General features: G+C 36.8%; 1 protein-coding gene and 1 long non-coding RNA gene across 2 annotated transcripts; one reads left to right on the forward strand and one right to left on the reverse strand.

Moving 5' to 3' along the window:
* Positions 1–5,178: 5,178 nt before the first annotated feature.
* On the reverse strand, positions 5,179–9,366 carry LOC144256271 (uncharacterized). Its single transcript, XR_013344049.1, has 3 exons — positions 9,279–9,366; positions 6,160–6,291; positions 5,179–5,319 (listed from the first exon to the last, which is right to left on the reverse strand). It is a non-coding gene; the product is annotated as an uncharacterized LOC144256271 (long non-coding RNA).
* Positions 9,367–9,476: 110 nt separating this feature from the next.
* LOC144255927 (E3 ubiquitin-protein ligase TTC3-like) lies at positions 9,477–33,931 on the forward strand. The gene is made up of 11 exons (XM_077801070.1): positions 9,477–9,636; positions 12,002–12,094; positions 20,399–20,553; positions 21,001–21,043; positions 21,360–21,510; positions 22,187–22,271; positions 23,823–23,876; positions 24,823–24,943; positions 27,207–27,292; positions 30,447–30,509; positions 33,396–33,931. The coding sequence occupies exons 2-6, from the start codon at positions 12,022–12,024 to the stop codon at positions 22,239–22,241; spliced, it is 477 nt and encodes a 158-aa protein (XP_077657196.1). The 5' UTR covers positions 9,477–9,636; positions 12,002–12,021; the 3' UTR covers positions 22,242–22,271; positions 23,823–23,876; positions 24,823–24,943; positions 27,207–27,292; positions 30,447–30,509; positions 33,396–33,931.
* The last annotated feature ends 38,158 nt before the right edge of the window (positions 33,932–72,089 follow it).

A 72,089-nucleotide genomic window follows, 5' to 3' on the forward strand; every position in this document is an offset into this window, starting at 1 on the left:
CCCAGCTGCAGTTGGCCAGCTGAAGTCCAGCTGCTGCAGGATCAGAAAATTCATTGCACTGCTCAGAGCCAGATAAGGGATGCTGCTAACTTCTCTGTTATTTCTCCACTTAAGAATCATTTTAAATGCATGTTATCTGGTCAAAAGTTCTAGTGATTGATTAGAGGAAAGGAGGGTAGGACAGAGGGAGGTGAAGGACTTGAAGTCATGACACCAAGGAGGAGGCTGTCTCGGGCTCTCAGGTTTGGCAAAGGGATAAGAGTGCTATCAAAATTCATTTCAAGTTTCATTGAGTTAAAAAAAAATACACCCTATGGAGCTTTTAAGAAAAAGGTACTAGAAAATCAAGTACCAGCAAAAGGGTTATCACACTCCACAGCAAGCAAGAGCTGAAATGATGAACTGACCCAGGGAGAATGTGAAAGTGGAACTGCAAGGCCAAGACTGACCAGGCACTCAAGGGAAAAGGCTGGTCTGGCTCTTCTGATTTTCTCAAGAACTGAGAGTTAATACAAAAATCATAGAAATACCCTTGTGGTCACACACCTTTCGGTATTGCAATCTCTGGTCCTACAGGCACTAGAGGCCCACCATCCAGGTGTGGTGTGTTAGCATTCAGTGACGCTCTCCCCCCTTCACATCCCCATCCCACTGGCGTGAGTTGAGGAAGATCCAAGTTTTAAGAGAGATCCCAAGTGGTCTGGTTATCTGTTGCTGGGTAACAAACCAGCCTAAAATTTAGTAGCTTAAAATGAATCATTTATATTGCTCATGAGTCTCAACTGGGACAGGATCAGGCAGGGACAGCTCAACCCTGCTCCACATGGCATCAGATAGGGTGGCTCAACTGGGTAAAAATGATCACCTCCAGGATGGCTCCTGCAGAGCTGGCCAGTCGGGGCCTCCTGTCAGGTGAAGCTCAGCCAGTGCTGTCCTCTGAGGGCCTTGGTTCTTCTGGATATGGGTCTAGCCACAGGGCAGCTTGAGCTTCCTCATGGCGTGGGAGCTGGGTTCCATGACAGACTATTCTAAGAATTTAGGGAGAAGCTGAAGATTCTTAATGATCTAGCCTGGAAAGTCCCAGAATATCACTTCTGCCATATCTCATGGGACAAAGGAAACAAGTCAGTCCAGATTCGGGGAAGGGGGATACGGAAGGAAAGGATTGGCAGCCATCTTCCATCTACTACACCAAGTTTCTGCCAGCTCTCAGTATTTGCCTCTGTGCGAGAATGGCATGTCCCTAAACGACATGCTCCCTCAGCCTGGATCCCTGCACGAGAAAGACGCATAGCAGAGCCCACAGCAAAGTCACCTCTGGAAACACCCAGCAGTGAACCTGCCGAGCCTGGGTGTAACATGACTGAGAAACGAGGGCTTATGTCAGGAGAGACTGGGATCCTAAGGCTATGGGTTATTGCAGCAAAGCTGACCAATACAATGTGCAAAATGTGTTCCCTACAACAACCACTCTAGCAGTCCTTCCTGCTACACTTCCAGTCTCGACAAACGACCCACCATCCACCCACAAGCCATCATGTCCTCAACAGCTGGTGCATCTCTCTCCATCTCACCAGTCCCTCTTCCAGGCCATTATGTTTCCCATGGGGACAACTGTTGTAGGTTTGCTCCATTCTCTAACCTGCCTGAATTGTGATCCTTCTAAAATACAAATATGATCATTATGCTTTTTAAAAAATGGTTTTAGCCTACTGAACCTAGGATAGGACCCAAATTCCTAATTAATACATATATGACCTTTTTGATATGTGAATTATGTGTATTCACCCTATCATTTAAGAACATTCAATTCTGCCCCAGAACAAGTAAAGCAAATAGCATGAATGAAACTTATAGCATCCATTAGGACATTGTCAGAAACTTGCATGACCTGCTAAAGACACACAAAATCAGTGGAATGTATGTGTGTTGGACATAGATAAAAAGAACAGGACAAAAGGGAGTATTACTTGTCGGCATGGAAGGACCAGGTGTAATTCTGAAATATTAGGAAGACACAAATTGTACCACTTCCAAATTGGCCTTCACGTCATTCTTACGTGGGCCAACCATCTCAGCCCATGCACATTCTGCCTAAAAACACAGAAAGGGGGCTGAGGTTGTAGCTCAGTGGTAGAACACTTGCCTTGCCTCACATGTGCAAGGCCTAGTTTCAATCCTCAGCATCACATAAAAATAAATAAATAAAATAAAGGTATTGTGTCCATCTACAACTAAAAATATATATTTAAAAAAAAACATAAAAAACACAGCTTCTCAGCAGATCACTGGTAAGCCACAGCTACTACAGGCACACATGCCCAAGTCTCTACAGATGTCACCTACAGACACTGTCAATCTGCTGAGCCCCTTCTTTAACATAACCTCTGGTCCTGGTGACAACACAGTTGGCAAGAAATGGTGAGGCAGCAGGCTTTGAGTATGTGTTCCTTCCACCCCAGAGGCATCCAATGCAAAGTGTTAACTGACCCAAGATCTCTCCTCTGTTTCTTTTTTTAAATTTTTTTAGTTGTAAATGAACACAATACCTTTATTTTATGTATATATTTATGTGGTGCTGAGTATGGAACCCAGTGCCTCACACATGCTAGGCAAGAACTCTACCACTGAGCCACAGCCCTAGCCCTCTCTGTTTCTTGCTGCATGTTTTGAATTTTCTTAGTAAGCTATGGTTGGAGCATCTGAACTTAGTCTGCAGCCTCTCTTATTGGGTGGTGGCAGGGATAGGCTACCTGGCCCTGTCCTTGGAAGCTATCAGTGCATCAAGGTACTTTCCCACATAACACTCCAGCCCTACCTTTTGCCCCTGGCCTCCCCTTGGGCCACTCCCAATCTCAGATCAACAGATTCCAACCAGTACTGAGCCCTGGGCCCAGGTGCTGCTCCATCTAGAAAGCCCTTCCCTTCTTCACCTACAACCTGACTTCCCCCTGAAACTCAGCTATCATTTCCCCCTGGGAAGTCCTTCCTGACCTCCCCTCATCAAAATAGCCTCCAGCCACTCCCTGTGTCTGCCTTCCACAGCTCCAAACACCTGTCCCTTTGCTTGGCTCTCTGCCCTCCCACACCAGGAGCTCCTTAAGGACAGGGATGTCATCTCTGAATGCATCTATGTCATTTCTATATGACATAGACCTCCAGCCCAGGCACACCATCTGATATATAGGAGGTATTCAATAAATCTTGAACTAATGGATGAGGCCTTGGCTGGACACATGACCCAAGGGAATATGTTGAAACAAAAGTTGTGTGTAAGTGGGCTGGGGTCATGGCTCAGTGGTAGAGTGTTCGCCTAGCATTCATTAGGCACTGGGTTCAATACTCAGCACCACATAAAAATTAAATGAAGATATTGTGTCTACCTAAAATTTAAAAAAATATATTAATAATAAAAAGGTTTGTATAAGTACTCTGTGTCATCAATTCTTACAAAAGGGGACTGCTAACATAATTGAGAATGGAGCTGAATCTGCCATCACCTTTGGTATTTATTACTGCACCTGGCAAAATAACTAGATTTGTTAATGAACAAATAAGTGAAAATATGAATACGTGAATGCTACATTTTTAAAGCTGAATTCTTTTGCTGGAGGTCTATAGAAGGACTGCAAATCAAAACCATTTGAGATATGCAGAATTTAAAAAGATATCATCATAAATGTGAGAGAAGTAAGATCCCATCAGATTCAAAAGCTTTTCTTAGTTATATTTCTTAAGTATATTCTTCCTATTTTCTATTTAATATCTTAGGACCCTGTGAAAGTCAAATGAGTTCAGAATTTTGTGAAATATACATGCATAGGTTCATAAGAGCCCCCCAAAAGGCAAAATCCCATTGAGCAATCAACCTGAATAGGAGCTGCAGGCTTGATGAGAAGACAGTGAGCTACGAGATCAACCTTTCTTCAAGGTATTAAGCCCAGCTTATAAAAGGAAGCTCCACACCACAGCCAGGGTTGTCAAAAGAAAGGCTGTAGGTATCTCTAGCACCTTCGTGCAAGACCCACCAAACTCTCCAGCCATAAGTAAAACAAGTGAACTGAAAAGCGGCAGTCTGCCTCAGTGCACAGACGTCTTTCACCCCAGAAAGTTAAGAGTCAGGTAACCAACTCATAAAGTAGGTGAAGGGAGATGATAACTGGGCAGAGATGCTAACTACATCCCAATACCTAGTCTTCCCTTCTCCCTGCCTGGTGGTAACAGACCTGTGCGTATCCCTGAGGGAATGCATTTGCTATCCTCCCCTGCAGCTAAGTGCCCAAGGGCACCCTATGACTAAGTTCTAGGCAATCTGGTGGGAACAGAAGTGGCATGATAAATTTCTGGATAACAATTTCAAAGAGGAAGTTGGTTGTCTTCCACTTTCTCTCTTCCCCTATTCTGCAGGCTACCTCGTGGATGAAGATGACACTGGTGGAGTAGCAGGAGAGGTCAGGAGCTGTCTATCAATCACCAGGACAGCAGAGCAACAAGGCAAAGGAAACCCAGCCCTTGGATCAACATTCAGAGCAGAACCACTCCAAGAGAGAAATTAACTTCTAGTTTGCTTGAGCCACTGTAGTTTTGGATTTCTTTGTTATAGCACCTTAGCCTGAACCCCACATAATATGGTAACTTTGTTTCTTAAGATATTGCATGTCACTTTACCCCATAAGTAATTAAAAATTAAAAAATTAAAATATAGCAGTTAGGGGCTGGGGGGCGTAGCTCAATGGTATAGCATGTGCTCAGCATGCTCAAGGCCCTAGGTTCAATCCCCAGCACCAAAATAAAAAACAAAACAAAACAAAAAAATAACAGTAGTTATATATATTTTTGTGTTAAGAAGAATCTGTCCATATTTGATATTATATGTAATTATAATATTTTGGAAATCCTAGCTTTGGTTTTAAATTAAAATCTAGTAAGATTGATAAGTAATATTAAAATATATTATTTTTCTAATATATTAAAATATATTAGAAAAACTTAACATATTTATACACTTAATAACACATAAGAAGTGTTCAGGAAGGTAGTGTTTACTCATCCAGTAAACTTACATATCTAAAAAGAAGCTGAGGGAAGGGAAGGTGAAGCCAGGGGAGGGAGCAGGTAGGTGGACTCCATGCAGGACCCACACAGGTACATATTCCAGCTTCTATATTAAGGGATGGGTTCAAGGGAATTTATATTACTTCAAATTCATGAGCGGATGAGGACCAAGCATAAACCAAGTAGGAGGTCACATTCTTCACAGGATTATAATCAAGCAAATTCTCTGCAGTAGAGTTTAAAAATACTTCAAAACACTTGAGTCTGTAAAGAGAATAAATATTATTCAAAAATCCCTTTAAAAGTGATGACAAGGGCTGGGGCTGTAGCTCAGTGGTAGAGCACCTGCCTTGCATGTGGGCGAAGGCAGAAAGACAAGAGCGACTCATCAGAGACACAGGGGAAGCAGACCAGCACCCAGAGCTTCCACAAGAGGGTCCCAGCTGGAAGTGTGTCTGGGACGGTGACTCTGGCCATTGAGAGGAAACCCAAGGAGAGGAAGACATCTTTACAGCGTAAAGAGAAGACACTGAAGATGACAGTGAACTCAGGAGCAGCTGCAATGAAGGTGCAAAGCCGTGACCTCTGGGGAGTGACATCAGTGGAACTTGGAACTCAGTGAAAGTTAGGTGCAGGTAAGAGGAAGAGTACATTCGGGTGTTAATTGGGCACATTTTTTTTTTTTTAAACAGAACATAAACAAGTTTGTACATGTGACTGAGTTTGACATATTTTCAGAATCCTCAGGGTGGGATGTCTACAGATGTAAACCAGCCATTCAGGCTGTCTGCAGGAGTGAGAAGATGTAGGGAGAAACCAACTAGCCAGGAAGAGAGCACGGAGCAATGCTGTCCCAAACGAACAGAATGTAAGCCACAAAAAATGTCATACACATGGTTTGAAATTTTCTAATTTAAAATAAGAATAAAGAGGTGAAAGAAATTACACCAATACATTTGATACAATCCAAAATATCCAAAAAGATAGCAAGACACCTACAAAAGCTAGGGAAGATCACTCATTAAAAAAAAAACAAACTTGGTTAGGATTAAGAGACATATAGAACTAAATGACACACAAGAAAAAAAAAAACATAGTACTCACTGTTTCAGAAGATGGTCTCTGTAAACTGTCAGCTTGTACCCAAATGCTCTCTGTCACAAATGCTATGTGTTCTGCTTCAAGTATAAAGGGAGAGACAAGAAACAGGGCCCATTTGTTCAAGTAATCAATGGACTGCACAGAGGAAGAGAAACATAGAGGATTCAGTGTCACTTCAAACCACAACTGCCACTTATCTCAGCATGCCTGACATACCTGCCCCTCAGCAATTCCAGGTAAGATCTACCTAAGGTTATCTGATGCTCTTCTGCAGACATTAACCCTGTGCTTCTTGTTTAACTGTGACTGTTCAAACAGCCCCAAAGCCCTTTGAGACTCTTGACAGCTTTAAAGTCTCTGGATATTTGTTTTCACACAATTAATTCTGACCACCATTGCTTACAGATTAGCACATAGTTTTCCAAATCACATTTGAGGCACATTTAAGAATGAGGAGGTCTGGAAGAGCCTGCCTGGCTACTGCAGTCTTAAGACCTGGTCCTTCATTCCCTCGGGCACCAGGCCTGGCAACACAAGGCAGCTGTCCTTTGTGCTTGCATTACTCATACTGAAGTAAACTGTTCTTTCCCCTGAGACCTGGGAAGTGCATAATCTTTCTGAAACTCACAAAACAGTCAAACCCAGGGCTGAGGGTATAGCTCAGTGGTACAGTACTTGCCTAACAGGCATGAGGCCCTGAGTTTGAAGCCCAGTATTGCAAAAAAAATAAAATAAAACAAATACAGAGATAAGATATTTCTGGGAAAGAAACTTACCATATGCAAAAAAGCCATCAAACATGTTTCAGAGAAAATGTAAATTCAAGAGTGATTTTAATTTAGCTTTTTTTTTTTTAATATCTTTTTAGTTGTAGATGGACACGATCCTTAGTTATTTATTTTTATGTGATGCTAAGGTCCAAACCCAGTGCCTCACGCTTGTAAGGCAAGTGCTCTACCACTGAGCTACATTCTCTGCCCTAATTTAGCTTTTTTAAAAGGAGATCATAGTCAAGATTGGTCAGCAGATCAGATATGGTCCCACTGGGCCCTCCTTATCAGTGGTTCTACATCCTGGACTCAAACAAAAAAAAAAAAAAAAAAAGAAAAAGAAAAATAATTAAATCTGTACTAAACAAGAACAGACTTTTTTTGGTCATTATTAGCTAAACAATGCAGTTTAGGTAATAACAATAATATAGTAACAACCACTTACACTATATTAGGTATTATATATATTGATCTGGGGGCTGAGGATGTACTCAGGGGTAGAGTACTTGCCTAGCATGCATAAGGTCCTGGGTTCAATCCCCAATACCACCAAAAATAAATAAATCAATTAAAAGATTTGAATATAAGGAAGATTTTTTGCATAGTAGGCAAATACCACATCCCTTTATATAAGGGATTTGAGCATCTCTGGATTTTGGTGCCTTGTTTTTGGTGGGCTAATGCCTTTTTAAATTAATTTGCTGTTCTTTAGGAAGCATTTTTTAAAAAAAACTGTTTAAAAAGGGTTTTTTAGCCTACCAAAAACAAGAAACATATTGGGGTGGGGATGAAAATCCAAGGCTTCTGGGGGAAGCCTTATCACCACCACCACCACCAGCCACAAAAAGGCTCCAAACCCCAACAGAGGAGCCATATCTCAGCAAAACTAACAGTGTAAAACGGATGCACAGCATGTTACAGAATCCCTGAAAGCATCAAATCGCCCAGGGCTCAAGGGGTAGGCAAGAGCAGAAAAAATTAGTTGATTTAGTTAACAGAGGCCCAATAACATCATGAAAATGTTCTGAAGTAAAACTGCCTAAAAAATTAAAACATTTACGTCTCAAATTTCGTGTATGTTAAAAATTTTACTCTAAACTCTAAAGAATATATTTTAAATAAATCAAGTCTAGAAGCTCCTGCAATAGTAAAATCCACTCTGTAATTATTCTTCATTTTATTTTTCTCAACCAGGTTTCCTAAGGTGGCCACTGGATGCAATGAACTTCCCCCCTTGGGTCCAGGTGGTACTTGGGTGGTACTCGTTGTGTACATTCCTAGGAAGAACTGAGAGAACCCGTTCAGTGTGTATACTATATTTTTTAACTTAGGGTGTCCTTTATTTGCTACCGGTACAATTTCATTCCACACCTAAGCACAGGCACAACAGAATGTTCAACACTGAGACAAGATTTTGATTCTCTCATGGGTGTTGTGATTTTACCTACGTTTAAATAATTTTTTTAAATCTCATTTTAATGCTGAAAGTGAGCCAACTTTCCAGACGAAGAGGAAAAAGCAAAAACTAAAAGCAAAACTCTTCTCAGCGTTAGTGAAAGCGGTATTGCGATGCCCATGGCAATTTGCTTAGTAGTGCACTGTGAAGTCCACTTCCCAAAACAGCTGCCTGGAAAGAACCACCGTTCCTTGTCACAGCAAGGGCACATTTTTTACAGCAATTACACGGTAGGCCCACGCCACTGTAGGTGACTGGGCCAGCTGGACAGTGGCCACCATCCCAAGTACCAGGCCAGGAAACAAAGACCGAGCGTCGGCCGAAGCGCTGAAGATGCAGAGCGGGCTGCCGAGAAGATGCACAGTGCATGGGACATGCCCAGGCCCTGGCAGGGACAGCCTCCTGCCGCGCTCAGGTCCCCCAGAGGCCGCCCACCACGCGCGGCGCTGCGGGGAGGCCGGGGTTCCCAGGCCCGCGTGCCCCGCCCGCCAGGCTCAGCGGGGGCTCGCGCGAAGCCGAAGGCGCTTGCGGCCCCGCCCCGCGCCCCCTGCCCGCCCACTGACTCTCGCCGATGCAGAAGACGCGGCCGCCACGGCTCAGGCACACGCGCGAGCCGCCGGGCCGCGCCGCTGCGCCGCAGAAGGTGAAGGAGCAGCGTGAGGCGTGCAGCTGCCGCACCGTGGTGCGCAGGAGCGCGACAGGCCGGCGCGCCCACAGGTACAGGTGATGAGCATGGCAGGCGCCCGCGGCCCCGGAGGCTTGCCCGCCGCGCTCCGCCCCATAGGCCGGCCGGAAGAGGCGCGCTGCAAACAGGCTGCGCGGGCGGGGGAGCGCGGGCACCGGGAAGGAACACCTCGCGGGGCGAGCGAGGCCCTGGAGGCCTCTGGGACTGGTACCTGAGTGCAGTGATGCAGGGAGAAGCCCCCACGTGGGAGCTGTGCAGGAGCTCTCGAGCGTGGGGGCCACCCTGCTGGCAGCCGCAGAAGGGTGGGCGGTGCAGCGAGACTGCGCACGTGCGCTGCCAGCCCACGTGACGGGCCTACAGCCTGCGCCGCCTGCTACTGCCCGCCATCCGGCTGACGTGGAGGGCCAGAGGCGGCGGCGGCCTGCGTCCGAGGCTCGCGGGCTGCGGGCTGCAGGCCCGCGTGAGTGCACAGCCAGCGCGCGGCAGGGCTCCCGGATGTGTCACCTTGTCCCGTCACAGTCGAGATGTCCCGGGAGCTGGGCCCTCCACACCCCCTCCGTGGGTGTGTGGTGAGTGTGTGCGCGTCGCCCCGCATCCCTTGCAGAGGTGCCTGCTGTGTGTGCGTGGGCCGGTGCCCGGCCCTGGGGGGTGTGGCCGCTTCTGTCTGTCCCGGTGGGTGTGTCCCCTTTGTCCGCCCCCTTCGCGAGCTTGGGCCTAGGGTGCTTGTGCGACGTGGGGGCGGCCACTGTGTGCGCAGCCCCGCGCCCCGGTCTCGGTTCGTGCGTGGGTGACACCTGCTAGGCGCTCGTGCACGCGCCCGTGGGGCTCCTCCTGGTCCCCTTTATGTAGGTGGCCAGTTTTCTCGGAGGCGGCGTGGGCGCTCACGGCCTGGCCCCCCTTTTGTCACTGTTCCCTCTGGGACGTGCGTGGCCGCTCCTGCTGCAGTCGCGACCCTCACCTGGCGCATCCCCCCGCGAAAGTGTGCGTCTTCGCGTGGGTGCGGCATAGGGCCTGTCGCGTGCATGATCTCGTGTGCGGGGATGCGTTTGCGAGTGTTCGTGAGTGCGCGCGCCCTTGCATGTCTGCGTTCTCCGCGTTCTAGACACCTGTGTGCGGAGAAGGGCTGCCAGTCCAGAGCCGGCCCGTGCGCAGGGGATTAACCAGGGAGGGGGACGCCACCCCAGCGCTCCCGCTCTGCGGTTCCTTCGCTGAGCCTCTTCCTTCCCCAGAACGCCAACACGAAGGGGGAGGGCATCCAAGGGTCTGGCGGCCACCTGCTCTGCAGTGTCGGGACGTCATTTTGGCCAGTGGAGCCATACTGTTCTGGGGACAGAATAGGGAGACCTATTAGGGGGAAAAATTGATCAGAGACATGGGTGAATGGGATGGTACCAGTGAGTTGTTCCTTTTCTAGAGGCGCCCTAGATTCTGAACGCCCTTAAGATGCCAGCTCCTTCCAAAATATGTGCCCCTGCCAGCCGGCAAATGCATAGTAGCTATCCCTGGACGTTCTCGATGATACTTACTGGTTTACAGTGTTTTATGACGTTCACATAAATGTCTTTCTGTTCTGCCCAACGGTGAGGGAAACGAGGTAGAAATCTTAATTCCTCCCCTTGGGAGGAGTAAAATCACAGTTTGCTTATGATTACAGTCCTAGTTAGGACACCTTTTGTTGAAAGAAATTTGTATTTTATCATCAGGATAGTGGAATTTATTATAAGGATATACGGGAAGGGAAAAGAAACTTCAAACCCATTAGGGACCCACCTACTACTACTATTATTCGTTCCTGCTTTGCACTCAAGGGCTGCGTTTGGTGTGTCTCTGTTCTGTGGCAATTTCCTATTCTTGACTACTTTTCCATTCTTTTAATTTGTGGAGCATTTTGAATATAAATGGAGATCTAATGGATGATTTAGATTTTACAGATGTAATTATTTTGCCAGATTTACTTCAAATCTTTTTTGTAAAAAAATAAAATTAAAAGATTGTGGAGGTACTTTCAGTTCCTCCCCCTCCTTACCTAGAGATAGCCACTGTGTTTAGGTTTGTGTAAATCATTTCTTTGCATATTTTATACTTTGCTCACGGTGAATCTACAAACATACATTGTGTTGTTGGATTTTAAACTAATGATATTAAACTACGTGTGTTTTTTTGCAACTTGCTTCTTTCACCCAGTATCACATTTAGAGATTTCTGTATGAATAAATTGAATGATCAGTTATGAATAATCTTTGGTGAATTCATTTTAATTCCTGGTATAGAATTACATTGTATGAATATACCATAATTTATACATTCCCCTATTGATGGACTATGAAGTTGTTTCCAGTTTTTGACTCTTTAAAAACAGTCCTGCAATAAATATCTTTGTACCTGTGTGCTGTGCACACATTTGGAAGTTTCTCTAGGAAGTATGTCTGTGTAGTAGATTTGCTGGGTAGAAGTATGTGCATCTTCAATTTAAACAGATATTACAGAAGCTCTCAAAGCGGTTTTACCAATTTTCACTGTTGGTATTGAGTGAAAACACCCATTTCCTCATATCCTTGCTAACACTATGTCATTATACTACATTTTTTTGTCTTCTCTTTACTGACCAGCTTCTAATGACTAGCTTGCTGTTGCATTTGCTTGCAGTCATCTAGGCTTTTGCCTTAGCCCTGTGTCAACATATGAGTTCCTGTCTCAAGCTAATTAGCTCAATCTTTAATGCATTTGATCCTCAAAATTAATTTCAATGAACATTTATTATGTACCTAATATTGAGATGGTTGATGTAGAGATAGGATTTCCATGATATGTATCTCTCAAGTGGCAGGTGAGGGGAATTAATTAAAGCATTTTTATAAGATGAATGTTTTAAAAATCTTTTCTCTTTATTTTAATGTAATATTTGATATATTGAAAATGTGTAACATATGCAAGCTGTGAAGCAAAACAATAAAATGAACACCTGTGAATCGACCAGAGTTAATCCAAGAATCAAAATAACCAACATTGAATTTGTTCACCCAAAAGGTGATTATCTTGAATTGTGTGTTATTCTTTGCATTTAAAAAATAATTTTTATCAGATTTGTAAATATCCCTCAACAATGTATTGTATGTTTTCTGTGTTTGGAGAAAAAGAAAGAAAGGAATTACTGGGTACTGTAGTCTTTGGGAACATGTTTATTTCATCCAGTGTTACATTTCTAAGGGTCACTGATATTGAGAATGGATGTAAGTCTTTAATTTTTACTGCTGTGTAATATTCCACAGGTGAATATAACACAGCTTATGCATTCTCCTATTGGCGGGCGTTCTGGTTGTCGAGGTTTTGTTACTTTGAAGAGTCTTGTATATACAGAGTTGAAAGAATTTCTTTTAATTTTCATCCTGGGGTATATGATTTTCCAAGTAGTATATGGGAACAGGAGATGTTAATGAATTTCTAGATCATTAAATTCTGTATGTGATCTTTCTTGAAACTGTATGCCTGAGACCAATAATAGAGTCCTGCTGGTTCAACTTTCACACCTTCCCTTTCATCACAGTAGTGTTTTACATAAAACAAACCACATACCTACAAAGAAGAACTAGGGAATAGCCCCAAGTAGGAAAACTCTGGAAACCAAAGAGGTAATTTAAAATACAGTGTATAGCATTGGGGAAAGCCATCTTTAATTCAGGCAACACCTCTCCAGTATTTCAAGAGATGCATGTCCAATAAAATTTCACTTTTCTATTTAATTATCAGTATATGTAGCTATTTTGATTAACTGTATTGTTATTAATAATTATGCATTTAAAAGAAACATTCATTTTAGTTTTAAATGCTACTATAATACTCTATAAATTCATCATTTGCAATTATTTAAGCTTGATGCCAGAATTTTTTAGATGTTGCTGTAAAATGTGAGTGATTTTTTCAAAAGCATTTTTGGTGGTTTATGAGAAGAAAAAGAAAAGTAGTAAACGTAAGCTGTTTGCTAGAAGTGGAATTGCTGGGCAAAGGGTGTGTAAATATTCAACTTTACGAATGATTCCAGGGTTTTAAGTGGTTGTACCAGTTTACATTTTGGCCAAAAGATTTTCCAACTTAGATATTTTCATCAGCAGTGTGTAAGTTGATGTGTATCCTCTCCAATACTTATGTTAGATGTCCTAATATTTGCCACTGGAATGGGTATGATATGATACATCGTTGTGGTTTTAATTTGCATTTGTTTGATTATTGAGATTGAACATCTCTTCATATATTTATGAACCATTTATATTTTCCTTTTATGAAATACTGGTCATGTCTTTTTATCCATTTTTTTCCTATTGAGTTGTCTTATAAAACTGGTAACAGGTCTTTTATTGATTATATACATTGTAAATATCTTCTTCCAGTTTTTGGCCAGTCTTTTTACTCTTCATGGTATATTTCATTCACTCTTTCTTAATTTTAATGTTCTGTAACTGAAAACCTTTCTTGTTTTGGGTTTATAAAGACATTCTCAAGTGTTTCTTTCTAGAAGTTTTAAAATGACACTTTTCACATTTAAATTCATAATCCATCTGAAATTTATTTTTCCTTTTTTGGAATGGTGTTAGTGATTCACATTCATTTTATCCCTTCATGTGGTTCCAGCCCCTCAGTCACTAGTGATCTGCTGTACTATTTCTTTTATGTTTGGCTTCTATGTGCATGATGGGTCTGTTTCTGGTTTGCCTTTCTGCATCACTTGTCACCTGTTCTGAATCATTTGCAATCTTTTTCTGTGTTGATACTCACATGGTCTTAATCAATAATGCTATCATTTTACCAAAAATTTTGATATCTGGGGAGGACTTGAGTCTCAGCTATTTTTGGACATTTGGATTCTTTAAAGGATCAGTTTGTTACATGAGACATGAAAAACCTTTTGGGACTTAATTGAAATTCATTGAGTAAGTTCTGGGGAGAATTAAAACCCTGAGGATTTTGAGAATATAGTATTTTTATTTATTTAGGTTTTCAGTGTCTTTTAATACAGTTTTATAATTTTCTTTATGGAGATTATTCACTTTTTAAATGCTGATCCAATGTTTTAAATTGTTGTTGGTATTATAAGTGCCAGTGTTTAAGAAACTATTTTAAAAAATTTTAACAGATACAACATTTTTTATACCTTTATTTTTATTTATTCATTTTTTTTTAAAGAGAGAGTGAGAAAGGAGAGAGAGAGAGAGAGAATTTTTAATATTTATTTTTTAGTTCTCGGGGGACACAACATCTTTGTTGGTATGTGGTGCTGAGGATCGAACCCGGGCCGCACGCATGCCAGGCGAGCGTGCTACCGCTTGAGCCACATCCCCAGCCCCTATTTATTCATTTTTATGTGGTGCCGAGGATCGAACCCAGTGCCTCCTCGCACATGCTAGGCAAGCGCTCTACTACTGAGCCACAACTACAGCCCCAACAATCTATTTTCTGACAATTATTAGTAAGTAGCAATTTAATGTTTTTAATATTGCTTTTTAGTTATCCACTTGATAAACTTCTAATATTTCTAATATATTTCCTGGAATTCCTTTTTTTATGTGAATAATTATATCATTTGCAAATGGTGACAGTTATTTGCTCTTTTATTTTTTTAATGTTCTAGCACACTTTTAGATCTATGTTCAATGGAGGTGATTATGATTATTCATTAGAAGTGAGTCATTATAATGGGCTTACAGATCTTATTCCCAATTTTAAAGAGAGTGTTCTCCCATAAAGAATAACATTTTGCTATGAGCTTTTGTAGACATCTTTGAATGTGTCCAGGAAATCTGCATTTTGTCATATGTTTTTCTGCATCTGTTGAGAAATATCTCGGTTTTTTTTTCCTTTTTTTTCCTATAACAATTACCCCCTGTAATTGTTATAAATATAATGAATTTCAATTTATGGGTTTGAAAATTCTTTATTCTTGAGATAAATCCAAACTGGTATTGATGGATTATCTGTTTATGAACTCCTGGATTGAATTTGCTAATATTTTCTTCAGAGTTTTTGAATCTTTTTATAAATAGAATTCTCTTTTTCTTTATTGACTACCTGATTCTGGTATTACTTTATACTGAACTTATATATTGAATTAGCAAGTAGTTCCTCTTTTTTCAGTTGTCTGAGAGAGTTTGGATTGGTCTGATTTGTTTCTTAAAAAAATTGGTGAAACCTATTTGAAAATGACCTAAATTTAGTATTTTTTTTTGTGGAAGCTGAGTAGTCATTAGCAGTTGAATGGTAGTAGGAGTGTTCAGGAACTCTATTTATTTTAGTTATAGAAATTTGTCCTTTCATTAGCATGTTTAAAGTTTATTGGCATCAAGTTAATAATATTTTAATATCCCTTTCAATCTTTTCTTTATTTGGATGTTCCCTTTTCTCATTTTGAATATTATTTATGTCTGACTTCTCTCTCTGTCTCTATTTCTCTCTTTTATTATTGCCAAAGTTTGTCTGTTTTATTAATCTTCACAAAAGACTAACTTTTTATGGGGGCAAGGCGTGTGCTAGGGATTGAACCCAGGTCCTTGTGCATGCTGATTTCCCTCTTTTATTTATGATTTCCTTCCCTTTCTTTTCTTTTTCTAACTTAAATTGCAAGTTTTAACATCAATTTTAGCCATTTTTGTTTTCTAGTATAAGCATGTAATGCTATAAATTTTCTTGAAATTCATTATTTTCTTCATCTAAGTTTCTAATGCTTTCATTAATTTTCAGAAATTAAGTTCTTATAAAAAGTTCAATTTTTATTTTTTTTGGCTTACTATTTAGAAATGCTTTTTGCTTGTTTGTTTGTTTTGTCTTGGTACTGGGGATTGAACCCAAGGGGCTTAACTACTGAGCCACATCCCCAGCCATTTTTTTATATTTTATTTAGAAACAGTCTGTTTCTGAGTTTCTTAGGGCCTCGATAAATTGCTGAGGCTGGCCTTGAACTCACTATCCTGCTGCTTTAGCTTTCCCAGCCACTGGGATTACAGGCATGTGCCACCACACCTGGCATGTTTTATCTTTTCAAATGTATCTGCATTAACTTTTTCATTGTTTTAATTTTCAGGTGTATCTACGTTATTTTTTTTTCACCTATGTTGTTAGAGAATGTGTTCTTGTTATTCTTTCATTCTTATTTTTATGACCTTGTCCATAGTAAATTCTATAATTTTCCTGTAATCATTAAAGATAAGAAATTGTGTTGTTCAGTCTTTATATTAGTTTTTATCATATCATTAATTGAGAAGAGTATGTTGGAATCTTCTGTTACCTTCTAATAGACTTTTTATACTTCTAACAGTTTTTGTTTTTATGTATTTTGAGGTACTTATATTAGCTGCATACAAGCTTAATATTTTCTCTTAACATATCTACTCTGTTGCGATCCTCTCTATTCCTAATTTTGCTTTTTTTGACTTAGAGTCTTTGGTGGTAATTTATCTAGAATGTGCTTTTCATTTGATTTTCACTTTTTTCATATTGCTGGTCTTATCTTTCAGGCCCATCAGACAATCAGTGTCTTTTAATTGGTAGGATTAGAAGTTCCTTTAGTTCAGGACTCTTGATTGGTGGTCAACTCAGTTTTTATTTAAAACTATTTTATAACCCTTTTCTTAAAAGAATGTGGTGAGAATATTATGCAAAGTCTGCTGCTAGTTTTATTTATGCTTTTTTTGAAGAAAATATCTTTTTCTTATAGCTGCATTGGATTTTGTCTTTGATTTATATCATTTCATTTCTAAGTTTAGATGGAAATTAATTTTTTTTATTCAATTTTGGATACTTGATGTTCATTCTGAATGTTGTCTTTCATGAGATCTAGAAGATTCTGGAGCCTTGTATTCTTTAAATATTGCCTCTTTTTTATTTGGACTGTTCTCCCCTTCTGGAGTTTTAACTGGCTATATGTATGTGTAACTGTTTCTAGATCACTTACTCTTCCCCCATCCTACTTTTCATCTTATTTCTCCTTAATAAAATTTTTAGTGCTGGGTAATTTCATCCTTCTTATGGTCTAGTTTGCCATTTTTCTCTTAGGTGTGCCTAGTTTTCTCTCTAATCCCCCATTTTTTTTCACTTTTAACAATTATATTTTTAATTTCTCAAAGTTCAGCTTGGTTATTTTTCATATATACACATTCATTCATTGTAGTCTCATGTTACTTGCTCATTTTGTAGTTATTCACAGACTGTGTGTGGAAATCTCAATGTTTCTATCCTTAGGGGATCCAAATTTATTGCTTTTTTTCCCCATCTGTTGTCTGCCCCTCATGGTGGCTTGTTATTTCCAGTGCTTGGTGATCCCCTATTATAAACTCTAAAGATCTATTTGGTAGGAATTTGTGAGGGTCTTGAGAGCCTAACTGGAAGTTACTTTTCTTTCTGAAAGCATTTGTATTAGCTCTGGCTGGGAGACAGGAGTTTAATTTAACCCACTTTTCAGTTCTGACATTTTGCTTCCGGTCTAGGGTTCACGTCTTGAGAGAGTCTCCTGAAATATATTTCTGTGAGCAGAAAGTACTTAAAAGTATTTTAAAAAATCCAAGATCTGCTTTTCTACTACTTACTGCTTTTAGTTGCCAAGTTCCTGTCTAAAAGTTTGCTGCTTTTTTTGGGGAGAGGGTCTCCTGAAATGTATTTCCATGAGCTGAAATTACTTAAAAGTATTTTTAAAAAATCCAAGATCTGCTTTTCTTGCATTGGTAGTGTCCTTCAGAATCTAGTTCATCATAACTGATGTGATCAGAAGTGTATTTTAAGATTAATTTTAGTAATATATTTAGCTTGTATTAGAAAACTTTTGTTGTATCAAACATAGTATTTCTTTATGTTATCAATTTTCTATTAAAATAAATTTGTTTAAAAGGCTGGGTTATTCTGAAGGGAGATATTAAATAAATAATAGTATAGGTGACAAGCAGACTGCACCGTGTATCCTCTGGACCCATAGTGACCTTACAGAAATGAACCTGTGGTGATCAAACAGTGTAAGAACTGTGTCAGGAGTGGGCAGGGTGCTCTAGGCTTGTAGAGTAGAAGTGCAAAAATAAACTTGGTACTGTGGAAAATGCTTCCTAGAATTGAGTGTCAAGGATTGGTAGGCACCAGATGGTCACAGAGTAAGGTTTGTTTAGGAATGATGAGCACTTGGGTATGACTAGATTCCATGTTATATGTCACGAAGTGACTGGAGATAGAAACAGGAATAGGATCACATGAAACCTATGCTTATAGTAAGGAGGTTGGACTTTATTCTGATAATGAAGGAAAGCTGTTGAATGATTTTCTGCTGTAATATTATATGATCAGTGTTTTAGAGGATACCAGGTTTGACAGTAAACCACAGTTAGGAGATCATTTCTGCATTTTTGAGAGGAATAAAGGTAAAGATACAACTAAAGCAGTGGCACTGGACATGAAGAGGTATATGTGTGTGCTAAATTTAGATCTTGGGGAAGAAGAAATTGAGGACTTAGTGGTCAGTTGGATAGAAATGTTGAGGAAAATAGGGAGTCTAGATTGACCCCCAGATTTTTGGTTTGAGTAACCATGTGGCATGTAGAGCAATTAACTGATAAATAGCATATAGAAAGAGGAAAGAACTTGGTTTCATTTGCATTTTTTTTTAGGAAAAAGTTGTTTGTTTTTCAACTTACTGAAACTTACTGAGGGGCTTATGGGACATCTTGGTTAAGATACAATAGCAATTGGCACAGAGGGTCTAGAAGTTAAGAGAAGGATTTGGGATTTTAGCATTTGGCAGTTTGGAAGCCATTGTTTTCCTACAGTACCATATGAGATAATTTTAAATGGTACATGGATAAGCACTTGAAATTTTTTAATAGTTAGGATTTTATGTGTATGAAAAACATAACTTGTGGATCAAACCTATGACATCATGGACATTATCACTTAGGCCAAGTGAGTACAATGAAAGGAAAATATTAGTAAAAATGCATGTGATATATGGAAATGGCAACAATCATGGTGAAGCTATGCAAATAAAGTTCAGAAAGTGCTGTTTTAAGCCCTGGGTATGGTGGATAAGGTCACCAAGGACCTTAATTTTACTGAGACTATTTTCCCATTTTTATAGTGGAGATGTTGGCATGTGGGGCTACTAAGAATTGTTATGAGAATGAGATGATGGCTTGTAAAGCACTTAGTGCAGTATTTTGACACATTGTATAAAGAGTTTGCTAGGAAGCCTGTTACTGTTCTTCACTTTAGATATTGCAAGGTTTTAATACACTCAATTGGATATAATAAGAAGGATTTATTAAAGAAATATTTCAAGGATTGATGGTGGTCTTGCTTAGGAAAAAAGAAGCTTTACTAGTTCTAATCATAATGGGATAATAGTGAAAGTGAAAAGGTGTAAGAAATGGTGTTAATCTTGGTGCTGGTGATGGTAGAAAAAGAAAGCCTTTATTTGGGCAAGAGTTAGAAGTAGTAAAATGAATTTTTCAGTGATATTTAGTGTAGCTGTTCTCTGAGAGCTCTAAAAATCCTCATTATTGAACTTTTTTTTCAGGGGAAAAAAACACAAATCCTTAGTCTAAAACTCTGGCCCTAGTTTCCCTTTTCCCCCATTGAAATAAATATTTTTAAAACATGTGTCTTAGTAATGTGAGGTTTTTTTTTCCCTCCTTTGTAGTCTAGCAGTGCTCTGTGTTGTGGTGGTTGGGAGACTGTTAGAAGAAGGTGTAGTTACAAGATGGCATGTCTGGATGTGGACATCCATTCATGTCTGAATGTCTGCAAGAGATTTGAAAGACTCACCCTGGACCACTCTGGTCCTGCCCCTTTCCCCAAGATGGAGAGATGCTGAGAGACACATAGGGGAGTATGAACACTGATAGGAAACTGTTTCTCAGTGGTAAGGATTTAGTTCAGGCCAGGAAATTGAGAATGTAGCATTTCATATATGGTAAAACATGGGATGCAGTAAAAGCAGGTGGTGTAAGAGTGCAGCAGTGGGAAGATGCCTTTCTATTTTGAGCAGTCATTTGAGGCTTACTGTATGCTAGGCACATACAAAGGAAATAACAGTGCCCTTATCTTCCATCTAAGGGATACATGTAAACAGATAAGTTCAGAGTAGTGATGGTGAATATCTGAGCCTGAGGAAAGGAAGAAGCAGATAAAACTATTGGGAGAGAATGGGGGGAGAATCACAGAATGGGGACAAAAATCAGTGTTCTGATTGGAGTTCCTTGAAGCATAGGTTTTAAGTATTTTTCAGTTATACTATAGAAGCCAGGAAGAATGCTGCTCATGTCATCTCAAATGATTTAATTACTGAATTGGATTATGTTATTTCCTTAGGATTGTGTGCCATGGACAGTTTTACTGATGGAGACTTCACTGTGGTGGATTATGCATTGTTGGAAGATAGACCTTACGAAGATGATTGTGTCTATGCTCCTAAATATAACATGGATGACCATGTTCGTGTGACTCAGCTTTACTGTGAAGGAGTGGTAAGTAGGTTTGTTAAATTTTTGTTTTTAACATGGTATATCCTAAAGACTTTCTGATTTAGGGCATTTGTGTAAAGATTTTGTGTGTGTGTGTGTGTGTGTGGGGGGTTATAAGAAGGAACACATGCTTTTGAAGAGGTTATTATTCAAAAGAAATAAGCTGTGCCTCAACAATAAGAATAGATTTCAGAGAATAAGTGAAGACATGAGGCGGCTTTCTGAGAATGAGAAAAACTCTTGAATAGAGTTGTAGAAAGAAACTCAGGAAACATGAAAAAGGCATTAAATTAAGACTCACTGGCTACAGATATATTCAAAGCATATAAGTAAATGTACATTACATTTTTTTTTCAGTTTAGTTCTGCTAATCCATTGATTGAAAGTCAAAAAGTATACTTGTGTATTTTACCAGTTGCAAATAGAAATAATTTTCTTTTTTTTTTTTAGGGTATGAAGTATAAAGATTATGCCCAAAGCGAGAAACATTTAGGTGAGCATGTTGACATATTAACGTTAATTTATTGATGGACCACAAATGGAGGTGATTTATCTAGTCATATCAACAAATCAGATTCATATGTCTTCTTAAAAATAGATTCTTACTATTTTTTTTTCCTGGAAACCAAAATCTTTCTTTGTAAATTGAGTTTTAGCCAACACTTAAATATTCTTAACATCTAGCAGTTTAAAACATTAATTCATTTCTTGTCTTCTCATATCCATTTTTACCTTTTCTGTATAGCAGTGTTGATTCATTAAAAATCAGGGCACAAATATTAATTTTAAACTTTTTTATTTTAATTAAGAATTTGACATCTGCAATATATGGTGTAGTAAACCACTTTCTGTCCTGCAAGATTACTGTGATGCCATTAAAATATATATCTTCTGGCCACTTCTTTTTCAACATCAGCACAGTTCTGTAATATCACGATTACATCCCTGTGTGGAGACCATGTAAGTCACTATATGTTATTCATTTTGGATGAGCGGTGATAAATAAGCATGTTGCACAGTGCTAAGGAATGCCAAATACAATGGAAGGCTTATACCTCATTCTTTTTTTTTTTTTTTTTTGGTGGTACTGTGGGTTGAACTCAGGGTCTCCCCCGTGCTTGACAAGCTACACCTTCAACCCTTTTTTAAAAATTTTATTTTGAGATGCAGTCTAGCTAAACAAAGTTTAAGCTGGCCTTAAACTTGAAATCCTCCTGCCTCACCATCTGGAATAGCTAGGATTTTAGGCATATGCCACCACACTTGGCTTACTCTTCATTCTTATATGCTGTTCAGTTTTGCTTTTGTTTAACAGGTAGAAAAAGTAAATTCTTGGAATTTGAATATGAAAGAAAATTTATAACATTATAATGAGATAATTCTGAATAGTATTAGATGGTAGACTTGAAGTTAAGTCAGGAAAAATTAAAATACTTTTATAAATGTCAGTGGTATAGAACTGAGAGAGAGAGGATATATGGTTTGGTCCATTTAATAAACTCCTTATTTATGTTACCTAGAGTGGAGAAAAGAACTGAATGTTTTTGTCAGATAGCTTGTAATATAAGCATAAAATTCAGTGAATTTGTATATATGAGAATGTAATCTTTCCACAAATAAATTTGTCTTTAAACAGTTCTCGTGCCTCTGAGATGAGTTTGAAGAAATTACAATATCTTGAGTTGATGTAAGATATTGTGGATTTGGCAAAGAAAGTTGCGGTAAGTGGTAGAATGTAGCCCCGCCTCCAAAGAATGTAAATATAGAGTGTCAGTTGTTAACTGTTAACTGCTATAAACTGTTACCAGTTTATAGCAGTTTATAGCAGTTAACAGATAAGCTTTTCAGTTTTCTTTACCTGAGATTATTCTGCTGTCAGAGTGTGCATGGTATGGAAGTGATAACGTTGGTGACCAATGTCCTGGTTCTGCCATGCCATAATGGACCAGGACAGTTTCTTGATATTGAAGGAGAGAAATTAGAATTTGTCACAAATGAAAGGGGGCCCTGGTTCATAGAAACCTTAATGACAGGTTCTAAAAGTAAACGAAATCCGTCTTTTGACATAAAAACATACCACTATTGACAAATACTTTGCCTTTGGGATAAAATTTATCAGGATAGATTTGAGGAGGTGTCTTTGTAGTATGGTGATTCTCTCTCTCTTTTGGAGGTAGGAGACTGAACTCAGGGGCACTCAACCACTGAGCTACATCCCCAGCCTGTTTTGTATTTTATTTAGAGACAGGGTTTCACTGAGTTGCTTAGTACCTCGCTTTTGCTGAGGCTGGCTTTGAACTCATGATCCTTCTGCCTTGACCTCCTCTCTCTTTTAAAAAGCCATTTGATAATTTTTCTTATTTCATTTGGTTATGGAGCCAGGTGTTATACTTGTTTTTATTCTGACTGTGAACTTAAATTTAGAAAGCATTCTGGTGTTTATTTCTGCTGATAACTCATTACAGTAACAAACCAGCCAATGTGCCTTGTTAGAAAACCTAGGTTTAATGAACTTTAAAAATCTACACATCTAAAATTTACACAAAATCAGTTTATTACTAGAACCTTGTGGAAGACTTTTGATGAGTTCTTGTTTTAGAGCTCTTAAGGGGTAAATTGATCATGTAAGTGCTTGTGGAAAATATACTACTATGTAATACAGTTACACATCATTTAATGATTGGGGTACATTCTGAGGAATGCACCATCAAATGGTTTTGTTGTCTTAGTATCATATGGTATACTTATACAGACCCAGATGGTGTAGATTAGTCACTGGATGTGGCCTCTTAATGCAATTAAGAGACAAAGTGAACACAGGTTGTGACTGCTGCTGGTATATGGCATGCTACTTTACAGTGAAGTTGTTTTTTTTTATTTCAATAAGTAGCAGTACACCCTAAAATAAGTTACATAAACCAGTAATGTAGTTGTTTAATATCATTATCAAGTGTTATACATATATATATATAATTATCTGTACTATTCTTTAATATAATTGGTAGTGCAGTAAGTTTTATATCAGCATCACATAAACTTGTGAGCAGTACATTTTATTGTGGTATGTAGGATGTCACCATAGCTACAATGTCATTAGGTAATAATCTTACACTCTGTTATAATCTTTGGGACCAATGTCCCATTTGGCTCATCATTGATGGAAAATGTCATTATGCAACACAAGACTATTCCTAAAATGGAGATTTTTTTCTATTACAAAATCCAGGAATAAGGAAAAAATGCTTTTTTGTTCTTTTTTTTTTATTTTGCAGAATGATTCATTCCTTATCGAAGGCTTATTGAGAATTGGTTATAAAATAGAAAATGTAAGTGTTAAATGTGGAAACCCAGCTCACCCACTGAATAAATGGCAGTCAAATCACTGCCCATTTTCCCATGTACTGAGACCATATATTCAAAGTTATATGTAATATTTGGTAGTATGGTTTCTATATTTTACTCAGTGTAATCTCATTTTGCAGGTTTGTTTCATTACATTTTTTTACCCATATATGATACAAGTTTTTTTCTTCTCTTTTAGATTGTTTTCCTAGCATATATTCCCCCAAATGAAATTATTAGGTCCCCAGTATGAATATTTTTACTGTATAATTACTAGGTAATCCTCAGATGCAGTGATAAACCAAATTTTAATGTTACTGGTGATAGAAATGTCTTCATGTTTCCTTTAAGCCTTATACCAGCAATGGCAATTCAGCTATTTAATTTCTGAGGTTATTTCATACATTAAAAGAACAAACTTTTCTGTTAACTCTTGACCCTTCATGAGAATCAGTGCTCTGAGCATCCATTTGCCTAGCCATAGTCTTGATTATCTCATAATAATTCTTTTGCCACAGACTATGTAAAATATGTAGTCCCTGTGGAGAACTTTAATCTATACCTTTAACCTTAAGGTAAAGAGGGAAGTCCTAGTCTAATTGAGATTTGAGGCTTCTTTTCTACCTTGTAAATTTGTACTCTTATACTGCAAAGGACAGCCTTTGACCAGGTTGTACACCTCAGCTTTCAGGTCTGTAATCATTGCAAAAGCATTTTGAACTCTAAGGGTAGCCCGAGGTCACCCAAAGATGGAACACGTGAGTCCACAGTTTCTGTTAACTTGTATGTTGTAGTCCAGTTATCCTCTATTGTGTGATGGAGTAATGAAAATACATTAGTTTTGTATAAAGGTTTGAAATACTGATTAAGATAAATATATATTGCCACAGAATACTTGAGTATCATTCTTCTTTCCTCTTTTTGAAACAGAAAATTTTGGCAATGGAAGAAGCTTTAAATTGGGTAAAATACACAGGAGATACAACAATTCTACCTAAATTAGGATTAATCGACAATTGTTGGTCTATGTTAAGTATTTTCTTCACTGAATGTAAGTATAAGTTCCTTAAATTGTTAACTCAGTTTTTAAAGGTATTATTTGGGAAATGGAATATATAATTATATGATTTCTCATTTATTCTAGCAGCATTTAAAAAATGTTTTTCTTTATAGTGTTTTTCTTCTGTATATGAAATAAAAGAACTTTATTTTTTTATTTCCTTTATTTATTTATTTTTATTCTTTTTAATAGTGACAGAGTATATTTTGACATATTATCCATACCTGGAGTATAACTTGAATAAGTGAACTTAAACCTTACAGTTAGTTTTATCCTGTTTTTTACCATTCAGATTATTGTGGCATCATACTTTAAAATCCTATCTAATAGTTGTCATAAGTTATAATATGTAATACTCAAATAAAAAGCTCACAACTGGGCCAATGTCTTTTTATTCATATGAGAAGATAACAGAAGGTAAAATTCTGATTTTCATTTTCTTTATAAATCTGCTATTCTTTTAGGTATGGAGAAATAGCCTTACATATTTCTCCAGTTTTCTGAAATGTTTTTCTTCCTTCATTTCTTTTTTTCTTTCTTTTCTTTTGTGGTGCTGGGGATTGAATCCAGGGCCTTATGCATGCTGGCCAACTCCTCCGCCACTAAGCTATGTCCCCAGCCCTGAAATGATTTTCTTTAAAGCATTTGAATATTAGCAGTAAATTTTTTAGAGTATACTTTATAGGAATCTTGACACAGAAAATGTTTTGACTCTTTAGTTGATGATAATCCATAATCTGCAATCTCCATTGTGAAGAGGGAAGATTTGTCTATTGACTTAAATAATAGAGAGGAATTAAATAAAGATAGCTCTTTCTGTTAGGCTCACTAGATACTGGGATGTATTATACTGATAGAGGTTATTCTCTTCATTGTTTTGAAAGCCTCTGATTCTTGACCAGGTTTTAGGGTAGAGGTGGAGAAGCAATATCATGTATTGCCACTATTGTGGGCCCATTTCTGATTCTCTCATAATAGCCCTGTGGGGTAGCTGTTATTCTCTCTTTTTTTTGCGGGGGTACTGATAATTGAACTCACAGGCCCGACCAGTGAGCCACATCCCTAGCCCTATTTTTTTTTGTATTTTTATTTTTTAGAGATAAGGTCTGTGTTGCTTAGTGTCTTTTTTCCTGAGGCTTGCTTTGAACTTGTGATCCTCCTGTCTCAGCCTCCAGAGCTGCTGGGATGATAGGCGTGCACCACCATGCCCAGCCTATTATTCTCAATTGTAGAAGTAAACAATCTAAGACTTATTAGGTTAAGAGAGATTTCTACAGTCTAGTAAGTAGTAGAACTTAGATAAGAAGTCAGGTCTCTGGCCTCAAAGTTCATGTTTTCCTCCAGCAACCTTGTTCTGTCCCTTAGTACTACTTTATTTGGTGACCTTCCCAGTTCCTTCTTGAATCTTAAATTTTAGGTATTCTTTTCACCCTAGAAATTAATGTTTTGCTAGAAGCATAACTGTTAGTCTGTTGCAATAAAAAATTTTACTATATTTTAAAAAATCCTTTTTATATAATAGCGTAAAATGTAGAAAATGAGGCCTGATAAACTTTTCACATTTTGGCTAACTAACTGTGTTTAAATTAGTTTATTTTATAAGAATATTTTTATAAGGATTTTTGTAAGAATAGTATTTCAAACTTCTTTTTGTTAACATTTCCTTTTTTGAAGAGTCTACTATTCATTTTAAATACTCACTTATTATATTGAATACAGTTTATTTATTTGTGGTGCTGAGGATTGAACCCAGGGCCTTGTTCATGTGAGACAAGCACTCTACCAACTGTGCTCTATCCTCAACCCTATATTGAATACATTTTGAAAAATATTCTCTAGGGTTTTATTTTTATACAATTTTGTTGAACATTGTACCTGGTGTACTGTAGATATTTGATAATATTTGTTCAATTGACTTGAGTAATTATGAGACCTATTTTGAAAATGTTATGACAAAAGTATTTGTTATAGTAACATAGTGTAATAATAAGTGGTTTCCTTTAATTGTTAATAAAAAGAGATTAGGTTTACTGCAAGCATCTGTTTTATGGAACGTTTTATACATTTTATAAGTTGTTTATTTCTAAAATATTTAATAAACATGAAATATTATAAGAAACAGGGTATTTAGAAAATATAATAAACTTTATGAATTCACCTACTTAACCTAAGAATTAGAATTTTGTGAGTACCAGTTTTTTTTTTTTTTTTTAACAAATATTCTCTCTCATTCTCTCCTAAAAATAAAACTTAGACAAGTATCACATAACTAAAGTTGTAACGGAAAACTGCAATTTACTTGAAGAATTTAAAACCCAAAATTGTGCAGAGTGTATGGAGGTGAGGATAAATATTTATCTGTAAATATGTATTAAGAGTTGCTTGTTGGGGGAGCTGTGGCTCAGTGGTAGAGTACTTGCCTAGCACTTGTGAGGCACTGGGTATGATCCTCAACACCACATAAAATAAATAAATAAAATAAAGGTATTATGTCTGTCTGTAACTAAAAAATATATTTTTTAAAAAAGAAAGAGTTCATTTTTGGGATAGAGTTGCGGCTCAGTGTTGGAGCACTTGCCTAGCATGTGTGAGTCACTGAATTTGATTCTCAGCACTGCATGTGAATAAATAAATAAAAGATCCATCAACAACTTAAACAAATAGATTTGCTTGTTAGAACTTTTAACACTCAGAGGAAGTTCATTAAAAAACCTGATGAAGGTTGGGGATGTGGCTCTGTGGTTGAGTACCCCTTGGTTCAATCCCTGGTACCGAAAAAAACAAAACAAAAACCTGTTGACAGTATCTAAGGAACTACTGTAAGATTTAATAATATGTTTGATGGAAAATGTTAATAAATTTTGATTTGGAAGAAGAGAGAATACCTTAATCTGAAATTTTTAATGATTTTAAAGCAGTTAATTAAAAAATTAAAAATTTGATTTTTTATCATCCTTTAATGATTTGAAGAAATGATTTTCCTTGATAACATTTTTATTGAGATGTAATTCACCTGTTCACTCAGAGGAAATAATGATTCTAATTAAAGTTTTAAAAAAAATTTTTTTAAAAGTTGTAAATGGACACAATACATTTATTTATTTATTTATTTATATTTATTTTTATGTGATGGTGAAGATCAAAGCCAGTGCCTCATGCATGTACCCCTGAGCCACACCCCAGCCCCTTAATTCAAATTTTAAAAAAAGATTTGGGGAGATATTTAATGTTCAATTAAGTTCTCTAGAGCTATTGATATCTAATTTATTTTAATTAATTTGTTTTTAAAAATTTGAATTGAAAAGTTTTGAATATATCAGTAACTTTTTTTTTGTGGTGCTGGGAATTGAACCCAGGGCCCTGTGCATGAGAGATGAGATGAAAGCACTCTACCATCTGAACTATGTCCACAGTCCCCCAGTAATGTGTGTTAGTAAGAACACACATGTTTTTACTAACCTGCCAGGTGATTTTTGGTAGTTAATCTAGTCTGTATTACCTTTATTACAGTTTATATATTTTTAAGCAGTAAGGTTTATTGAATAATATCACATTTGCTAACATAAAGTTAAAATTCTACTTTGCATTTCAATTTTAGTTTGCTGTCCCATATGGAAAAATATATTTAAAAATGGGTCTGCCGAATACTGCACGTGAGGGAAAAATTATTTTAGAAATTATTCACAATGTGTTGGTTTTCCTTGCTTTTTAATATTTCTTAACAAGTTAATATGGAGTTATTAGAGAAAGGTTTCTTTTAATATACATTTGTCCCTCAGTGTCTGAGGGAGATTGGTTCCTGGATCCTATCTGGTACCAAATCTGCTGGAGCTCAAATCCTTCATAAAAAATGGTATAGTATTTGCTGTACCTTGTACACTTGCTCCCATATACTTTAAATAATCTCTAGATCACTATATAATACCTAGTACTCTGTAAATACTATGTAAATAGTTGTTGTACTGTATTGCTTAGGGGAAATGACAAGAAGAAAAGTCTGTACATGTTCCTATAGACCCTTTTTGGTCTTTCCAAAAGTTTTTGATCTGCATATGGTTGCATCTGCAGTTGCAGAACCCATAGATATTGAGGGTCAACTGTACATCCCCAAATATTGGATATTACATTCTCCTTTTCTATATAAATAATCCCCTAGCTTATTTTTGATATTAAAGATGGAAACCCAGATCCATTTTTCCTAGGTATTGGTTTCTTGATTGTCTTTGAAGCTAATTGATGGGTCTTCTTTCACCTTGGTTTCTCAACAAGGAGAACTAATGAAATGAAGAGTTTTCCAAAGAAAGATTTAATATAGCTATTATCTATTACACCAGAGCCATTGAATATAGGTAAGAGCAAAACAGAGTAATGAGATCCTTTTTGTGTGGCAGCTCAAGTTAGAATGTTAGGATAAATAAAAATAAGATCAAGAATTGTAGAATCTTCCAAATTGATATGCATAATAGATTTTTATTTTTTATCTTTAGTTATTAGTAGCATTGGAGGTAACCTGAGTATTTGGAACTGATTAAATCCTGCAATTCAAGCAAGTCAGGTGCAGTGGTGAATTTGGTTCTGCCTTGCTCCATTTTCTTAAGGCATTCCAGCAGAGTCACCTGTTACTGTGTTTTTCTCATTTTGATGTCAACTACTTCCTTATAAATTATTAACTGATCAAAAAGGACTAGTTCCTAATACTTAAAATGCTACCTACTTAGGAGGTTTTGCTTTCTTAGAGGAAACTTTTAAAGGAAAAATAGTTGGAATGGTTGAGGATGCATGTGTTCTTTTCTACCTGATTTTGTTACTCAGCTGCTGGAATTTTGTAGTCTTCCCCCCAGGTGTGCTATTCTGTACCTAATGGCTACTTCAGGTGAGCCACCTAATATTATAGCAGCCTTTGAAGGTTGGGGTGTATGTAACTTCTCCCTTTCCTACCTTGCTCGTCCCCAGGGGGAATGAATCAATCTAGTCAACATGCTGCCCCAAGATTGCTACTCTATTCTATTGAGAAAAAGGTGGAAGAAAATCATTTCTGGCTTTATACTGTCAGACAAAACTAAAAAGATCAAAATTTGAAATGAAGCTACTTAACGTTACTGTTGCAATTTCCAAGCTCCTTTTTCCTGGAGTTCTTTGTCAAGGTGGCATATCCCTGACATAATGATCCTGTCCTCTGTAGTTACAGCATACATTGTAGTTGACTAACTTTTTAATAAGATGTCTTATTTGATCTTGACAATAGTCCTGTGAGCTGGACAGAGCAAGGATTCTCTTCAGTTTGAACACAGGATAGTTTAGGTTGGTTTTAAAGAAGGCTACTGGGGAAGTAATGAAGTGAGATTTACCCAGTTAAGTTCCAAATCTTGTATTCTTCCTGCTCTGCCATGAAAATGTAAAGTTTTAAAAACTTTTTTCATGCCTGTTTTCAGTGTAATATATGTTTATTTCATATGTAATGTGATTTACTGACCAAACGTTACTTCTTTTTAAGACCTGAAAACCACCTTCTTTATGGTAACCGAGCTCTTTGCTTTCTTCGTACTGGACAGTTTAGGTAAGTTGGTTAAAGTACCACAATCATTGAATTGTTATGCTAAATGGCCATTTGGGGGGAGGCATTTCTGTTTCATAGGTATGCAAGAACCCCCCCCCCCTTTTTTTCCAAAAATAGTTAAAAATTGTTAAAAAGAGTGTAGTAGGCTGTATATATACTAACTGTACCTGCAGCAGCTGACTGAGTGCAAGCTTTTGTCATATGTCCTGCATTGTTTTAATTGCTTCATGTTAAGTCTCACAGCAACTTTAATAGGTAGGTCATATTATTCTTCACACTTTACCTGTGACCAGCTTAGCTCATACCACTAGTGATGCTAATTTGAACACAGATCTTAGTTGATGTCAAAGTCTGTGTCTATAACACCTATAATATACTATGTCCTTTTGCGCTATTAATTAATCTGTTTTGGAAGAAATATTTTTACTGCCTTTTCTTCTATTTGTCTTGGTATGAAAAATTAAGTAAATATCCTTCATAAGTGAAAGAAAGCACATAAACTTAATAATATTACTATGAGTGTGGAATCATAACTAATTCTTAATTTCTTATGTTGAATATATTTTCTTGTTGAGAAAGATTGATGTAGATACTCTACCATGATTTTATTGCCTTGTCAGTTTTAAAAATTTAAGAAATTAATTATAAGAATTAATATTGAACATGTAGACTGTTTATTTAATTATGTAATACTTTACTGTAAGAAAGGTTTGGGGTATGCTGAAGAATATATTCACACAGTAGAATATTCAAAACAGAATAAATCAGAAAACCAATTCAGAGCTTGTTTTTTCAAAACAAGGCTACATAGGTATATGGGCCTGTAGGAATACTAATAATTCATATTTGACCCTGATCTCCTGTTGCTTAGAATGAAAAAGGAAAACTTGGCAAGTTACATAATTTTCATTATTTACAAAGCCCCAGTACACCAATTGCTGGAATGAGTTTTCCTCCTGGTGGTTCCTTCTGAAGGAAATTTCTTCAATGGCTTACTAATAATGTTAATTGAATGATAAGAGCTAAAAAAAAATTCTAGCAACATTGCTCTTTATAGGGGAAAAAAAAACCTCTGAAAATAAAGTTTTGGGTTTCACAAGTGTTTTTGTGATGTCAAGAAAACTGAGAACATGATTTCAATTGTTTTTCAGTAAAAGCACTTACGTTGGGATGTGCGAAGGTGTGGGTGGGGAAGACAATATATCCCAAGTATGTAGCTTTAAAAATAACATTTATTGTGTTTTTCTTTTATTATAAACAGAACACATTCTCATGGTAGAAAATTTGGAAAATACCAGAGTTTAAAAAGAAGAAAATAAAAATCACCAGTAATCCAACCACCTTGGAGAATACCGCTGTATTAACGTTATGCAGCTTTTAGATGGCTTAAGCCGTGGATAATCCGAGGCTAACTAGACTAGAGGAATGGATGGACTTAACACAGTCTTCCATCAATACCACTGTCCTCAACTGGTTCTGACAAGAAATGAGCTGCAAATGTCTTTAGGTTATTGCCTCTGGCTAGGTCCAGAATTGCAGATATTCTGTGGTGTTTGAAGGTGAATCTGTATACTTTCAAGATCAGATGAATAGGTTTGCAACTTGGCTAGCCTCTTGTGAAAATTGAGGTGCCTGTCTGAAACTTGCTGAGCAGAATGTCACCTACACTTGAGCTCTGAAAGCTGAGAGGAAAATCAGGGTGACTCACAAGGAGGATCCTCCTCAACCCCTGCTACAACAGGAGGTACATGAAAATAGAAACACAGAATCAGGTAGCTTGGTGATGTAAAGGCCAAGAGCAGGGCATTCTTGTACCTCCTTCCTGATGTTATAGCTTATTGTTGAATACCATCTATATTTTCACTAGAGCCAGGTCAGCAGCATTGAGAACCCTTTGTTCTTTATTAGGCAATCACCAGTATGTATTGGATGCCTGTTTAATGTATGAAGCTATGCCACACCAGTTTTATTGGTGTTTCCTACCTTTTTACACATTGTTTATGTCATTTGCTTGTAATGTAGGGTTAATGTTTTCAGAGTCCATAGTATCACTCCTGATCAAAATGATTAGAGTGATGAACCTTAAGAAAAGAACATGTTGTTAGTAATTGAAATGTGCCACTCACATAGGAGGACCTATGTCCTGAGAAGAGCTTTTAGCTGAGTTACCAAGGTTGAGATGTTTTGAAGCTCTCGAATCAGAGGGATGCTAGTTCTGCCATGGGAATCCTGCTGAGCATCTGTGGGGATAAAGCATCCTCCTTCCACTAGTTTGGGCAAGAATGCAGTTCTTAGTTATTCCAGAAGGCCAGGCTTCCTCTCTGCTATTGTAAAAGCAAAGGTGGAGCTGCAAGAGAACAGAAATGGAACATTTAAAATTAGGAAAGAGGAATAAAAGGATTAAAGTAAGAAATGCTGAAACTTCTAAAATAATTTAATTCTAAAAGATTAGTTAATATAAATTGGGACATTAAAAATCAAATTTTAAGGAATAACTTTGGCAAGTTTATTCTCTAAAAGGGTAAAAATAATAGTACTGTGTCTAACAACATGGGTGTGCTGTTGTGAATACTTTATGTAAATTCACTTATAAAAACCTTCACAACCATGTGAGGTAGGTGCTGCTGCCTCTTTACACATAGAGAGCCCAAATAAAGGATACAAGGTATATGTGATGGAGCCAGTGTTTGAGTCCAGACAGCCTGGATGCAGAGTCTTTATTATTATTCACTATGGAAAGGTGACGATAGAGTAAAAAGGAAATGTGAAAGTTGATAATTTTTAAAAACAAATGATCCAAATAGTCAATAAACATTTATGAAGACATGATTATCCTTACATGACATGCAGATTAAAAACTACAAGTTTCTTTTTCATATCCATCAGATTGGCAAAAACTTAAAAACTTCATAATACCAAGTGCTTGAGAGGATGTGGAACAAAGGAAACTTTCATACTCGGCTGGAGAAAGTATAAATTGGTACAGTCACTTTGGAGAGAAATCTGACAAGGTGAAGATGTGCATATTCTGGAGCCCACTTCTAGGGTCATCCCTTCCAAACTCTCAATGTGTACTCAAGAAGATATGTACAAGCCTTCATATATAGCATTGTTTATAAGAGTAAAGAAATGGAAACAACCTAAATGTCCATCAGTAGGGGAATGGATAAATAAATTATGGTATATTCATACAATGGAATTCTCAATGGCAGTTAAAATGAATGCAATGTTGGTGAAAAAAGCAAGTTGCAGAATGATTTGTACAGTATGATGCCATTTATATAATGTTTAAAAACATGCAAAACAATATGCATATTCTTAATACAGAGAATGTATTAAAAATGTTTTTAAAATGCATGGGCATGTTGAACACCAGGGGGGTGGCTATCTCTGGGGAAAAAGGAAGGAAAATAATTAACACAGTGGATGTCAACTATAACAAACTTCTGCAAAAGAAGCTGAAGTAAATATGGCAAAATGTTAATTTCTTGCTAAGTTGGTACACAATTGGTACATGGGTGTTCATTATGTTAATATGTTATTCTTTGTACTTTTATGTATACTTGAATTATTTGCTAAAGTGTAATTAAAAGTGCACATAAGAGGGGAAAAGCCCAAAACAGTACTCCCTAAACATCAGGGGTAAAATAAGTGAAAAATTATCTTCAAAGGAAAGAAATATAAATATTTCAATGCCAATGGCAGAGGGGAAAAGGCCTCAGATGAAGTATGAGTTGGGAAACAAATGGTTCGTTCAGAAATGGTCAAGGTATCTGTGATAGTGATTTTAATGTTAAAATAGTCATGCAGATGGAAAATCAGAGAGCTCCTTTGAATGGATGTAGTTGAAGCCAAGAGCCAATGAAAACCTGAGTCTGTGGATGTTGTGTTTGGGAAATGTGGAGATGGGGTTGGAGTGAGGGAGGGATGGGTGTGGGGAACTATGCTGCCTCTTGCTTCTCCTGTCTACTTCTCCCTCCTCCTGTGAAATCCTTTTAGGCTTAGGAATGTGTGTGGTGAGGGCCAGTGAGTCCCAGGATGCCGTCTGTGGGTGAGATTCCCTTTTACTTTGGTTTTCTAAGAGCACACTTTTCAAATACAATTTGCTAACTGCAGGGTATTATTATTATTATAATGACAGTTGTGATTGAAGTAACCAGAAACTTGTAGTTCAGAGGAGAATCAAGGAAAAGGAGTTGGGCATACCTGTAACTTTGGTAGCTAATGCAGCACATGCAATGTCTATCAATAGGCCTTGCTCACTTGTCCTTTAATTTGTTCTCATGGGACTCCTACATGGAAAATTCAGATTCTTCTGCCGGAGGTATAATGAACACTGCAAGAAATGTAATTGGAGAAAGGAAAAGCTTAGGCTTGAATGTTTTTTTTAATTTAGTTCAGAAAATCATGGAATTTTAAAAGTTGATATTTGACCTTTTGATATTAATTTATTTACTCAGGGCTGGGGATATAGCTCAGTTGGTAGAGTGCTTGCCTGTTATGCCTTCAATCCCTAGCACCACACATATAAAAGTTAATTTATTCATCATACAGTGTTCCCTTTCATCAGATGCCAATTGTGATTAGTAACAGACTCCTCCCTTGGCTATTTTTTCTGGTTTTTTTGTTGTGAGATAAAAGGTATAAAGTGACTTAACTGTATGTTTCTGTGAGAATTTAAAAAATTGTGTGTGTATTTTCAGTGTGAATATGTTGGTTTGATGAATTATTCCTCATTCTCTCTTACTTGTATGGTTTCTATTTTTATTTAGAAGCTACTGAACTTGTTTTTGAAGAAAACAGTTTTTAGTCTTCTTTGGGGTATACCCCCTTTTTAAAAAGCAGAAACATGATGATAGTAAAAGATTGAGTAGAAAAGGGTACACTGAAATGTCTGCCCAACTCAGATCTATTCCCTAATCCCTCTCTTCATGTCCTTATGCATTTCCATAATGTCTTATGTCTTATGCCTGTAGAAATACTCATTATGTGGAACCACATGAAATAATTTTTGTAAATCCGAATATAGACAATTTTCACTTGGTTCAATGTAACATATCTTTTAAAAAAAAACATGGTGGGAACATAATTACACTGTGGTTGTACATCTTACTTTTTTATATTTAAATCCAGGAGCTTGTTGCATATCAGTGTATTTAGAGATCTTCCTTGTTCTTTCTCATGACTATGTAGTATTTTACTGAATGTATTACTCAAGTAATCTATCAGTTTTACGTATGCTTTGTTAGTATAGATTTTTTTGTTTATAATTAGATTTATTAGGACATTGATTTTCAATTTTAAATAATGAATTATAGGTCCATAATAAGTATCCTTTTACTTATGCTGTGTATCCAGGTACAAGTATATCTGTAGGATAAATTCCTGATAACTTTCTGTTACTTAAAGAGCATATATAATTTTAAATTCAGATGCTTTTTTTAAAAAAAAAATACTAGGGATTCAACCCAGGGGTGCTTTGCCACTGAGCTCCAATCCCCAGCTCTTTTTATTTTTTTTTTTATTTTGACATAGGGTCTTGCTAGTTCTGAGCCAGGCCTTGAGCATGTGAGATTATAGGCATTTGACAGCCTGACCAGATACTAATGTTTGATTCAAGATGTATATGCTTATTCAACTAATGGTTATTAATCACTATATTTGACAGTGACTCTTACATCTGAATCCTGCTTTTGTAGTTTAGTGGTAACATTAAGAAACTTGTGAAATAGTTATTATTTCTTTGTTGAGAAATGAGATTAAGGGGAGAAAGCCTGTGGCTCACGAAATTCTTATATTTACATATTGTACTTAGAGAGTCAGTAAATAGCATCTGTTCTGCACCCAAGTCTAGAATTAGTTAAGAGATGGTTGCAGAAAACAGGCTACTTTTAGTCACATGTCACCTTCATCACTGATAGAATCATTAGGATGAGGAGACTTAAGTCTGGTAGCTAAATGACTTGTTATTAATTCAGAAACAGTCACGAATGGAACTGGCAAACCAGGATCTTCTTAACTTTAAGTCTGGAAGAAAAGGGGATCTGGTGTCAGTTTTTTTTTAAGGTCTCAGAGTGAGAAAAAAGGCTAAGCCACATATAATTAGTGCCTCCCATGCCCACCACTGGGAAAAGTTAGGGGTAGAGAGAGGAGTGTTCCCGAGTAATTAGCAAAACATCATGGAAATTGGAAGAGGGAATAGGTACTCTTTCCTAATGCTATTTTAGGGCAAAATGTAGCATATTGTGTACATGAGGTAGTAGGTTGGTTGGAGAAATAAACATACTTTCCTATTTAATAGTAATTAGAGTGCCTGAGCTAGAATAGGTTGTTACCCTCTATCTAGTATTCTGACCATGTTACATAGTTTCCAATAGTAAATAACTGTTTGTATCTTCCCATTGTCATCAATGTATATTGCACGGTATTTCTGTTGCCAAAAGTCTCACCCATTCACCAGATTGATTAGGGTTGCACTGGTTTGGATGAGCCGTAGCCGCATGTGATTTACTATGCTCACTTTGCTTTAATAGTAGGATCTGGCCACAATGGTAACTTCAATGAGAAATTCATACAATCTCAGTAAAGAAATCAAAATTATTATTATTTTTTATATTTTTTATTGTTTGTTCAAAACATTACAAAGCTCATGATATATCATCTTTCATACATTTGACTCAATTGGGTTATGAACTCCCATTTTTATCCCAAATACAAATTGCAGAATCACATCGGTTACACACTCACATTTTAACATAATGGCATATTAGTGACTGTTGTATTCTGCTACCTTTCCTATCCCCTACTATCCCCCCTCCTCTCCCCACCCATCATCCCTCTCTACCTCATCTGCTGTTGTTCAATTCTCTCCCTTGTTTCCCCCACCTTTCCCCTCACATCCTCTTCTATGTAATTTTGTGTAACATTGAGGGTCTCCTACCATTTCCATATGCTTTCCCTTCTCTCTCCCTTTCTCTCCCCCCACTCGTCTTTGTTTAATGTTAATCTTTTCCTCATGTTTTTCCTCCCTGTTCTGTTCTTAGTTGTTCTCTTTATATCAAAGAAGACATTTGGCATTTGTTTTTTTAAGGATTGGCTAGCTTCGCTTAGCATAATCTGCTCTAATGCCATCCATTTCCCTGCAAATTCTATGATTTTGTCATTTTTATTGCTGTATAGTACTCCATTGTGTATAGATGCCACATTTTTTTTTTATCCATTCATCTATTTAAGGGCATCTAGGTTGGTTCCACAGTCTAGCTATTGTGAATTGTGCCGTTATGATCATTGATGTGGCAATATCCCTATAGTACGCTCTTTTAAGATCCTCAGGGAATAGTCCGAGGAGGGCGATAGCTGGGTCAAATGGTGGATCCATTCCAAGCTTTCCCAGGTATCTCCATACTGCTTTCCAAGTTGGCCTTACCAATTTGCAGTCCCACCAGCAGTGTACAAGGGTACCCTTTTACCCACATCGTCGCCAACACTTATTGTTGTTTGGCTTCATAATGGCTGCCAAAATTATAAAAAAGGAGATATTGGGAATCCTACAACCAGAAAATATAATGTGGAAATTTTATGAACTTGCTGATCAGGCTTAATGAGTGAGGAGGATAGAATCAGTGAATTTGAGTTCAGAGCAGTGGAACTCACTCAATTTGAACAGAAGAAGGAAAATAGGAAAACAAAAAACTTTCAGGGACCTGAAGGAAGTAATAAAGGATCTAATATTTGTAGCATCAGAGTTCCAGAAGAAGAGGAGAAAGAGAGTGAGGCTGAAAGACTATTTGAAGAGATATGATTGAAAACTCTCCAAATGTGGCTTAAGACACAAACAGGTCCTTGAAGCTGATCAAATCCAAACCACGATAAACCCAGAGAAATCCATGCCAAGGCATACCATAATTAAACCTTTTCAAATTACAAATGAAGAAGGCTGTCAGACACAATGCCTCACCTACAGATAGGGACACTAATTCAAATGAGGCACATTTCTCATCTGAAATCATGGAGGCCAGAAGGAAGTGTTACCTTATTTTTGAGGTGCTGAAAGAAAAAAACAACTACCAACCATAAAATCTAAATCTGTACAGAAATACTGGGAAATAGGAAAAACTAAAAAAAAAAAATTGTTACTGCTACAGCTACTCTTAGTTAAAGGAGTTTCTTCACATAGGAAAGACGTGATACAGAAAGATGGAGTGTCAGGAAGGAAAAATGAAGAACAGAAAGAGCAGAAACATGAATAAACATTGTTTTTTGCTTTTTAATATTCTTTTTCTCATGAATTTAATAGATTTTATTTAATGATCAACATCCAAATGATAACACCATTTTATGTTCAAGGTACGGGTGGGAAAAGTCAAAGGACCTAAGAGGGATTGAGATGTCTATATTCAAAAGTGTAAAGTAAAAATTTTAGCAAAGGGCTGGGGATGTAGCTCAGTGATAACGTGCCCCTGGGTTAAAATCTCCAATAGAGAAAAAAAATGTAAAATGAGCTGGGTACAGTGGTGCATGCCTATAAATCCAGCTCCATGGGAGGCTGAAACAGGGGGATCACAAGTACAAAGCCAGTCTGGGCAATTTACCAAGACTGTCTCAAAATAATACCTAAAAAATGGGCTATGGGCTATGGCTGTAGCTCAGTGGTAGAGTGATTGCCCAGCATGCATAAGACCTTGAGTTCAATTCCTGTCCCCTCCCCTGCACAAATAGGTAAATGATACCAGTCAATGTTATATCACATATATGTATTAAAATATCCAGATACCAATATACACAGGTATGTATTCAAATATTCCAAAATAAGTAAGTCAAGATGGAATCCTAGAATATGTCCAATATACAGAAATTCAAAGCAGAAACAGTGAAACAATATTGAGAGGAAATAGATAAAAATGAATAATAAAATTGCAGATTTGTGTGATCATATAAGAATTGCCTCAGATGTAAATGATCTAAATATATGCACAGAAAGACAGATTGTTAGAGCAATGTAAGAAAATGCGACCCTACCTTTTGGAGCATATAAAAATTCCAAGTCAATGACACAGGTAGGTCGAAAGAAAGGGTTGGAACATGACACCATGCAAATGATCAATAATATCAGGAATGTTATTAGTATCTGATAAGACAGGTTTCAACAAGAGAAAATTACTATAGACAAAAGGGGGCATTTCAGAATGATAAAATCATCAATCTTCTAGGAAGACACAATGGTCCAAAATGTATATGCATTGAAGAACAAAGCTTCAAAACCAATGGAATGAACAAACAAAACCCATGACAGGATAGAAAGGAGAAATAGACAAATCCTCAGTTACATGCATCTTGGCAGAGGCCATCCGTGCAATTTCAGCAACACCATCAACATACAGAGCCAGCTGATATGTAGAACATAATAGCAGAAGAGTCTATTGAATATTCGTCAAGATAGGCCATATTCTGAGTTTTTTTTTTATTGTTGGTCGTTCAAAACATTACATAGTTCTTAATATATCATATTTCACAGTTTGATTCAAGTGGGTTATGAACTCCCAATTTTACATATTGCCATTCTAGTGTCTGATGTATTCTGCTGTCTATCCTATTCTCTACTATCCCCCCTCCCCTCCCCTCCCCTTTTCTCTCTCTACCCCCTCTACTGTAAATCATTTCTTCCACTTGTATTATCTTGTCTTACCCCTCCTTTCCTCTTATATGTAATTTTGTATAACCCTGAGGATCACCTTCCATTTCCATGCGATTTCCCTTCTCACTCCCTTTCCCTCTCACCTCTCATCCCTGTTTAATGTTAATCTTCTCAAGCTCTTCGTCCCTACCCTGTCCTTGGTTACTCCCCTTATATCAAAGGAGTCATTTGGCATTTGTTTTTTAAAGATTGGCTAGCTTCACTTAGCATAATCTGCTCTAATGCCATCCATTTCCCTCCAAATTCTATGATTTTGTCATTTTTTAATGCAGAGTAATACTCCATTGTGTATAAATGCCACAATTTTTTTTTATCCATTCATCTATTGAAGGGCATCTAGGTTGGTTCCATAATCTTGCTATCGTGAATTGTGCTGCTATGAACATCGATGTAGCAGTGTCCCTGTAGCATGCTCTTATTAGGTCTTTAGGGAATAGACCGAGAAGGGGAATAGCTGGGTCAAATGGTGGTTCCATTCCCAGCTTTCCAAGAAATCTCCATACTGCTTTCCAAATTGGCTGCACCAATTTGCAGTCCCACCAACAATGAACAAGTGTACACTTTTCCCCGAGTCCTCTCCAGCACTTGTTGTTGTTGGACTTCATGATGGCTGCCAATCTTACTGGAGTGAGATGGAATCTTAGGGTGGTTTTGATTTGCATTTCTCTGACTGCTAACGATGGTGAGCATTTTTTCCATATTCTGAGTTTTAAAATAAACACAAATAAATTGAAAATGATTAAATTAAATAGTATCTTCTCTGAACATACTGGAATCCAACTAGAAACCAATCACAGAAAAACAAGAGGCAAATCTCTAAAACGTGGAAATTGAACAACACATTGGTAAGTGATCCAATAATCAAAAAGGAAGTCTCCATAGAAATTTAAAAATACCCAGGAATCAAGGAAAGAGAAAACACAACTTATCAAAATTGATAGAGTGCACCTAAAGTAGTGTTGAGAAAGACATTGAAAGCACAAGTGATTATGTTAGAAATGAAAAAGATCTAAATCAATAAACTGCATTCCTACTTCAGGAAATTAGAAAAGCAAGAGCAAAATAAATTCAAAGGCAATCAGAAAGAAGAACATAACAAAGAAAAAGTGGACATCATTGAAATTGAAAATAGAAAAAGAATTGGGAAGCTCTATGGGAAAAAAAAAGACCCTGGTCCTTCACAAATTAATGAATGTATAAACCTCTAGTACTGAAAAAAATAAAAATAGAGAAGAAACAAGTCACCAATATCAGAATGAAAAAACTATCACTACATGTCTTGCAGACACTAAAAATACAGTAATAGAATAATACAGTCAACACCTTGATCCTCATGAATCCAACAACTTAGAGGGAATGGATCAATTCCTCAAAAACCTTGAACTACCAAAGTGCCACAATATGAAAAAGACATTCTGATTAATCTTTTACGTACTAAGGATATTAAGGTCATAATTTTAAAATTCTCTGAAAAAAGGAATCTTCCATCCTAAACAGCTTCATTTGGAGAATCCTAGAATAAACTGGAAGCAAAATTATTCCCAAATTTATATAATCTATTGCAGAAAGCAGAAGGGGCAAATTTCTCAACTCGTTGGAGGATCTTACTATTACTAAATGCATATAAAGACAATGTATTTAAAAAAAAAAAGGAGGGAGGAGGAAGAGAAAAAAACTACAAATCAATATTTCTTATAAATTTAGATATAAAGATTCCCAACAAAATATTAACAAACTCAATTTAACAATGTCTAAAAAATTATTACCATATCCAGGGAGCTTTATTGGAGTTATGTAAGGCTTATCCAACTTTTGAAAATCAATTTAATCAACCCCTCATACCAACAAACCACACAAAAAAAATCACAATATGAATTTATATGTGTATGTAACATATAAAATATATTTAGATATGTCTCAGATGAATTTTATACATTATCCAAAACTAAGAAATTAAAGTTTAAATTTTAATTATAGTAATGTCTCCAAATAAAAATACTTAAAAATCAACCAATACTTTTTCACTGAAAGTATGGGTGAAATTTTAAAAAGACCCAAATAAAAGCCGATATTATACCTTGTTCATGGGTTGTAAAACTAACTATTGCTAAATGTCAATTCACTCTAAGTTGATATTTGATTCAACACAATTCCATTCTAAATTTCAGTCATCTTTTCAGTAAAAACTGACAGAACAGATTATAAAATTAAATGTAGAAGCTCGAAACCTGGAATTGCAAAATCAATTAAAGAACAAGATTGATGGACTGGGGCTATAGCTCAGTGGCAGAGCACTTGCCAAGCATGTGTGAGGTACTTGGTTCGATCCTCAACACCGAATAAAAATAAACGAATAAAATAAAGGCATTCTGTCAATCTACAACTACAAATAATTTTTTAAATAAAAAGGTTAAAGGTCTTTCTATATGTTGCATGAGAATTGTCTATGTTTCTGTTGTTTTCATCCTTTTACTGTAATTATTACTAATATAATGTGTGCTCTTTGAGGAAAAGGACCATGACTTAATTATCTCTGTGTCTCTTAACACAAGCACAAATATTTATGGTAAAAAGTGTAGTTCTGGTTAAAAAAAAAAAAGTAATTGCCATTTTGTACTTATATGCTTTTGATTTGAGAAAAATAGAAAAAGTGGGCAGCAGCCTTGGCGTGACGTGGAGGGCTGGAGGCGGCAGCGATGCACTAGGCCTCTCTCTGGGGCGGCTGCCCGGGACCACAGTTGAGTGGTGATTTTATGCAATGGCTTCAAGCCACAGTTCTTCACCAGTGCCTCAAGGAAGCAGCAGTGATGTTTTCTTTAAAAAAGAGGTAGATCCAACAAAACACATTCGACCTGTGCAGTCACTGCCAGATGTATGTCCCAAGGAACCGACAGTTACAGATCAAAATAGATGGACTATATATCATTCCAAAGTAAATCTCCCGGCAGCACTAAATGATCCTAGATTAGCAAATAGAGAATCTGATTTCTTCACAAAAACATGGGGATTGGACTTTGTGGACACCGAAGTCATACCTTCATTCTACCTCCCACAGATCAGCAAGGAACATTTTACAGTATATCAACAGGAAATCTCTCAGATAAAGAAGATACATGAGAGATGCAAGAATATTTGTCCTCCTAAAGATACCTTTGACAGGACTCTTTTACATACTCATGATAAATCCAGGACAGATCTGGAGCAAGTACCTAAGATTTTTATGAAACCAGATTTTGCCTTGGACAATTCCTTAACTTTTAATTCAGTTTTACCATGGTCTCATTTTAATACTGCTGGTGGAAAAGGAAATTGTGATGCAGCTTCCTCAAAGTTGCTTCAAGAAAAGCTGAGCCATTATCTGGACATTGTGGAAGTAAACGTTGCTCAACAGATCTCTCTACGTTCGGAAGCATTTTTTCATGCAATGACCTCTCAACATGAATTGCAGGACTACCTCAAGAAAACTTCCCAAGCTGTAAAAATGCTTCGAGATAAAATTTCACAGATTAATAAAGTAATGTGTGAAGGATCACTACACATTTTAAGACTGGCTCTTACCAGAAATAATTGTGTTAAAGTATACAATAAACTGAAGTTAATGGCCACTGTACACCAAACTCAGCCTACAGTGCAGGTGTTATTATCTACTTCTGAATTTGTTGGAGCATTGGACTTAATAGCAACAACACAGGAGGTTCTACAGCAGGAACTTCAGGGCATTCACAGTTTTTGGTATGTTTATTAAGCCATTAGAAATAATGTTAGAAAACATTAAAGTATAAATATTAGCATCTAATGTTCAAAGTGTGAATGTATTCAGAGTAAAATGTGTATTTTTTCTTTCATTATCAATAACTACAAGACCAGTCACAACTGTGAAAATAACATTTTGAAAATATTGAAATGCTTTATATAAAGATAGTACATGAAGTTAGAGAGGTGAATACCAGTATGTTTAAAATTAAGTTAATTTTTTAAAAGCTTTATAATAGTTTTTTGTTGTAGGTTTTGTTTTTTGTGTTACTGTTGAATTCAGGGACCCTCTATCATTGAGCGATATTCCCAGCCCTTTTTATTTATCACTGAAGTTGCCCAGGCTGGCCTTGAATTTTTAATCCTCTTGCCTCAGGCTCCCACATTGTGAGATTACAGTTATGCATCAGTGTTCCTGGCTTTTAATGAGTTTTAAATCAAATAATTGTGTAAAGTCCCCCACCCCCCCGCAATACTAGGGATTGAACCCAGGGATACTCCAACTCTGAGCTACATCCCAGCCTTTTTTATTTTAAGACAGAAGTCTCACTCAGTTGCTGAAGCTGACCATGAACTCGCAGTGCTCTTCCCTAGCTTCCTTCCCAGGTTGCTGGGATTATAGGCATGCACCATTGCACTCTGCTTTAAGATTCATTTTTGATTTGCAGTCTGTTTTTCATATTGTCAGAAATACCATGTGGTGATAAGAAAGACCCAGTTTTTTTATATTTTTACTTTGAAAATACCTTTTAGAAACAATTTGATTTTGAATTTATACATGAATATTTTATGTTTTAGATATTTTATGTGAAATCACGTCAGTATTTATACACACACACACACACAGACACACACACACACACATATATAAATAATTAATTAGAAGTGAGTCAAGCAGACATCCATTGTTGTAGAAGTTTCTAGATTCTGGAAAACCTATCCAAACCTGTACTAAGTGACTACAGATATGTTTTATAGAGGATGTGCTCCATAACTTAATAGATACTCAATATATTCTGGAAAGGTTTGCTTCAAACTATTTTAATTCTATTATAAATTCTTATTGACTACGGTTATATAGTTGGACTATATATCTACAAAGCATTTTTTAATTTAGACCAAATTTAAATAGTTGCTTCATTGTTTTATTTAAGAATGTATTTGCAAGTGAGCACCTATTATCTGTCAGGCATGTAATAATGGATCTCTAGGCAGAATAATGGATCTATAGTCATGAACAAAGCTGAGATGTTTTCTGCTCTAACATTTTCTACAATTTGGCAGTGGGAGGGAGACGGACATATTACTGAACACTAATGATGCTACAGACCTCTAATTTTAGAGAGGTACCTAATCCAGACTTATACAGAAGATTCAAATCACAAATCTCTTGGGGAATTTATTGAAAGCTATAAAAATAGCTTTTCATAAAAACATCTGTATATAAAATTTTTACAATTTTGAGTCATTCATCATCTTCTATAGCCTACTTTAGATTCTACAGTCTGAAACCCCGGGTCACTAAATGATTTCTGATTTCCCTTTTACCTCTGTATTTTAAATCTTTCTCTGTTTGTAATGCATTTGTGGTTTTTTTTCTTCAGTAAATAGTTTTATCATTACTTTAGAAAAGTAGACTTCTATAATGACAAAAGCTGTTTTTCACTTGTCACTTACTATATGATATTGTGTTGATGAATATTACTGTCAGTATCTTCTGATTAGTATTGAGCTGAGAAATAGAATCAAAGATTGAATGCTTGTTTGCTAAACACAGTTTCTAAACCTGTTTTTATTTTTGCCCCAAACATAGTTTTATTTTCCTTGATAAAAGGAAATAAAAGGTCATACAGTTTTATTTCTATGATTCATAAGTTTGTGCTTAATAGAAGTATAGTTATACAAAGCTATCTGAAAGATTGTAAGAACACAGATATTCATTACCAGTAGTTTATGATTTATTGGACTACAGAATGAAAATTTTATAATCATGTATTTATTCTGAGTTCAAGAGCTTACCTTTATTGATTGAATGATTGAATGAGTAAATGAGGTTCTAGGGATCAAACCCAGGGCCTTCCTCGTGTTAATTACATACTTTATTAATGAGCTACATTCCCAGCCCTTCTTTCTTCCTTACTCTTTCTTTTTTTCCCTCCCTCCCTTCCTTCTTCCTTCCTTTCTTCCCTTGAAGCATTTTTTTATTTTCCTTAAAACCTAAAGAATGTTTATTCTTCATGTAATACATTTCTGTAAAGCTGCCTATTAAATGAAGTTCTGTTATAGTCACAACTGTATAAAAGTTTGGTATCAGAACCTGACTTTGTACCTTAACTCAAAGGACAGAATATCTTTATTAAAAAAAATAACAACACACCACATGAATGGTTTCAGAGCTAAGGGTTTAGCTCAGTGAGTGAGTCCTTATACAACATGCATCTTTGTGAAGCTGCCTATCAAATATCAGTTCCATTATGGTCATAATTGTAAAAGTATTTGGTATCAGAACTTGAGGCTCTAACTTCAGATAAACATCTCCATGTACAAATGTTTTGTTTTTTTTTAAATAGTACTCCAAAACATTTTGTGAATGAAGAATACTGACTCATACTTGAAGTAGTTTAAAATGGGATTATTGTGATATAGACTTTTTGTTTTACTTTTCTGTCAAATCCTATCTGATTATTTACTTCATATTATCTTTGCTTTTGCTATAATGTTGTTAAATATCAACATTATTTTCTTGCATAGTGCCACAGATATTTTACAGGCCATTTAACCTTATTTGGAAATATAACAATTAGTTTTGGATCATTTATATTTTTATTTACTCAGGAGAAATTTGTAGTATAGATTTCTTGTCTACTATAAGTAGCTGTGATATAAACTGTATTTTCTTTTGTTTATTAAAATAATTATACTCTCCTCATAGGGATAAAAGGTATTCTACTTGCATTTCACCTGCCTTTTTTTTTTCTTCATACCTGAAACCAAATTTTAGTAGTTTTTGTGGGGCATATCTTAGAATAAGATAGGAAATCTTTCCCATAGTTGAACAACCAGAAAACTCTATTGGATTAAATTAGTAGTCTCTATTATGGATCTTAGTCAAAGTTTTGCTTTTGACTGGAATGTTCTTTGTATTGATTTAAAAGAAAACTTCCATGCCAAGATCTTCCAGTGATCAAATTACCATAAATACAAATCTAATCTAATCTTTTTTTTAATACTTTGAATGTTTTTGTGTATAATTTTTCTGTTTTTTTCTAGTTCAGGGGTAGTAAATAATGCTTATGAATGTTTTCATTTTCTTCATTTTTTTGATGTAGTTTTTGACTTTAAAATTAATTTCTGTGTAAGCTTTGGTTTTTGACTTTTGAACTTTAGGACATTATTTGTACTCTCTAAGAATCATATAAGCATTCTACCGCATTTTATAGTCTTTTTTTTAATGTCTTGGACAAGAGCTATGTTATACACATCTTAATACATATTTTTGAAATGTATGAATTAGCCAAGATATTAGTGAATGTATTTGAATACTTTGTACCATGTTCTTCCCACCCCCTTTTTTTTTGTTTGTTTGTTTGGCAGTACTAGGGATTAAAACTAGGGCTTCGTGCCTACCATCCCTAGCACTGTACCACCGAGCTACACCCCCGCCCTTTTTATTTTATTTTGAGACAGGGCCTCGGTATATTGCTCAGCCTGGCTTCTAATTTGCCTTCCTTCTGCTTGAGCAGCTGGCTTTACCAGAGTTACATCTCCAGACTCCCCACCAACTTTTTTTTTTTAAAAGAAATGATGAAAAACATTCAGTTAATTTTAGACTCCCATTTATTACGGTTTCATCAAGAATTGAGTTTTTGTTTTTTTTTTTTTTTTGAACAAAGATTACACTTAACTACTGAGCCACATACCCACTCCCCCTTTTTAAAATTTTTTCCTTTTATTTTGAGACAGGGTCTCAGTAAGTTGTTTAGGGCCTCAATAAGTTGCTGAGGCTGGCTTTGAACTTGAGATCTTCCTGCCTCACTCTCCTGAGTCACTGGGATTACAAGTTTATGCCACTCCACCGGTGAGATTTTTTAATATTGATGATATCAAAAGATATTTAGCATATTATTTGATCCTGAAATAGTCTCTTATCATTTAAATTTCAAACATTATAGTAAGAAAATATTCACATTATATGTTTTCGGATGAACCCAAGAAATTAGTTTCTGCTGTTTGATAAAACTAGAATTATTGTCGAGTTTATTGATAGACTTCTCTAAAAAAACAGCACTGAGATCATATTATTGATCTTGTAACTTAGAGGAAAATCTGAATAAACACACGAATTGAGGCAGATCTAAGTAGAAAGTATGTAATTGTTCCAATTTGTTTAGCTGAGTGTGTGGATGCTTTTTTTAGAGAATGATATTTTAGTTGTCATTTTAGTAGATTTGTTACCACTCTAAATTACTGTATGTGATTATCAGGTTACATGCTTTTAAAGTGAACTGTGAGCAGATTTTTCTGCTATTCAACATTTTTGAAAAGGTTAAAATGCATAGGTCATTATTATTGCATTTATTGTTATAATAGTCATGATATAAAAAGTAATTAGAACAAGGAAGAATAGATGAAGTTTGTCAAACATAGTTCTGGATTTTTTGTATAAGGATTTGTTTGGACAAATTTGTATGTGTAATCAGATGCCTACGATGTTATAACATTGGATGTTAATATTGAGCCTTGTATCTATTCTTGGTTGTTAATCAAAATTTAAGAATGCATAAAAATGAAACTACTCAAGTTATTTAAAACAATATCTGAGGTCAACTATAACCTTACATTTAAGATGCTATGCTGAATTGACAGAGAATTTTATTATTTTGATGATTAAATGTCAGTAGTAGATGTAATGATATGGACTTCTTACCATAATCCTTTCAGGCAGTTTGTTGAAGGCATACCCAGAGATGATACCTGAGAGTTGACTTCCAAGCTATGGTAAAAGAGAATCTATGATTTCCTTAAAAACAACTTGAGGAGCAAACCATGTTGAAGTTTTATGTAAATTTATATCCTATCTCATTGCTGTTATTTGTGTGTGTATATAATGTATGTATATGTACAGATAATAAATGTCTATACACATAATATATGTATACATGTGTATACACATATATATCTATATATACATACATTATACACACACACGCACACACACAAACATACATGTTTAAATTTGTGATCCTCCTGCCTCAGTCTCCTGAGGTATCCACCACTGTGCCTGGCTTCAATATATATATTTTTGAATAAAGGAGTTTTAAGAAACAAATCATTTACATTTTCAGATAGCTGGTCAATGTTCACATTTCCCTGTTTGTCTCAAAATTCTTGTTAACAGTTTGTTGGAATCAAGGATCCAAATAATATCTATATAGCATGATTGAGATGTCTCAAGTGTTTTTTGATGTATAGTTCTCCATTCTTATTTTCTCCCCTTAAAAATATTGAAGAAATTGGGTTATTTGTCTTACACACAGTCTGGATTTTGCCAACTACGTCTCTATATTGCATGTGTTCTTCCACTTGTTTTCTATATTCAGAAGTTATATTTAAGGGCTTGATTAGATTTCCGTTTTATTTTTCTGGCAGGAGTACCTAATATGGAGTGGTAGGTATTAAAATCAAAAAGCATATATCTGGTTTTATTTCATTTTATAATTACAAGCCATGTGATGAATATTGCCTAGACTTATCATTCATTGTGTTACTCTAAATTCTGTACTATGTTCTTCATTATTAACTGAAATATTCCTTGAAAGTGATTTCCCCCACAACAATTACAGTTGACCCTTGAACAATATGTGTTTATAAATTGTATGGGGCTACTATCATGCAGGTTTTTTGTTTTTGTTTTTGTTTTGTTTTTTAGATTTATGACAATTGGAGAAAACTTAATGGACTGTGTTAGCCTAGAAGTACCAAAAAAAAAAAAAAAAGAAAGAAAGAAAAGAAACTAAAGAAATGCTAAGTGTGTGGTGAATGTGTTAAATATACAAGAAAACAGTCTTTTATCATTTATTACCATAAGTATATACAATTCTATCATAAGAACTTAAAATATCAAAATTTATGGACATGAACATACTACATGGCATCATGAACAGTTGAGAGAAATATAAACAAATGTAAAAATGCAGAATTTAATTCTAAGTATATAAAATTAATTGTAGTGATTCTCTACTGTAATAACTTTGTAGCCAACTCCTATTGCTATTGTGGTGAGCTCAAGTATTGCCATTATCCATTTAAAACACTATAACTATAATCATTGCCATGTCTCCAGTCTTGTCCCTAGTAAATTGCTTATCAAGTAAAAAAAAAAAAAATAGCATACACATGCAGAAGAATACAAACTGTATGTAAAGATTTTGCTTTCACACAAAACTGGGCACCTTATTTCTCTGTTAACAGGTTTGAGGAAGTTAGGAAATAATCCTGCTTTTATAAATAGCTGTGATAAATCCAAAAGACTGTCCACTTTGTCTTAACAAAAGTTGCAAATTGGTTATCGGTCCATGTTTGCATATTTCCAACCATTATTCCTACCCATAGTTGTTTATTTGTGATGAGATTTGGTCTAGTTTAGTATCCATTGAGATTATCCATGATGGCTTTTGAAACCATCTCTTCTTTGATTGTTTATTTCCTAGAATCTTTACAGCATGCTAAGGAAGTCATAGGAAGTCATCCCTGCCAAAGCCTGTTGTTCCTTCCATTAGATCCTTAAGGACACCATCAAATTCAAGCATAAGAAGATTTTCACATCCAGAATAGAAAAAGATGCCCCTTTTGGTTTTCTGGGTTTCTCATTCTTATATTTTTCTAATTACGAAGACTTAGACAATGTCAAGGTGATGAAAAACAATTAGTCTGTTTGGACACATCTATTCAGCACCGTCTACTCTGTGGATGGCCAGTAACAAAAACAACTCATGTGCATTGAGTTATCAGATTCATTATCCTTGGTGGCATCTACTGGTAGATGCTGTAGTTTACAGGTAGCATCAAATGTTTGTTGAACATCTGTGATATGCTCCATTAAGTGAGAATCCTGAAGATGAAAAAGATAAAGTCCCCAGTTGCACATATGCATACCAAGTGGAGGAGTACATGATAAAGATCCATAGTTATAAACCTATGCAATATGAACGCTATTGGAACTGCAAGGAAAAGAACATTACAAATGGTCAGACCATAAGGAATATTGTTGGGAACATGGTATTTGAAGTAGACCATTAAGAATAGATAACTGTTCCTTTGGGAAGGAAGGATATGTATATGGATGAAATAGCACATGCTAAGTCAGAAAGTCATGCGCTATAGGCATGGTGCTGTGGTCAGCAAAATTTCAATATGCCAGCCACCTCTTTCATAAAAGTGAAGAAACAGGAAGAGTTGATGGGTTACAGGAGCCACTCAGGAATTGCTCATTTGAAGAAAAAAAAATGGGGGAGGGGAGGTACCAGGGATTGAACTCAGGGTACTCAACCATTGAGCCACATATACAGCCCTATATTGTTTTGTATTTTACTTAGAGACAGTGTCTCTCTGAGTTGCTTAGGGCCTCACTGTTGCTGAGGCTGGCTTTGAGCTCGTGATCCTCCTGCCTTAGCCTCCCAAGCTGCTGGGATTCAGGCCTGTACCACTGGGCCTAGTTCAATTAAGGAAATAGTCAGATATTCTTCATTAAAAAATAGCATACGCATGCAGAAGAATACAAACTGTATGTAAAGATTTTGCTTTCACACAAAACTGGGCACCTTATTTCTCTGTTAACAGGTTTGAGGAAGTTAGGAAATAATCCTGCTTTGACCTGTGCATGGTCCTCATTGTTAGGCTGAATGAGAGACAAGGGGATTCCCCCAACATGGAGTTCAAGAGAACAATGAGCCACAGTATTTGAAGCAATTTGTCCAAGATTGTCCTGCAAGACTGGCAAACAATTTGATCTCAATTTGATGTCCCTCAAATTTCAATTCAATCATTATCTATATCAGGGAAGAGAAGAATTTGATGAATAGCTTCAATTGATTTTACTTGAACTTGGAATGTGATCTTAATACCACCTTTATTCTGCTTTTATATAATTTAAAAGAAAAGCTGACTTCTTATATATATTTTTGGCTTAAGCTAATATTTTTTTTATTAGTTGTTCAAAACATTACAAAGCTCTTGACATATCATATTTCATACATTTGAATCAAGTGGGTTATGAATTCCCATTTTTACCCCGTATACAGATTGCAGAATCACATCGGTTCCACATCCACGTTTTTACATATGGCTTAAGCTAATATTAACATTAGTTTGTAAAGTCTTAGCTCATTTTTCAAACACAACTCTCAGATGTGGGGAAGAAATGTGCTGGGATTGAATTGAGTGAAAAGTAGATATAAATATGAACATGCAATATTTATGAGTAAGTATTATGTGCAATGTCCCAAGATAAATGTTTACATATATCATCTCACTTAATCCTGACAGTAGCACTCTGAAGTAGACACTATTGTCTCTATTCTACATTTGAGGAAATTAATACATAGTTATTTAACTTGCTTAAAGACCCATTTCTAGTAAATAGAGGAGTTAGTAATGTGGCTCAAGTCTATACTCTCAATTGCTAGGCTAAGTACTAGGGGTAGTGATGATCTCTCTCTCATAGAGTTATTATGATAATGCCATAAGTTGATACATGTGATACATATAAAGTGCTCCCCTCAATATTTGGTGCATAGTAGACACTCAATGAAAATTACTATTGGAAGACAAAATTACTTCCCTAAAGTAGCACATGGCTAGGTTGACAAAAGAGCATGACACCTTTAGTCCTTAAAATAATGAGTTTGTTGTTGTTTTGTTCAATTTTGCTTCAGAAATCTTAACTGCTTTATTTTTGCACATTGGCAAAAGTTTTATGGTGGTTAAGATCCCGTGAAAAGCTTTTGGGGAGTCATTGCTATGCTTTAAATAGAGAATGAGATAAATCTCAAAAAGACTTTTAAGAAGTTATCAGTATTATTGAATGTATCTGGCAATCCAGAAATGCTCAGAAGTGAGATGATTAGATTTTCAGTGGATTAATTCATTAGATAGATTAATAATTGAATGGACTACTGGGTGGTAACTGTAGGTTGGTGTTCTATAGCTGAAGGCAGTAAGTTATACCTGTCATTGGACTTCATCTTGTTCCTGGCTCCTAGTGTGCCATTTCCTTCCTTATGTGTGTGAGTGTTTGTGTCTATCCATCTGTCTGTCTATCTATCTGTCTATCTATCCATCCATTCCTTTCTCTGTTTCCTGGCTGCCATTGGCTGAGAGGCTTTCCTCCACCAGCCCTTCTATCATGATATTCGGCCTTACCCCAGGCTCAGAGTAGTGGAGTTAGCTGCCCATGGACTGAATCTCTGAAACCATGAGCTGAAAGTAAACTTTTCCTCCTCTCGGTTATTCTTTTCAGTGTATTGGTTCCAACAATGCAAAGCTGTCTAACAAATACATTCAATAATACAAACGAAAGTAAAGACAGAGTATACTTTCAGTTGCCATGACTTGAGTATTTATAAAATATACATGCTACACCCATCTTCATATCAGTATTATTTACAAGAACCAACAAAGTAGAAGCAATCCAAGAGCATATTGATGGATAAGTGGATAAACGAAATGTGCTACATCCATACCATGGAATATTATCCCGCTTTAAAAAGGAAAGTAACTCTAACACTTGCTAATATGAATGAGTGCTGAAAATGTCATGTTAAATAATATATGTCAGATGCAAAAGAACAATGACTGCATGATTCCATTTGTATGAGGGACCTAAAACAATCAAACTTAAAGGCATTGAAAGTGGAATGGTGGTCACTGACAGCTGCTTGAGTGGGCAATGGGGAGTTATTGTTTAATGGGCTCAGAGTTTCAGATTTGCAAACTGAAAAATGTTCTGGAGATAATGGTGGTGATGGTTGCCCAACAATGCAAATATACTCAATGCCACTGAACAGTACAATTTAATATGGTTAAAATGCTACATTTAATAATACATATATTCCATAATTTTAAAAACATATGCAGAGAAATTAAAATTCTATATATCTAACCAAGGTGCAAAGGTCTTCCTGGTCATAACAATAAGAATGAGGCATTTTTTTTAAAACAGGTAGAAGTCATTTTCTTTCTAATAAATTGTGCATGCTACTTGATAAAGATTTTAAGTTTGAAACATTAATTGGAATCTTCAGTATTCAGAAATAGAATGCTGGGTTTTAATAATCCTCTTGTATTTGTTTTTCTGATGTTCTTATTCTCCAAACCTAATTCTCCTGAGGAATGTGCTACTACCTTTTAGTAGGTGAATAGTTTTTATAATTCAAATATTCAGAAGTTTGAGGCAGCTGTGAGGTGGAAGGTCACAGAGGGTGAGATGCTATTTTATTTTAGGGATACTGTATTTAGAATAAATTGGTTTCTTCATTCCCTTCAAGAAAAAAGGATGAGAACTAATATTTTTTGAGCATTCATGGTTTGAGCCACCATTCTGGAAACTTTATGTATGTTATCGCATAGAATTCTTATGGCATAGATATAAAAGAAAATAGACTGAAATCATAAGATACTGGGTCTTCCCTCCCTTCATTTCTGTGGGGAAGAAACCTCATTGGTCAGGGAACTACCTGGTACATTTGACATTTTGTGCAGACAGTTCTTTGTTGTGAGGCTGGCCTGTGCATTTTAGCCCCTCCTTGAGAATCACAGATCTAGATATTAAAGGGTTGAGACGTGGAGAGGATGAGGAACAAGACAAGAGAGGAGATAAATCTGGGTGTTTTCTCTCTGAGAAAGAGAGAAAGAGAAACTTTTGGGGAGCGATTGCTATGGTTTAAATAGAGAATGAGATAAACCTCAAGAAGACTTTTAAGAAGTTATCAGTTAAAAGTGAATTTTCTTCTTTATTTTTTGGGACACCAGGAATTGAACCCAGGGATATTTAGCCACTGAAGGACATCCCCAGCCCTATTTTAATATTTTATTTTGAGACAGGGTCTCACTAAGTTGCTTAGGGTCTTGCTAAATGGCTGAGGCTGGCTTTGAACTAGCAATACTCCTGCCTCAGCCTCCCCAGCTGATGGTATGAATTTTACCTTTTAGAATGTTCTTAAACAAGATTTGAGTGGCTCTGAATTGTGCTTTTTAAATCTGATTGTTGTTTCTCTGAATGTGACTCTGGTGTTAAAATGGACCATGCAGTAGGGGTGTGTGTGGGTTTTATGTGGGTTAGACTTTTGAATTGCCATTATGTCTTGTGTTTATAGTTGACACACTGAACTCTGAGGAAGGTCAAATTAGACATTGTACCATTCTTGTTTCCTTTACTTAACAAAAGGCCCAGATTTAGTGTTTTTTTTTAATTGTTCTTCTTAGGTACAATGACAGTGGAATGTATTTTGACATATTCTACACATGGAGTATAACTTATTCTAATTAGGACACCATTCTTGTGGTTGGACATGATGTGGAGTTTCACTGGTCGTGTATTCATATATGAAGATAGGAAAGTTCTGTCCCATTCATTCCACTGACTTTCCCATTCCCATCTCCGGATCTTTCCCTTTGTTCTTCTTTGTCTAATCCAATGAACTTCTATCCCATCCCCACCTTATTATGGGTTAGCATCTACATACCAGAGAGAGCATTAGGTCTTTGTTTTTTGGGGGGGAATTGGCTTATTTCACTCACTATGATATTCTCCAGTTCCATCCATTTACTGGCAAATGCCATAATTAGGTTTAGTTTTCTTGTGCTTGCAAAAAGGTTAGTAGCATGAGAATGCATTTCTTTTTATTTTAATGATGTCATTTTATGGTGTCAGATCTTGGAGTCAGAGATAACTTAACATCTACTATGTGACTCAGAAAGGTGTGTCTGCAAGTTTCTTACTGCTCCTGTAACAAATTATCACAACTTTCATGGTTTAATACTATACAGACTTATTACATGACAGTTCTGGTAGTCTAAGTCAGTCTTAGTGAGGCAACATCATGATGTCAGCAAAGCCGCATCCCTTTTAAAGGCTCTAAGAAGATGTTGCTTCCTCCTCTTTCTTATTTCTAGTGGCTGCCCACATTTCTTGGCTAATGACCCAATATCACTTCACCCCGTCTCTTCTTGTCTCCCTGATCTGCTGTTTCCCACTTATTAAGGACACTGGTGATTACATTGTGCTCACCAATGTATTCCAAGACCATCTTTCATCTCAACTATAAAGTGCTTTTTTTGCAATGTGAGGTATCACAGTCACAGGTTCCAGGGATTAAGATGTGGGCATCTTTGAAGGGCCATTATTCTGATTCCAACAGCAAAGATGTGAGAACATGGAGTGTTTGTGGTCTCATTCTAAAAATATGCTTGAATAATTCCATGTTGACTTGAATTTTTTTTATCTATGTGAAATTCTTAGGCTTAAATGACATTTAATTTTCACAGAAGTGTTAAGGATGAGTCAAATTTTAATAATATTGATGAAGATACTATTAGGATTTTTAAAAATAGCTCAGATTCCTCTTCAACCTTGTTCTTAGTAACTAATTACCAGGTGCATTCAGAAGAACTGAGCAATGCCTACAGCAAAGTCAGTAGTCTCTCTGAAACATAGGGCACATCTAATGGTTAAATTTATGGACTAAATTTCTTTTTAAACAATTTCAAAAGTATACCACACCAAGCACAGTGCTTAGTACAGAGTAATGATCCATGAATGCTGATTAAATGATTTAAAGAGTGTATGATCACATCAGGTTTTATTAATGTTGAAATGTGTTGGTGGGAGATGGGCCTGAAAGTTAAATCATTTGTTTTTTTTATTTATTTACTCCTTAAAAGTGTGTGTGTGTGTGTGTGTGTGTGTGTGTGTGTTTTCTCTTAAGTTTGTGTTGTACTCCATGGGACAAAAATCCTGTATGCTACAAACCTGCTCCTTTTAGACCTAAGGTAGTGTAGGAGTTAAGACCAAGGACCAGGCAGTCAAACAGCGTGCTCAAACTTCATCTCTGCCATTTTTTTGAGAAGCTGTAGGGCCAACCCTGACCCAATCCTCAGTGTCCCCACCTGAGGGGGATGACAGTAGTACCTGCTGAATTGAGTCACAAGGCTGTGCTGCGAGTTAACTGGTTTTGAAAGAACCTACCTAGACAAGAGAATATGTGTGTCCCATCAACTTTTGGGGATGGAAAGAGATGAGCATAAATAGATAAGAAAAGGAATGAATATTAAAAACTAGGAAATGCATGGCTCTGCTGATTCTTAATCTCCAACCAAGGGTGGTGAATGAGTGTAGTGTGAAGACAATAGTCTAACATTGTCTGACCTCCTACTATATGCAGTGTTTTTCAGTGACAGATGAGAGATAGATGTAAAAATATAGATGCTGTTACTCTGCACCCTCCCGAATTATTGCTCACCTTCCATGAATTTCATAGGCATCATTTCTAAGGATGGAAACATGCAATGTCAGAATTTCATAGGAGGTAAAAGAGAGGTGGCCCAGACAGGCAGGGGGCTTGCATCATGATAACAGAGTGTGAGGTCAGCCTGTAAGTGACTCAGATGACCTGGTTTCTACTCACTCTTCCTGTCTGTATCACACTCACAGTGTACAAAGAACATGTGTGTTCTGTAGAAAATATCTATAAATAAAACAAAAGTTGTAAAGCTAAGAGCTGCAAAATGGGCACCAATGGGCACAGGATGGTGGCTCTGGGAGTTCTCAGTGGGGAAACTGGTATCCTCATGAAAATAGTGAAGTCTGATCTGGTCTTGCAAACAGACATCTGAGACTCCCAAGAAAAGGGGATTTCTGGTGAGCAAGATAACTGAAGGGAAACACAGTGGAGATTGAGGTAAGGAGGATAAAATCTCAGTTATTGTTTCCCCTGTAGTTGATTGGCAGTGAGGGTAGGGTGGGAATTCTGAAGCTGTTGCTGGGTTGTAGAGAACTGATCAATTGACAGTGTGTGCTTTGGACTGGCAGTCAGATAAATGATTATGTCTTTGGTTAATAGCATTTGAATTGACTATGATTGTGTCCATCTAAGTCCAATAGGAGCAATGGGCAGAATATGGTTGGAAAATATTAGAACTGGCCTTAGGGATTTTTTAAACTTGTTCAACAGGAAGTCTTCAGAGGTGTGGATGGAGGTGCTGAAAATTAAAACCTGTGATGAAAAATAGGGCAGCTGCTATCAAAAATAGTTGGGTGACTTTTGAATAAGTTAAACATAGAATTACCCTGTGACCAGAATTCCATTCCTAGGTATATTCTCAAAAGAACAGAAGAAGAGTCTCCCAACAAAAATTTGTACATGAATGTTCAGAGCAGTGTTATTCATAATAGCAAAAAAGGTGGAAACAACCCAAATGCCCATCAACAGTTGAAGGGATAAACATGTGTATGTCCATGAAGTGGAATATTATGCATCCATAAAATAAATGAAATACTGATATGTGCTCCAGTATGGGTGAACTTTGAAAGCATGCTTAGTAAAAGACAGTTAGAAAGCTCACATATTGCATAATTCCATTTATAGGAAATGCTCATAATAGACAAATCCAGAAAGCCGACTAATGGTTGTCAGAAAGGAGGAAAGAGAGAGTGACGAGGGAATTTATTATTCTCATAGAGAATCTTCTTTTGCAGTAGTGAAGTGTTTTGGACCCAGATAAAGGTGTTTGCACAACATGTAAATATACTAAGTGCCACTGAATTGTATCCTTCAAAATTGCTAAAATGACAAAATTTTATGTTCTACATATTTTATTAGTTTTAAGAACATGCATGATCTCTGGATGTTCCTTCTGAAATTAAGCAAACCAGATGTAGGTGGAGTGTGAGAAATTTTGCATAAGCATCAGCCAGGATATGGGTGCTTAAAATAGAAAAAAGAAAAGAAAACCACGGAAGAAAATTAGAAGTTAAAAATTTCAATAATAGTGCTCTTAGATCCTTGCAGTACATTGTTTTTTAATATTAATTTTTAAAATATTTTTATTTTTTAAAATATATTCCTTTTAAATGAAAGTGAAAATTTTAACTTTAACCTTTTATTTTTAAAACCATCTAAAGCAGATAGGAGTTTAGCAAAATATTTCTATCCATCTATCTAATCTATTTATCAAACAATTAATTATCTATGTGGTCAACCCTCTATCAGTACATATATACCTAGAAAATTTTCTAATATAAATAATAGTAATTTCTGGATGGAAGAATTCTGGTGATAAAAATAAGTTTTCCTTTTAATATTTGCATTGTCTGAATTTCTTGTAATGAGCATGTATCATTTTTATAAACAGCTTTGTGTGATTTTTCTAACCAAGTAGTCTAATAAGCAGTAATAATAATAATAATAATAATAATAATAATAATAAGTGGCACAGAGGGGTAAATATGCTGAGATGTAATGACAATTAGTTCTGGGGAAAATATAGTGTTTTTTTTTTAATTTTCTTGGGTTATTTTTTCAATTCCCAGGGTAATATTTTAAAAATACATTAAACTTAGAGAACCATTCAGAAGCTTGGCCAATGTCACAAAACTGTTCAGAGTGGAACTGGCCAGGGCTGGGATTCAGATTTGCTTGAAATCAAAGCTTGATTCTCAGCCTTGAGTTAATCTTCATACATAGTATGGCTTTGTTTTTCAAAAATTCAGTCTCAATGCAATTTTCCCCTGAAATCTAACTACTGACTGAGTCCTACATCTGTCATTAAAAATGCCAAGCCTGCAGAGGATGGTATTGTCTGTGCTTCCAGTTCCAGGAAATTATCCACCTACCACCAAAATGCCCAGGGATGGAGCATCTTCTGTGTACAGAGCACAAACAGGATGCATTGCTCAGCAACTCAGAGCCCGGAGTCATTGTGAATTAAGATACCCAGAAGCCCACTGCAGAGGGGGCTCTGTGGTGTTTGATTACCCATTTACTCACTGCTTATTGAGTTACTGGGAACTATAAATGTGGATCCCTGATTGTTAGTAATGTTCTCCTTAAGACATTTTTTTTTTCCCAAGCAGAAACCAACTTATGCTAAAAGAGAAACTTTATCATAGGAATGCTGGATGGTGCCAAGCAGGGTGGTGTACTCCTGTAATCCCAGCAATTTGGGAGGCTGAGGCAGAAAGATCAGAAGTTCTAGATCAGCCTCCACCACCTACTGAGATCCTGCCTCAAAATAAAAATTAAGAAGTATTGGAGATGTAGATCAGTGATAAAGCACCTCTGGGTTTAGTCCCCAGGTCTACAAAACAAAAAGCAAACAACAAAAACCTAGATTTTTTTTAGGATTGAAAGACCGAGCTATATCTGAAACTCAGACACAAAATGGCACCAGGGATGGGACTTAGAAATTCAAAACAAATGGTCTAAAGTCACATGGTTGGAATTTAAACCTTTGCTTTGACATTAGCCCTCTGGCCTTAGATAATTTACTTAACCACTCCATCTGCTTATCTATTAAGGGGACCTAACAGTAGTGTCCTCACTGGTAATTCTGAGCCCTAAGCAGGTTACATATGTAAAAAGGGCTTATCAGAGTGACTGATAGCTCTTTGAATTCTTCTTATTATAATATACCACTGAATACTTGATTTCTTAACTTCCTAGCATACCTGCTCAGTCCTATAGATTTTGTATGTACCAGTTCAGCTTCAGTAGGCATAGTAATTTGACAAACTCTTGGTTTCAAATCCAAATTTCTAGAAAAGATATTGGTTGGCTTAATGGAATAGGAGTTCTTTCCTGGTGCAATAAACAGAAGCCAGTAAGTACAGACTAGTTGTAAATAATCATGGCTGTTGGGAATCCATTGTTATCCCATGCATGAAAGAAAGGAGGACTGAGCCAGGGGGTAGGCACTACCTGGACCAATGGAGAAGTGTATAGTACAAGGAGGAACTCTCTAGATGTGCTGATTTTTTGCTGGCATTAAGAAGGAAAAGTGGGAAAAAAATTCTTTGCTTTAACTTGGATGTGCAAAGACTATTTCTGTGAATTTTTTTATAAGCTTAAATAATTTGAAAATGGGGAGCAAACTTCCTTTGGCAGCACACAAACTAAAATTGAAAAAGGGTAGCAAAGTTGAAGGAATAACACTACTTGATGCTAAGAAAGAATTATTATAAAGCTACAGTAATCACAATAGCTTGGTACGAGTACTAAGGGAGACAAATTGATCAATGGAACAGAACAGAGATTCCAGAAATAGACCTACATGTATTTGGTTAATAGATTTTTGACAAAGGCTATTTAAAGGACAGTCCTTTCTAACAATTGGTTCTGGAACAATTGTACATTCATGGGCAACAAAATGAACTCTAATTCATAGCTCATGCCACATATAAGAATTAGTTCAGAATAAGTCATAGACCTAAAAATGAAACCAAAATTATTAAACATCTATAAAAAAAAGAAAATCTTTGTGAACTTGAACAAAGCAAAATCATTTAAGATATAACACCAAAGGCATAATCCATAATAAAATCAATAAGTTGGACTTCATCAAAACCAAAAACTTCTGTTTAAAAGGTACTGATATAAAAATGAAAAGATAAACCACAGACTGGAGAAACATATTTGCAAATCACATACCTTAGAAAAAAATTATAACTAAAAGGATTTGCAAAATACATTAATAAGAAAACAAACAACACTTATAAAAATGAGCAAAAGATCTGAACTGAGACTTCACTGAAGAAGTTGTAAAGATGGCAGACAAGTACATAAAAATGCTCAACATCATTGTTCTTTAGGGAAATGCAAATTTGAATCCATGAACAAATCACCTATTAACATGTGATGATTTAAATTTAAAAAGATTGACACACCCAGTATTGGTGGGCATGTGAAGTGCTTGGCCCTTTCATACACTGCTGGTGGGAATGTAAAATGGAACAACCACTTTGGAAACATTTGTCATTTTCTTAAAAATTTACAGCTATTAAATAGATAAAGAAACTGGGGTAGGACAACCACTTAGCAGTATGAAACAGTAGAATACAAGACAGACCATATCATGGAAAAATCTCAAAAATAGGTGTGCTGTGTAAAAGAAACCAGTTGAAAGTAGTACATACTGTGTGATTTGTTTTATTAAAAATTTTAGTACATGTAACCTGATCTATAATGACAAAAAGCAGATCAATAATTGCTTGGGGATAGTGGGCAGGATGGAGAAGGTGGAGGAGGGGATTAAAATGGGGTTTGCATGGGGCTGGGGATGTGGCTCAAGTGGTAGCGCATTCACCTTGCATGCATGAGGCACTGGGTTTGATCCTCAACACCACATAAAAATAAAATAAAGATGTTGTGTCCACCTAAAACTAAAAAATAAATATTAAAAAATGGGGTTTGCAAAACTTTGGGGGTGATGGACATGCTCTTCTGTTTGTGGCAATTTATTCATGGAAGTATACATATGTCAAAGTTATAAAATTGAATTTTAAATAACTTAGTGAAGCTATGGAAGGATGGGAGAGAGGGTGCAGAACAAAGGAGGCAGAGAAGAGGGAGAGAAAGAAGAAAGAAGAAGGGAAAAGAAGAGCAGTAGAACTTGGGTCAAGCTAACATCAGGGTTCTGAAGAGCCAGCTGCATGCAAGGGCTAGAGTGAACTTCTCTGGTTTCTGTCTCTTCTCTTGGCTTTGTCTTCTTTTCCTTGGCTTCAACCCATTGCTGGTTCCCTCCCAATGACAAGCAACTGCTCAACAGGCAATCTCTAGGGAAGATAGATCATCTTCCCCACTAGTTCCAACACAGTCCTAATGTAGAGTCTCACTGATGTGATTTAGGTCACATGAACCTGGAAATGTGCTGATCATCAGGCTTATCCAGGTATCTGCTCCTGGATTAGGACTGGTAAGTGTGTCATGTTCTGGGCGACTTAAACAAACCTGCCCACCCAGGGATGCCACCTGTCACGTTGAATGCTCAGGGGTCACTCCAGGGGAACTGGACTGAGTGAAATAATCACACAAGAGACAGAAATGCTTTTTTCTTTGGGGGTGCTGTGACGGCTCCTCTGACCTTAAGGGTCTGCAGAAAGAGAGAGAGTGAGTGCATGGTGCTGACCCCTTTTATTGAGGAGAAGCTATTCAATGAGACAAGGAGTCAGGTTTCAAGGGGCTGAGTCTAGCTTCCTGATGTCCACTGTCAGCAGGATGACTGGCATCTAGGAAGGCCACACCCAAGGGCAGAGTAAGAGAAGGGGACACACAAAGGGTGTTTCCATGGAACATAACATTCTATCCTAAATAGGGCAAAGAGGTAATATCACAAAAGAACAGTTGAGCATAGCTTGATCCCTGGGGATGTAGGAAGGCACACCCATAAATGAAGACACATTTGATTTCAAAATTTCTACCATCAAGATAGGGGCTACTGTCTACCGCTACTTAAAAGCAGACAGATCATGGGAGGGTGAGATGACTGACAGTGCCTCAAACCAATCAAGAGAGGAAAAACACTGGTCACAAGACATGGCGGCCTCCCATATAAGTGAGCTCTGCTAACCCAAACCACAGGAACTGAAGGTAGCAGAAGGGGTCCCATCAAAAGGAAATATGTGTTTTCAGCAAAGGGAGGATGGGTGCTGGACCGTCAGTGATCATATGACCACCACCCTAGTCCTCACTTAGAGAATGGAGGCTGCTGATAGAGGCTCACCAAACATTTGCCATCCACAGAAGGAAAGAGCAGCCATAGGTCACAGGCAAAAGTGGAATTCCAGCTCAGTTCAGCCCCTGGCTGTGCAGGACAGCAGCGTGAGGGTACTGAGATGACCCCACCTCAGAAGCTGGTCTGCCATTTTAACAATGCTTTATCCTCAGGACCTTAGAGCCATTCTTTTCCAGGTGATGCTATTTAAATGAGACCTCCGGTGTATCTGAAGGAAGGGCTATGCATTGTATCTGGAGAGAATTGGTCTTAGGGACACACACTGTTTTAAAACAGATTCTCTAGTTAATCTCCTCTGGAAGGATTTCCAGGTTGGAAGATAAGTAGTGTAGGTATGGATACAGGTGAGAGGGCTGACTTTCCATCAATTATTCTCTAGCCCCATTCCCAATGGGCAGGAGAGCACAATAGTGAAGGGTTTGATATCAGGTTAAGCACAACACTGTTGTCTCTATTGATTTGGTATAAGTTGATTTACCTCCCGGTCTCTGTTTTCTCATCTATAAAATGAGATGATCCCTACATCCATATCATAAGGTTTTTGAATTAATACATATGAAGTCTTAGATCTTAGTTTTTGATATGCTTATCCCTATGTATGGCTTAACAAATGGCTAGGTCAGCAATTATACATGTGATCAACCCTGGAGGACAGTAGAGGGAATGTACTAGAACATTTTTCCTACAAACTATTTGGGTATTTAAGTCTCCTGTGTCCTTTCATATCTTTGGTTGGAGGAAAGTTTTTTGAATTTTATTCTGGGAAGTTTTAAGGTTGTAAGATTGTACTTCCCTAAAGAAAGGGAGTTGTCAGAGAGTAGATAGTCCTCCCCTGCCACTTCCGGTGGAATCCTTTTATTGGTATATCTGCTTTACAGTCTGCCTCTCATGGGAGCATTTCCTTGGCCGAGTTTTATGACTAAGGAAAAATTTCAGAAACTCCCAAAGGCAAAGAATTCCCTATTAAATCATCATTATGTCATCTGAAGAGTCACTGGGGTTGATTTTCTAGAAGCAGAGAAGCTGCAGGAGGGACAACACCAATTCTCCTTGGGCATCTGGAAGGGTCACCATGTGAGTCCAGAGGAATCAGCCAGGGACACATTTTCTCATGATGTGTAGAAGGAGAAAGATGTTTCTAGCAATTCATTTTGTGGCCATGGTGCCTAGCTTTTTCTTTGAAGATGTCCCAACAATGACTTTAGGCTGTCAGGGACAATACGGAGGGGATTCCCTCAAGAGCATCATGATGGACTGTGACTGCCAAGATGACATCCCAGCTCAAATAGCCTGTGATTCTTTGTAACACAACAAGCTATTAATGTGTTGTACCCCATTGAACTTCTTAGTGAAGTTTTTCTTTCTTTTTTTTTTAATCAACTATTAGATTCTAAGAGCCTGGCTTTAAAAGAATGTGACATAGGTCCACTTCATTGAGAACTAAAAAATTTGAGATTTACAGGAAAATTATAAAAATATTACAGAAGTTCCTCAGTACCACTCACCCTGCTTTTCCTAATGTGAACATCTTACATAGCCATGCTTAGAAATTGGCCTTGATAGGATGCTATTAATTAGATTAAAGACCTTGTTTTTCATCAGTTTGTTCACTAAAGTCTTTATTTCTAACAGTGAGAAGTCTGGTTCTTATCATCTATGATATATTTAGTTATTTGATCACTGCTAGTAGAAACTACATAAGGTAGTTTAAGATGTATTGACATATACCCTTGTGAGAAACTTATTTCATTGTAAGATTATACCCCTGTTACCCAGAATGACAGAATTTTAGATTTTGGATGTGTTTTAGTCAGCGTTTTTGTGACTGTGACCAAAATACCTGGCAAAAATAACTTGGAGGAGTAAAAGTTTACTTTGGCTTATGGTTTCAGAAGTTCAGTCCATGGCTGCCTGACTCCATAGATCTGGGCCCAAGGTTATGCAGAATATCATGGCAGAGGAGCCAGTCAGAGGGAAGCAGTTTAGACATGACATTCAGGAAACAGAGATCTGCCTACCAGGGACACAATACAAACCCCAAAGTCGTGCCCTCAGTGATCTACTTCCTCCAATCACACTCGAACTGCCTACAGTTACCCCTCAATTAATCTACTGATTAGTTTACAGCTCTTACAATCAAATCATTTTACCGCCAAATATTCTTTTATTGTCTCAAACATGTTTTTTTTTTTTGGGGGGGATACCTCATATCTAAACCATAACAACGTATAATCTCAGCAGTTCTGGCCCTTTCTCCTCCTATTGAAGGATCCCCTTATCATTGTCCTCGACAACCCATCTTGCAGGATGGAACTGCCAAGAGAGGATCCCTTCATGAAGGGTTTTTGTTCAGAACATTGTTGTCACTGATTTAACACATTTTACATCTAGCTAGGCACATATAAATAATAGGTATCACTATTGCCTTCTAGAAACTGGTGTTCAGTAAGAGAGTGAGTGACAAATGGATAATTAGAGTAGAATGTCGGATAGGGAAGAGAAATCAAATAATACTAATATTTCATGGGATGAATACTTTGGTAGGGATAAATGCTGTCGGAGTGTAGAATGGGTGCTTGACATGCGGAGTATCAGGGAGATGTTCTGGAAAAGAGGATGGGCAAGCTAAGTTCAGAGGGACTGGATCCCTAGATTCAATCTTTTACAGTCTCAAAATCCTCCAATCCCAATGAGTCAAATTCTAAAAGTGACCAGAAGATCTACCTAGATATTAAGTGAGCTAATATGTTGCATTTATAAGCTATTTTTGCCTATGATTGCCCTTGCCGCTCATACTGGCCATGCCAGATCTACAGAGCAAATGATATTTTGGCTGTTGTGCAGAGAAAATGTGTAAGAGGGCAAGAATGAAACCTATGCTTCAGGCTGGAGATTATAGAGCTTGGACACACACACAATGAGGAATGAGACCTCATTTCTGTTGTCAGCTGGGTTCTAACTAGCCATCTGACCTTAAGCAAGTTACTTAAACTCTCTGAGTCTCAGTTTCCCCACCTGTCAAAAAGGAATTTAGGTACCTGTTTCATAGGATAAATGAAAGGATTAGAGATAATCCATGAAGTGAAGTCATGCAGTAAAAGGATGGCTGCTATTCTCCATATGTGTGTTTGTCAGAGTCCGAGCAGGAAATAGATGGTGCAACCAAATTTCAAAATGCATAAAGGGTTTAATTAAGGGATTATTTTCAAAGCTATCAGCAGAGTTCAGGGAAACCCAAAAAGAATGAAGCTTTAGTGTGCTTTTTATTGCTGTAATAAATACCCAAGATCATCAACTTATAAAGAGAAAAGGATTTTTTCAGCTCACCAGTTTGGAGGTTCCAGTCCATGATTGGTGGCTCCTGTGACATTTGGACCTGTGGAAAGCCAAAAGGGATGGGGTTGTGGCTCAGTGGTTGAGTACTCCTGGTTTCAATCCCCCATACCAAAAAAAAAAAAAAAGAAAAAAATTAAAACAAATTTGAGAATAAATACTAGGTAGTCTCATTGTCATTAGAAGCTGTTCCTTACAACTTTTATTATACTGTATGCCTCCAGAGAACAGTGTTAGTGATCTTGTAGCATCACATGAAGGCAATTCAAATGGTAATCATCTGTAAATGTAATAACAGGGTAGTCAAGATTTGTATTCTAAAACACATTCTTGCACAATTACTTCCCCATTAAATTTGAACAGAAAGCTGAGGTTGGAAATCAAGATTGATATCCCATTCCTACAAAGTGGCTGTTTAGGTAGAAAGTGAAAATTGTGCTAAGAGTTAAAAATCTGCTCTTTGACAGAATTGACAAAATAGTAAAATTCCAATTGATCTAATTCCCAGGGATTGGTGCTCTTATAATTCTTCTTAACAAAAACTATGATTTGGGAATTATGGAACGAACTCTCAATCACTGATCAGGTGGTCTGGATGGAACAATTCTGATTCAATATAATTCTTAAATTTTTAACTAACTGAATTTTAGAATGCAAGAACATTTTAAAGAACATGACTCAAAGAATTTTGAAAGCCAACTCTTAACCTTGTTTTTACTTAGGAAATTTAGGGCTCATTTTGTCCTAAGGCATAATGAGTTTTTTTTTAATTTTTATAACAGGTTTATTGAGATCTAATCCACATGCCATAAAATTCACCCTTATAAAGTGTTCATCTCATTGAATTTCAATATATTAACAAAGTTGTGCAACCATCATTACTCAATTTTGGTAATTTTCATCTCCCCCCATACCCATGAACAGTGGCTTCCTATTCCCCCTCACCCCCAACTTGGCAACCACTAATTCTATGTATTTGCCTTTTTGGGCATTTTATACATATGGAATAACACAATTGGAGTTTTTGTGACTGGATTCTTTTGCCTAGCATAGTATTGTCAAAATTCATACAAGGTTTACAAAGGGATTTTTTTCTTTTTTTGCCTGATCTTGAAGGACCTTGATATAGTGGGGAGGCTAGAGTTTCCCTGAATCTCTTCCATACTGCTTAATCAATCCATTCCCCACAGTACAGAATGATTTCTTAAACTGCACATCCGTGGATGGCCCATCCATACGCCCTTAGCATGACCCCCCAGATCCTGATTGACCTCCTCAGATCCATCAGGTTTCCTTACTTCTCATTTCGATTCCCAGTTCTGCACCCCCATGCTCAGGGCAGCCCCTCATGTGCTGCTGTTCTTCTCTCTCTTTTAGTTAATTTCTTAGATTTCTTCTTCAGATCTCAATTCAAGTTTCACTTCCTCAAGTCTGAGTCATGTTCCTTAATTACTTTTCTGCACAGCATTTATTCAACTTGTAATTATACCCCCATCAGTGTGACTATTTCATTAATTTTCATATCCACCAACTATATCATAAACTTTCAGAAAAGACAGTTCATGTCTGTGTGATTCATTTTAAAAAATAGTCCATACTTCCTGGTACTGAGGAGGTGGTCTCTTTGTCTCAAAGAATTTCTAAAATATTTTAGTCAGTTTTCATGTTTTAATAGAAAACTTTGAATATTGGAAACTCTGTCAACCAGAATATTGGATTGACCTTTGTTTGATCATGCTGTGTAATTGAGTTCGCTGTTCTTTGTTTAATGTTGACCACAATGATCAATAGTAGTTGGTAAAAATCATGCAGACAGCAAAAAAAAAAAAAAAAAAAAAAAAATAGGGAGTTAACAGAAAAAGGCCCTCTCCCCCATTTAGATTAAAACAGCCTAATTTTTTTCCCTCTCTCTCCCTCTTTTTTCTTCCTTCAAACCCTCCCTCTCTCCTAGACAGAAGGAGAGTGGTTTTCAAATTAAATTATAGACCTCTTTTCTTTCCATATGAGAATATATATATATATATATATATATATATATATATATATATATACACATACATTTTTATAGAACAATAAATGACATGATCTCATCTTTTTACAAGGTAATTATATTAGAAAAACTCTTAAAAGTTTTACATAGTTGATTTAGAATGCCTTTAAAAACATATGATAAACTATGACATATCTGTTCTTATACAGAATAATTGATACCCTGGGGGATTAAATAAAATGTTCTGGGAATCCTTGCCTTTAGAGCTGTCATGAAATTAAAAGCTGATGTTAAATATCATTCTATGCCAGTGGCCAATCCCACCCCTCCCTGGCCCTCTCATCTCCATCCCTGACCTGGACAGGGGATATTTGGCCAAATTTGGAGAACTTTTTCTATTATCACATATAGGGGAGCAGGGAGCCTCTGGCATCTGGAGAGTAGAGGCCAAGGATACAGCTTCTGCTATCAAGGGTCACCCAGCTCAAATGTCAGTAGTTCCAAGGTGAGAAACCCTGGTCTATACCAAACAAAATGATGATTAAGATGTTATTAAGTCACAAAGAAATGGTCATTTATTCCTTCATGTGTGAACAGTTTATGGGAATTTTTTTTTTTTTTTTGGTACCAGGGATTGCACTCAAGGGCATTCAACCACTGAGCCACATCTCCAGCCCTTTTAAAAAATTATTTTATTTAGAGACAGGGTCTGACTGAATTGCATATGGCCTTGAAAAGTTGTTGAGGCTGCCTTTGAACTCGCGATCCTCCTGCCTCAGCCTCCCCAGTTGCTGGGATAACAGGCATGTGCCCAGCTACAGAAATTCTTGAATCATAAAAGAAGATTTCTTGTGTTTACTCAACCTGCATTTCTTTAGTAACTATTTCTTGCCAAGGACTAGTGCATGCACTACAAATACATGGTTCAAAATACACAGTATTTTTCAGTTAGGTGCTTAGATTCAGGGAGAAAGTCACAATTTAAGTGTGCTTTGGGATGCTCAAAGAGCTTGGGTCACACAGGCAAAGAATACTTTGCCTCATCTGGGATTCAAAGAGGCTTTCTGGAAGACATAATGTCTACCTGGACTACATGTTAAAGTTAATAAAAGGCAGCAGAAGAAAGGGCATTCTTGGCAGAGGGACTAATCCAAAAGAAGAAGAGACACATGAACCAGTATCTGCAAGCAATTTGATATCAGTAGCATAGCATTAAAGGAAAATAGAAGCAAGAGATCAAATTGAAGGAGTGGATAAGACAGATGAAGGATGGTCTTGTGAGCAGCTTGAGGGGCTTGAAGGATGGGGTAGCAAGGCACAGGTTTTAATCAGCAGAACAACAAGATCCAACTTGCACTTTATATAAATCACTCCAGTTACCTGGAAGTGATGAACTTAAGGGGTCAAGATTGGATGCAGGGGGACAAATTAGTGGTGGCCTAGGTAAGATATAATGAAAACTTGGATTTAAGCAAGGATGGAGAAGAGGACTTTGGATTGAGAGTTATTAATGAGGCACAATCAGCAGGGTGGTGATTGGATGTGAGGTCTGAGGGAGAAGGACTCCCAGAAATGGGGTGTTCCTGGGCAGAGCAGTGTAAGTAAAGGATGGGAGTGGAATAGGAAAAGCTCATGATTTTTTTTTGTGGACATGTTAAATTATCCCTCTATCAGGTAGCACATTTGAACCCATTGAGAGGTTAGGACTAGTGGTGTCAATGTGGGAAACTTTAGCACAGAGGGAGAAAGTAAACTCGTGAGAATAATAAAACCATTCAAACACAGCAGGGCTGCCATAGCAAAATAACATAGCAAAGGGTTTAAACCTAAGGAGTTACTTTCCTTAACAGTTCTGGAGGATGGAAGACCAAGGTGCCCGTAGGATTGGTTTCTCTTGCAACTTTCTTCCTTGGCCTACAAATGGCTGACTTCTTGTTATGTCATCAACTGGTATTTTCTTTGTGTGCGAACAACACTCATGCCCCTCTCTCTCTTCTTAAAAGAACTGTTGCATTAGGGCTCCACCCTTCTGACCTTATTTAAACTGAAATACCTCTTTAAAGGTCCTCTGTTAAATCACTGCAATGGATTAATTTTTATGTGCCTCCAAAATTCACATATTGAAATCTTAAACCCCAATGCAATGGTATTATGAGGGGGCATTTGAAAGAAAAATGAGGGTGGAACTTTTATGAATGGGATTAGTGCCCTTATAAAAGGGACACTGGAGAGCTTTCTTGTCTTCTTGAGGCTATATAAGCATTAAGGAGAAATTGTCTCTGTGTCACCTGGAAGAGGACCCTTACCAGAATCTGCCATGCTGGCACTCTGATCTGGGATTTCTGAGCTCTAGAACTCTGAGAAATTGAGAAACATGTGTTTGGGATTGAGCCATTCAGTCTTTTTTTTTTTTTAAATAGTTGCCCAAACTGACTAAACCATTCACCTTGCCCCCAGTTAAGTATGTAAATTTGAAGTCACAAATTAGTCCACAACACAGGGTGGGTAGAAAGAGAAGGACAGTGACTCAGGAATACAGATCTCAGTAATTCAGGATAGAAAGTTACAAGGCACTAATTATTATATAACTGTAATTATATAGGGGTGGTTTTGTGCCTTCTGATATCTGTATTTTTATATTTGTGTTTATATGTGATGATTGTGAGATTTAGAAAAATAAACAAGGCATTATACCATGTTTTTACCATTCAAAAAAAAAGATTAAAAGAAAATGACCCATTCAGGTGTACTGCTCAGTTTTCTTTCATTAACATGAAAGAAACATAGTGCTGTAGGTTGATTTGTATTGTTCAAAAGGATATGTTGAAATTCCAACCTCTGCAACCTGTGGCTGTGAGCTTATTTGAAAGTAGGGGTCTTGGAAGATGTTCTTAATTCAGAGGAGGTTATGCCAGATTAGGGATGTGTGACCTAATCGAAAGACTGGTGTCTTAATTAAAGTGAGAGAAATTTAAACACAGACACACAGAGAGGGAAAGTCATGCACAGACAGAAACACAGATAA

Source organism: Urocitellus parryii, chromosome 7 (assembly GCF_045843805.1).
Source record: "Urocitellus parryii isolate mUroPar1 chromosome 7, mUroPar1.hap1, whole genome shotgun sequence".
Taxonomy (NCBI): Eukaryota; Metazoa; Chordata; class Mammalia; order Rodentia; family Sciuridae; genus Urocitellus; species Urocitellus parryii.

Excerpts from the sequence above, each read along its gene's own strand:
- LOC144255927 (XM_077801070.1), top strand. The coding sequence starts at position 12,022 with ATGAACACCTGTGAATCGACCAGAGTTAATCCAAGAATCAAAATAACC. Across the intron at positions 20,554-21,000 it reads AGCTTTACTGTGAAGGAGTG|GGTATGAAGTATAAAGATTA; the intron begins GTAAGTAGGTTT and ends TTTTTTTTTTAG. Across the intron at positions 21,511-22,186 it reads CATCCCTGTGTGGAGACCAT|TTCTCGTGCCTCTGAGATGA; the intron begins GTAAGTCACTAT and ends GTCTTTAAACAG.